The sequence below is a fragment of the Pavona decussata genome, unplaced genomic scaffold (assembly GCF_977016875.1).
Source record: "Pavona decussata unplaced genomic scaffold, jaPavDecu1.1 SCAFFOLD_153, whole genome shotgun sequence".
NCBI lineage: Eukaryota > Metazoa > Cnidaria > Anthozoa > Scleractinia > Agariciidae > Pavona > Pavona decussata.
Genome location: NW_028145565.1, coordinates 392980 through 455289, shown reverse-complemented (window position 1 = coordinate 455289; position 62310 = coordinate 392980). Strand labels below are relative to the sequence as shown.

Genomic DNA, 62310 nt, shown 5'->3' with positions numbered 1-62310 from the left:
TAAGAACACTGTGTCCAATTACTGAATGTTAATTATGTTATAAAGCCAACTATGCTCAAACAGTTTTGTTCACCTTGAGATGTCATGGTAACATTTGTTTTAAAGAATTAGAATAGTGATTTATGTGAGTTATTATGACTTGAGAAACAGTTATTTACACACGAAATGAAGACTGGCTGTTTTATTATATCTCTATAAGTAAGGAATTTATTTGAACGACTTAAAAACTAAATTTGAACTCCCACCCTCACTCCCTTCGCCCACCTCCCCAATTTTATAGTCGAATACAAAAGAAAAGACGAAAAGCAACTCTAACCACGCGCGCGTCATGATCAAGAAGAGCGAAATTTGTTTACGCAAGTGCCTATGGGAAATACTCTAACCTATAAAAAAGAACCGCCGTAAAAGGACCCAGGACGGGTCCGCGGGACGGCAAATTCAGAAGATTTATCTGTGTCGGATGAAACAGTTGTAGATTCTGTATAATAAAGGATAGGACAGACTGACTGCTTAATTAGTTATAAATATATATTCAATTTATTAGTCCTTAACCTTATCAGATGATAACCAGTCAAAATCAGTCCATTCCAATACCTTTCTTGTGGGGGATATTTTGTGGAGCGTCAAATGTTTGGTAGCTTAAAATATTACTTTCGTTTTCGTGCTACGCAAAGAGTTCCAAAAGTCTGCAACGAGCGAGAAAAAGGAAAGAAGCTAAAATTCACGCTACAGTCGCCTGATTGCCATCGCGCAAAAATTCGCATCACTTTGGATGCCAATGTGCCTTGCTTGTTCACGCGTTGGCTGTATGCGTTTTACCTTTCTTGCACGGTTTCAGTGATCGTGAATTTCAAGCGAGGAAATAATTCGTGAAGGTTTTAAATCTATACTTTGAAATATTGAAATTAACGTACTTTGTTTTTAACAAGTGATTAAATTTCTACTTGATAATTTGTGAAAACGGAATTTATGAAATTTTATGATAAATTACGGACAGTGAAATACTGTTCAGCATTTAACAGATAAGCTTCAATTGAAGGCGATGCCTACTTTCGTTCTCTTCGCCAAGTTTAGTCGCATGTTTCTGAGATTTGCTTTTTGGAAAAGGGGATGCGGAGTGTGCGTTTGCAAAGAGCCACGGTGTACACGCCATATGTGCAACCACTCCAGCTGTCTGTCACTCGAATTCAATAGTCTAGTGTTTCTATGCACGAATTTTGTATCATTCGTTTAGATTTTTGAGAACTTTTATTAATTCGCAGAAACAGGTCAACTATACACTTCACAGTTATCTGTCCGTGTAAGAAAGAGATGTCAAATGAGACAGTTTTGCGTGCAATCTTTTCAGTTTTCAAATATCCAGTTGGCTAAAGGCGATTTTTTTTTCACCTGCTCAAAAGTAGCGGGAATGAAACATTACCCTTTTGTCTATCGAATCCATCGTTCAAGGTGTTCAATTTCTCGTATTCTTACAGAATACTTAGATAATTACATTAATTTTTCAAACACGTACGCGAAGTCGTCTCGTCTAGCAATTTCCTCATTGCCAGCTGCCTTGCTAAGAAAACCAACTACAATACAAAAAATTTCCCTTATAAGAATGTCTCCTTTAGAGAGTAATTTTTAAGTTGGGAGAAAACCATTGTCAAATGCACTCTCCCAAGATTGAACAGGTTATACTAAGGATTAAGGTCTAATACAGTTCAAACATTGGCTATATATCCCCTTTGCCGGATCCCTGCTCTGGAAGAAATTCACCTAACCATATTTCATATCGAAAATGGATGTAGGCGACCCAAGTACCACTGTGAACCCTTCCGTGACGTCACAGTTCCATTGCCCGCATTCTCAAAACTTCAGTTGGTACTCGAAAGACACCACTCTCCACTCGATTTTTGTTGCCATCTTATCCATTTTCTCTCCAGCGATTACGTATTTTTTTGAACTTGCTTGTCATTGTAGCTGTAAAGCGGAGGAAAGAGTTGAAGAGGCAATCGTAGATTCTTTTGTCGAGTATGGCCATTGCCGACCTTCTTGCCGGTTTAGTATCGGTGCCATTCGGCAATTGCTTTTGATTTAGCAATTGTGTTCCAGGCACCCTATTCGTATATCTGCAAGTTACGCTTAGCAAGTGAGTTCTTGATGATTTCGTTTGTCTGGGCTTCTCTATACCATTTGACGGTGATTGGTTGGGAGAGGTACGTGGCAGTACGAAAATGGAGGGACTACAAAGTTATTGTAACAAGAGGCCGCGTCAAAAAACTCGCCATATTTACCTGGCTGTTAGCAGTATTCACAGCATTTCCACCTCTTATAATGTTTGTTACAGGTGTGGACCAAAAGTTCAAAATTGCGTGGCATATCGGTGAAAGTGTTTGTACAGCGGTTTGCTTAATTCTAATTGCGGTTTTCTATGTCATGGTGTACCTTGGAGCACGCAAACGTACCATTAACGAAATCAGCCATGTCACTGCCTTAGTTAAAGCAAAGCTCGCATCGAAAGTCGCCAAGACGACTGGCATGTTAACCGTTGCACTCATTGTCTCATTTTTTCCAATGTGCGTTGTCGGCTTGGGAGCGGCGTTACCAGGTTTTCGTAAACGTGTTGCCCTACGGTTTGCAGAGACTGTGATTCAGTTGAACTCTTTAGCAAGTCCTGTCCTTTACTGTTACAGAGATCGCCGTTTTAGGAACGCTGTACTCGAAATGCTAAGAATCCGAAAACCCCAGCAGACCCAGCCACATGTGGGTGTCGTAGCAATTTCCAGACGAGAGGAAAATCGTATTCCCGTAACACGATCACAACCCAGCGACAAGTCAGTGGTCTTGAAGAGATCACGGTCAGCTCCATCGATCGTTAAAACCACTGGTAGCTGCTTCGACGGTCAACCTCTCGAACAGCCCTCGTCTGGCGCCGAAACAAGTGCAATTCAGATTCACGCTGAAAGTGGCAAGCGAAATACAACAAGCAAAAATAATCAATCTGGAATGTCAAACATTGTAGACAATCCAAAGAGTATGACACATCCAGTCATCTGCAGACGAAAAAGATTGAAGTCCTGGGATGCTAGCGCCACGGTACTATCTTGGAACGCAATCATCACAAACAAGGCGTTGGCAGAGTGCAGAGTTACAACAAGATTTTGAACAATGCAGTTGACAGGGCTTACTTCCAGGTATATACTCCTTAATTTATCAATTTTGGATCATGTTAACATTTCAATTCACAAATTGTTAGTGGTAGCTTAAGAGATGATTTTAAATAAGTAATGGCCAAATGGTTTATAAATTAGCAAAGATGCATATGCAATCGTTTTTTGGGTTTGACAGCAACCTTTTTCCCAGAGGCCAGGAGGTTCGTGAATCTTGCGGAAAACTTATCTATTGGGTGTCTCTATAGCGTTGGAAAAAATTTGAAACTGGACTAAATAAGAAAACCAAATCATTTCTCGATGGATTCTCGCCAAGGTGACTCGCTTACAAGACCAAATAAACAAATCAAACAAAGAAAAAACTATTTTTTTCTCCTTTGATCATTCCGCTGAAATGGAATGCCAGTGAAGTTTTTTTTACAACTAAAAATCCGGACTGATCATGAATACATGCCCTGGGTTTATTTTGTTTTGAAGAACCGGTTGATATCTGGGGCTTATTTTCTGGGAGATCTTGCCTGTTACGGAGGGGTCTGTTATATTTTGGAGCGAATTTTTGCTGTCTACTCATCCGATACAGAAGACCGAACTGAACATACAGTCAGAGTCAATGCGAGCCAAGGTTTTAACTATCCCAATTATTGGCAACTTGGACGCTTTAATATATTCTGACACTTTTCCAGCATAAATTACTTCAACAAATGTCATTTTTTATAAAGTTAAAATGAAGTCACGATGGCTTCTAAACGTTCGATTTTCTTGCTTATTTTCAAAATTAATCGTATTCCAAAATGCTCTCTTATTTAATAGGTTGGGTCTGACTCACAAGTTCTCAGGTTTGGGGAGGGTCTATGTTTACAATTTAACCTGAAATTTGCCTAAATTTAACTCATGCATCTCAATTTGGTTCCAAATAGCTCGAACTGATGTGTGAGGTATACAAGACCTGCAATCGAACACAAAATTGTCAAAATATATCAGACCAAAAAAGATTAAGCAGCACTGCAGCAGTAAAAATCTCCGCCTTCGTATAAGTGAAAAATTAAAAAAAAATTGCAAAAAAATCATCCTCTGTGGACTAAGCAAAATGCACACTCGATAAAAGATGTATCTATACCATTTTGACGAAAACAAAATAGATATCACGAATTTAATTTATAATACAATCTTGCGGTAACTTGAGGTTACGCGGAGGGCTCCAGCATCTAATTAATCAAATTACAATACAAGTAAAATTAATAAATTAGTACGATATATAACACTAAGGAAATACACTTGGCCAACTGAAAATAAATATCACAAGTAACTTATAACCACATAACCACGTGCAAAAGAGGGTCAAAAGAAGTTTTTTTGCTAGCCGAGAGAACGTTGGAACATTATTAGCGTTACCTATCTGTAAAGGAAGCGTATTATATAATTTGAAGCCACAGAAAGTGAAAGAAATTTACCAGCATTGCGCTTGACACGCAAAAGAGATATTCTGTCGGCTGTCAGATGTTGCTGGACAAAGCGACCGAGTGAGTACAACATGCGAATAGCATTTTAATGTTATTATAACTGCGCCGCGAAATTTAGTGGGGTCTTATTATTATTTTTTTAAAGGGGAAACGAGAAACTTTGCGGCCCAAATTTAGCATATTGAACATCAATTATTAATGTATGTCTCTAGCCTGTTTTTTTTTTTTTTAAAGGTGGCTGATGAAAATTTTAGCACTTTTCATGCCCCCTAGAAGTTTTAGAATAATACGAAAGAGAGAAGAAAGAAGAAAAGGAGAGAGAGGAGGGAAAAAAGGACTGCACGAGATTATGTTTTTATATTGACAACTTTGGAGACAAAAACTGATTAAATTCGCAGCGAGCTTTCTAACAGGTATGCACATGAATTGACCGGGCCGTTTTCAAAAATTCAGCTCTGTTAGCTTCTCTTCTCTTCTTAAATGTCACGAAAAGACCCTGAAACGGGCAAGAAGACCACTTCTAGCCACCCCTTAGACGGAGTTTTTCACGATTTGACAACGTTCCGGTGAAAAATCAAGCTGAATTTTTAAAATGGCAACAACTTGGCACCGAAACTAGGTTTTTTCAACCCAGAGCACGGGCTCAGAATGGTGCGAAAGAGAAAAGAAACGAGGAAGAAGAGAGAAGAGAGGAAACAAAAGAAATACACGATCATATGTATTTATACTGGCTACTTTGGAGATGCATGAATTGAGGGGGCCAGTTTTCAAAAATTATTAAATTCGGCTATAATTGTATTTAACTTATTTATTTATTTATTTATTTATTTATTTAATTCAATATTTATCCAGGGGCATCCAATTTAGCAGAGCTAGTTTAAATGGAGCCCTGACACAGCATAAGACAAAACATTGAAACATAAAAAAAAAATAGACAAATATTTAAGTTATAAATGCAGCATGTACCGTAGGCATTACTGCTTAAGATGGCACTAAAGTTTGGTTTTAAATTCACTGAACGCCTCTACCTGTCTAATGGTTCTCGGGATGTATATGTATACAGTGTCGTCTATTTAGTATAAGCTAGTTTAAACAGAGCCCTGTAAAATAGAAACAACAGATAAATTAAGGGTACACTAACTTAGGGCTAAGACATTATTCAACAAGTAAAGTAAGATACACATGCTCCACATGGTAAATACTGCTATTGATCATAGCAGTTTATTTCTAGACCTACCAAAGCAATTTCAGTTATTTGAGTGTCGAAAGTAATTTCACGTTTGCTTTGGTTTTGATTTAATACGCTCCATGATTGGTTAACAAAACTCGCGCTTCTTTCTCAACCAATGAGAAACAATACCAAAACCAATCATGAATTGAAGCGCTTGGGTTCGTGGAATTCGCGCGCTTCACGCCGGTTACGTTTATTTGCCTCTAGCTGTGATTGGTTCACTGTGTTTTTTATGTCTTTTCTGATTGGTTATAAGATTTACTCTGGTTTTGGTTTTACGAAAAACCGCTTTAATATATATAGTAGCATTATGACGATTTTTTTTTTGTGATTTTTGGAAGTTGTTTTCATTTGTTCCAACTTCCACTGGCTAGTAAGATAGAAAAGCCCTTTTTGGTTTTCCTGGAAAAGAATACAACTATTTTTTCGTTGACCAATCGGATTACTGAACATTAAGTGACGTCAATTACTGGAAATATTGATTGATTTTCAAAAGGTTCTCTCGCCAAAACCTGGACGCATTCATTTCTTTGTTAGTTGGACAAACCAACTTGCTAATTTCCAGATTTTTGGTTACGGTTTGGGTTGGGTCGCTAATAAAAATTTCATTCACAACGTTCTCTTACAGTTCAAATTAAAAAGCCCTAAACACTTTCATACAACTTTGTTATGGTAATACGTAGCAATTATTCCTTAAAGTGTAAGTGCATTTTATTTTTCACTTAATTTTAATTCTTTTATCTTAGTTCAATTGTGTCATGTAAAATAAAATTCATGCTTGTAAATAAAAGTACTTTAAAACTTGCATTGTAGTATGGACTTACTATCAATCAGAAAATACCCGTGAGGGAATATGTGGGAAAAGATGCATTTTCAGAATGAGACAGCCTTGAAAGGAAAACTGGTGAGGTTGTTTTGGTCAAATCTCTCCCGTTGTTGGATAATCCTTGAACATTTCAAACATTCAGGGCTCTTATGAGGCAGCCAGTTGCTATCGTTTCTGTTTTCTTTGTTTTTGTTGTTATAAAGGATGTTTTTCTAGAAACTGATGAATTCTTTAAGTCTCATAATGCAACACGTATTCAATTTTGGCTAAAGCTGTTTGTTATTCAAATACCCACTTGACAAGTTTTTTAGTTTAATTTTTTTTTTTTTTGCTTATTTTTATTTTGTTTTTCATTGCCAGATACCAAGGCCCCTTTTTTCACTCCACAAGTTTGTCAGCCATTCCCAATTTTCTCATCACCCTCGACTATTTTTAAACAAACGTCACCACAAACACAACCAGAATATCACATAAACATTTCAAAAATTCAGGGTTCTTATGAGACATCGTTGTTGGCATCGTTGAGGCTATCGTTTATGTTTTCTTTGTTTTTGTTGTTATAAATGTTGTTTTTCTAGAAGCTGATGAATTCTTAAAGTCTCATAATGCAACACGTATTCAATTTTGGCTAAAGTTATTTGCTATTCGAATACTCACTTGACAAGTTTTCAGTTTAATTATTTAAATAATATTGGATATATACTTTGAAATCCTGAAATTAACGAGCTTTGTTTTAAACAAACGGCTTAAATTTCTACTTGATAATTTGTGAAAACGGAATTTATGAAATTTTATGATAAATCACGGACAGTGAAATACTGTTCAGCATTTAACAGATTAGCTTCAACTGAAGGCGATGCCTACTTTCGTTCTCTTCGATTTTAGTCGCGTGTTTCTGTGATTTGTTTTTTGGGAAAAGGGGATGCGGAGTGTGCGTTTGCAAAGAGCCACGGTGTACGCGCCTTTTGTACAACCTCTCCAGCTGTCTGTCACTCGAATTCAATAGTCTAGTGTTTCTATGCACGAATCAGTTTTGTATCATTCGTTTAGGTTTTTTAGAACTTTTATTAATTCGCAGAAACAGGTCAACTATACACTTCACAGTTTTCTGTCGGTGTAAGGAAAAGATGTCAAATGAGACAGTTTTTTAAGTTTTCAAATATCCTTTTGGCTAAAGGTGATTTTTTTTTTCACCTGCTCAGAAGTAGCGGGAATGAAAAATTACCCTTTTGTCTATCGAATCTATTATTCAAGGCGTTTAACTACTCGTATTCTTACTGAATACTTAGATAATTTTTCAAACACGTCCGCGAAGTCGTCTCGTCTAGCAATTTCCTCATTGCCAGCTGCCTTGCTAAGAAAACTAACTACAATGCAAAACATTTTCCTTTGATAAGTATTTACTCTTTAGAGAGCAATTTTTTAATTGGGGGAAAACCATTGTCAAATGCACTCTCCGAAGATTGAACAGCTTATACTAAGGATTAAGGTCTAATACCGTTCAAACATTGGCTATATATCCCCTTTGCCGGATCGCTGCACTGGAAAAAATTCACCTAACCATATTTCATATCGAAAATGGATGTCGGCGACCCAAGAACCACTGTTAACCCTTCCGTGACGTCGCAGTTCCATTGCCCGCAGTCTCCAAACTTCATTTGGCACTCGCAAGACACCACTCACCACTCGATTTTTGCTGCCATCTTATCCATTTTCTCCCCAGCGATTATTTTTTTTTTTGAACTTGCTCGTCATTGCAGCTATAAAGTGGAGGAAAGAGTTGAAGAAGCAATCGTACATTCTTTTGTCCAGCATCTATCAACTTGCGTCGCGTTTCAATTTTAATGTCTATAATAGTACATACAGAAAAAAGTAGCTTTCTGAAAAATATCAAAATCTCATAATGTAGGTAGACTTCGAGTTTTCACTGGTTTTCGTCTTTAATGGACATGATTTTGTTTTGCATTCGCATCAAAATCCGGTCCCCTTTAAGTCAGCCAAATCTCCCTCTTGTTGTTGTTGGAAAAGGAAAATCAGTCGAGATTATTTTTTTAAGTATGCCTGCTAAATATTCCACGCACGTAGGTGTACCTATTATGACCATTATTGTGGCAGGTGCATCTTAACTGAAGAAGAGCGCATGTTTGTGGAGACTGAATTGATTCTATAGCTACGACTGCGTTAGTACGACATTCAGAATTATTTGAAGGAAGACTTTTGGGCTGATCAGTTTTCGATTGACCACAGTAGCCCTGATAGCCCACTTGAAGAAACAATTGGCGAAACAGTCGTGAATTAATGAAACTGACTGCCAACAATAAAAATTATATGAATACCTAAATGAATAACTGAAAAAAAAATCCATATCATCCATCTTGATGGTGCTAAACCTCGGTTTTCGTAACAGAACGTATTCATCTTATTAATCATATTGAGAACTGCAAAAGGTCATAAGAAAACTGCGAAATCCCATACTGCGTCCAGCAGGTTGTGCCATGATATGAAATATAAGTGGCGCTAGGCCTTTTGTTGATATTCTATATTTTACCATTAATGGAACAGAAGAAAGTATGTTTCGCTTTCACTTCATCGCAATATGGGAACGTTAATGATCCGTGCGGGCAGCAATACGCACTTAACTGAAAATATCGATGGAAATAAAGAATTAAGAGTACGTTTCCAACGTCAAGATGAATAGATAATTAATACATTTATTTTTCAAACAGGTCCGCGAATACGTCTCGTCAGCAATTTCTTCATTGCCAGCTGCGTTGCTAAGAAAACTTACAACAATGCAAAAAATTTTCCTTTCTGATAAGAATTTCTCCTTTAGAAAGTGTTTTTTTTTAATTGGGGGAAACCATTGTCAAATGCACTCTCCCAAGACTGAAAACAGGTTATACTAAGGATTAAGGTCTAATACCGTTCAAACATTGGTTATATATTCCCTTTGCCGGATCGCTACTAATTCTCCTAACCATATTTCATATCGAAAATGAATGTCGACGAGCCAGGTACCACTGTTAACCCTTTCGTGGCGTCACAGTTCCATTGCCCGCATTCTCCGAACTTCAGTTGGTACTCGGAAGACACAACTTTCCACTCGATTTTTGCTGCCATCTTATCCATTTTCTCTCCAGCGATTGTTTTTCTGAACTTTCTCGTCATTGTAGCTGTAAAGAGGAGGAAAGAGTTGAAGAGGCAATCGTACATTCTTTTGTCCAGCATGGCCATTGCCGACCTTCTTGCCGGTTTAGTATCGGTGCCATTAACAATTGCTTTTGATTTAACAATTGTGTTCCAGGCACCCCACTCGTATATCTGCAAGTTACGCTTAGCAAGTGAGTTCTTGACGTTTTCGTTTGTCTGGGTTTCTCTATACCATTTGACGGTGATTGGTTGGGAGAGGTACGTGGCGGTGCGAAAATGGAGGGACTACAAAGTTATTGTGACAAGAGGCCGCGTCAAGAAACTCGCCATCTTTACCTGGCTGTTAGCAGTATTCACAGCATTTCCACCTCTTATAATGTTTGTTACAGGTGTGGACCAAAAGTTCAAAATTGCGTGGCATATCGGTGAAAGTGTTTGTACAGCGGTTTGCTTAATTCTAATTGCAGTTTTCTATGTCATGGTGTACCTTGGAGCACGCAAACGTACCATTAACGAAATCAGCCATGTCACTGCCTTAGTTAAAGCAAAGCTCGCATCGAAAGTCGCCAAAACGACTGGTATGTTAACCGTTGCACTCATTGTCTCATTTTTTCCAATGAGCGTTGTCGGCTTGGGAGCGGCGTTACCAGGTTTTCGTAAACGTGTTACCCTACGGTTTGCAGAGACTGTGATTCAGTTGAACTCTTTAGCAAGTCCTGTCCTTTACTGTTACAGAGATCGCCGTTTTAGGAACGCTGTACTCGAAATGCTAAGAATCCGAAAGCCCCAGCAGACCCAGCCACATGTGGGTGTCGTAGCAATTTCCAGACGAGAGGAAAATCGTATTCCCGTAACACGATCACAACCCAGCGACAAGTCAGTGGTCTTGAAGAGATCACGGTCAGCTCCATCGATCGTTAAAACCACTGGTAGCTGCTTCGACGGTCAACCTCTCAAACAGCCCTCGTCGAGCGTCGAAACAAGTGCAATGCAGATTCACACTGAAAGTGGCATGCGAAATACAACAAGCAAAAATAATCAATCTGGAATGTCAAACAGTGTAGACAATCCAGAAAGTATGACACATCCAGTCATCTGCAGACGAAAAAGATTGAAGTCCTGGGATGTAGCGCCACGGTACCATCTTGGAACAGAATTGCCGCAAACAAGGCGTTGGCAGAGTGCAGAGTTACAACAAGATTTTGAACAATGCAATTGACAGGGTTCACTTCAAGGTACATGCTCTTTAATTTACCAATTTTGGATCGGCATGCTCATGTAAACATTTCAATTTACAAATTGTTAGCGGTAGCCCCATAAGAAATGATTTTAAATAAGTAATGGCCAAATGGTATATAAATTAGCAAAGATGCATATTCAATCGTTTTTTGCGTTTGACACGGCAACCTTTCTCGCAGGGGCCGGGCGGTTAGTGAATCTTGCGGAGACTTATCAGACTTATGTATTGGGTGTCTCTATAGCGTTGGAAATAACTTGAAACTGGACTAAATCCGAAAACCAAAGCATTTTTTTTTATGGATTCTCGCGATGTTGATTCGCTTACAAGACCAAATAAACGAATCAAACAAACGAAAAACTTTTTTTTTTCTCCTTTGATCATTCCGCTGAAATGGAATGCCAGTGAAGTTTTTTTAGAACTAAAAATCCGGGCTGGGTTTATTTTGTTTCGAAGAATCGGTTGATATTTAGGGCTTATTTTCTGGGAGATCTTGCCTGTTACTGAGGGACCTATTATATTTTTAGAGTCATTCGACAAAGAACACAAGCTGATACAGCTAGACTCAATTCGAGCCAAAGTTTTCACTGAATATTCTGCTCGATTAATTATTGGCAACTTGGACGCTTAATATATATTGACACTTTTTCCAGCAAAAATTGCTCCACCAACTGTCCTCTTTTATAAAGTGAAAATGAAGTTACGATGGCTTCGAAACGTTCGATTTTCTCGCTTATTTTAAAAAACAATCGTATTTGAAAATGCTCTCTTATTTAATGGGTGGGGCCTGACAATGAAATCTCACAAGTTCTCAGGTTTGGGGAGGGTCTATTTTTGCAATTTAATCTGAACTGTGCTTAAATTTAACGCATGCATCTCAAATTGGTCCCAAATAGCTCGAACTGATGTGTGAGGTATACGAGACATGCAATCGAAAACAAAGTACTTAAAATATATTTTTTAAAAAAATTAAGCATCAGTAAAAAATCTCCGCCTTCGTAAAAGTGAAAAATTCAGTATGCATGCTAAATATTTCAGGCACGTAGGTGTACCTATTATCACAATTATTGTATCAGGTGCATCTTAAGCGAAGAAGAGCGATGCTTGTTCAGGCTGAATTGGTTCCATAGCCACGGCTGCGTTAGCACGACAATCAGAATTATTTGAAGACTTTTGGGCTGATCAAATTTCGATTGACCACAGTAGCCCTGATAGCCCACTTGAAGAAACAATTGGAGAAACCGTCGTGAATTAATGATACTGACTGCCAACAATGAAAATTATATGAATAACTATAACTAAATAAATAACTGAAAAGAAAGTCCATAACATCCATCTTGATGCTGCTAAACTTCGGTTTTCGTAACAGAACGTATTCGTCTTATTAATCATATTGAGAACTGCAAAAGGTCATAAGAAAACTGCGAAATCCCATACTGCGTCCAGCAGGTTGTGCCATGATATGAAATATAAGTGGCGCTAGGCCTTTTGTTGATATTCTACATTTTACCATTAATGGAACATAAGAAAGTATGTTTCACTTTCACCTCATCGCAATATGGGAACGTTAATGATCCGAGTGGAGGGCAACAAAGACCTTACTGAAAATATCGATGGAAATAAAGAATTAAGAGTACGCTCCCAACGTCAAGACTCTATCGCCACAAACAAAAAGGTAAACTTTGCAAGGAACAATATCTAGTGTGCTGATGTTAAAAAAGATTCAAGGCCAGACCTGTACTGACAATTGGCAAATAAATATTTTTTTTTTCGAAAGCAGTGCACACCTCGCCTAAACGTAGAACCAATAATTTCTTGTTACGATATAAATACACATTTAGTCTTTATAAACAAATTGAAACCTTACTTTGTACAACGTTCCGGTGAAAAATCTAGCCGAAGTTTTAAAATGGTGGCCGATGACAACTTGACACCAAAACAGGGTTTTTTCAACCCAGAGCCCGGGTTCAGTATGGTGCGAAAGAGAAAAGAAACGAGGAAGAACAGAGAAGAGAGAGAGAAAAAAAAAGAAATACACGACCATATGTATTTATATTGGCTACTTTGGAGATGCATGAATTGAGGGGGCCAGTTTTCAAAAATTAATTCAGCTATAATTGTATTTAAACATATGTATACAGTGTAGTCTATTTAGCATAAGCTAGTTTAAACAGAGCCCTGTAAAATAGAAACAAAATAGATAAATTAAGGGTACAATAACTTAGGGCTAGCACATTATACAACAAGTAAAGTAAGATACACATGCTCCACATAAAAGTATTCAAGATTGTAAATACTGCTATTGATTATTGCAGTTTATTTCTAGACCTACCAAAGCAATTTCAGTCATTTGAGTGTCGAAAGTAATTTCACCATTGCTTTGGTTTTGATTCAATACGATCCATGATTGGTTAAAAAAACTCTTGCTTCTTTTTCAACCAATGAGGAACAAAACCAAGGAAGCGCTCGGGTTCGTTTTCGCGCGCTTAACGCCGGCTACATTTATTTGCTTCTAGCTCTGATTGGTTCACTGCGTTCTTTTAGTGTCTTTTCTGATTGGTTATAGGAATAATACACGACCATATGTATTTATATTGGCTTCGTTGGAGATGCATGAATTGAGGGGGCCAGTTTTCAAAAATTAATTCAGCTATAATTGTATTTAAACATATTTATTCAGTGTAGTCTATTTAGTATAAGCTAGTTTAAACAGAGCCCTGTAAAATAGAAACAACATAGATAAATTAAGGTTACACTAACTTAGGTCTAAGACATTATTTAACAAGTAAAGTAAGATACACATGCTCCACATAAAAGTATTCAAGATTGCAAATACTGCTATTGATCATTGCAGTTTATTTCTAGACCTACTAAAGCAATTTCAGGGACGATTTTCGTTTGTGATTTCTAGAAGTTGTTTTTAATTGTTCCAACTGCCACTGGTCAGTAAGATAGAAAAGCTCTTTTTTGTTTTTCCTGGAAAAGAAGACAACTATTTTTTTTGTTGACCAATCAGATTACTGAAAACTAAGTGACGTCAATAATTGGAAATATTGATTGATTTCTAAAGGGTTCTCTCGCCAAAACCTGGACGCATGCATTTCTTTGTTAGTTGAACCAGTCAAATTGCTAATTTCCAGATTTTTGGTTGTTTGGGTTGGGTCACTCATAAAAGTTTCATTGACAATGTTCTCTGACAGTTTAAATTAAAAAGCCCTGAACACTTTCATACAACTTTGTTATGGTAATACGTAGCAATTATTCCTTAAACTGTAAGTGCATTTTATTTTTCACTTAACTTTAATTTTTTTTATCTTAGTTCAATTGTGCCATGTAAAATAAAATTGATGCTTGTAAATAAAAGCACTTTAAAACTTAATCATTGTAGTATTGACTTACTATCAATCAGAAAATACCCGTGAGGGAATATGTGGGAAAAGATGCATTTTCAGAATGATACAGCCTTGAAAGGAAAACTGGTGAGGTTGTTTTGGTCAAATCTTTCCTGTTGTTGGATAATCCTTGAACATTTCAAAAATTCAGGGCTCTTATGAGGCAGCCAGTTACTATCGTTTATGTTTTCTTTGTTTTTGTTGTTTTAAAGGATGTTTTTCTAGAAAGTGATGAATTCTTGAAGTCTCATAATGCAACACGTATTCAATTTTGGCTAAATTTGTTTGTTATTCAAATACCCACTTGACAAGTTTTCAGTTTAATTTTTTTTATTTACTTATTTTTTATTTTGTTTTTCATTGCCAGATACCCGAGCCCCTTTTTTTACTCCACAAGTTTGTCAGCCATTCCCAATTTTCTCATCACCCTCGACTATTTTTAAACAAACGTCACCACAAACACAACCAGACTATCACTAAATAAGCCATTCAATGATTGCTGATATCAATCCTGTAATCTATCATGATTAACACATGCCAAATTCTGCTGGTGGTTCATCGGGTCCTTTGTAAATTGCTTTGTTGTAAAACAGAACGCAATACATATTTAATCGATATTGCTATCTATCATTAATGAGTGATTAAAGGAAGGTATTCACTGGTAATTTTACGCCAGTGGCTTCCTAGCCCGGCTGCCGACTTGGGAGGCTAATGATTTCTTTTATCGTCAGTTTGTCAGCCGATATGATGTCCAACTGGTTGTGCACAGTTTTCTGTTTTGGTTATATCTCCTATCTATTGTCCTTAAGCAGCTGTTTACAGACCGATGGTAAGTCTGGTAGAAATGATGTGAAGTTTTATCTTCTGTATCACTAACCGTCTACAATGTTCGTCATTACCGTCTAATTTGAAACGTTTACTTCCCAATGCGATAAATAGGTGCAAAAAGACAACAACAACAAAAACAATGCCTTCCTTATTCAATATATTTCAAAATTAAGATAATTGAAAAGGAAGATCTTGAGGTTGGTTCTATATTTAGAACTCCTATCTATATAACTTATCATAAAAAGGAAGTGCACATATAGTGTATGCACTTATATAAAACTCTCTCTCTGCATATAAAACAGGGTTTCCGGCTTATCTTGGTCATACCAAAGGTTATTCCTCAGTGCAGCAATACCCGCGACAAACTCTCGTCGTGGTTTTATTTTCAGTCTTGACATTTACAAAACCTAGCCAGAGAGGGGTTTACTTAACTCCCGACAAAAACAAACAAATAGCATAAAGGAACATATTTTCGTCAATGTTTCCAATATATTTCCATTTACGATTTTATGAGAACATTCCTATGTTAACCTGTAATAGGTTTTTGTATTCGATAACCTTTATCTCTTGTGCACAAAATTATTCGTAAATTTATACAGATTAATACCTTGGATTTTAAAAGAACCGACTGGGAAAAGTAGGCCAGAAGGAGGGTAATTGGCGTTCTCCTTGGCAAATTCTCCGGAATTTTTTTTAAAAGTAAACAACGCAACCTCACAGGTTTCCTATTCTCATGCAAGTGGCGAGTTAGAACATCAGTCTCTCCTTGGAATGCAAAAGCTTACCATTAACAATTAAAGTGAGTCGAGTTTCACTTGTTCAGATTAAAAAGTAATACAAACAGGATGATAACGTATCCGATTTACAAACTGGAAATCGATGAACAACGGCAAGAAATTCTCTACATTAATAACAAGGTTTTCATAAAATGATTAACGCAAAACGATGTTCTCGTTTACATCATTGCCCCAAATTGAAGGAAAACGATTTTTGTCCTTTTCTTGCGAGTAAGCACAATGTAGCCGTCTACATACGGGTAATGAATGTCCCCGTTTGCGTGGAGGGTACAGAGTCTGCGCGTAGTCTGTGCATGTACTATTGACATCAACAATTCACGTGAGCTTTTAAGTGTGAAAACGTCATGTAACATAAATTATTTTTTTGCAGGTGAATGCCGTACCCTGAAGTTTGAATCTGTCATTCAAGACAGAGTTCTTATAGGTCACGTGCTTAGGAGCTATGTGGTAGACTCTAAAGATGACTGTGAGCTGAAATGCTACATGGAAGCAGATTGCATGTCAATCAGTCTTGGGTTAGAAGCAAATGGAAAATACTTGTGTGAATTGAGCGACTCGGACCACGATATGCATCCAAAAGACCTGGAGGTCAGATATGGATTCATTTACGGACCAACAAAGGTGATATTTCATGCTTTTGCAAATCTGGCGATATCGATATTCCCAAACAATTCCTGTACTGTCTGTGGAATTAACCAGGCAGATTATTGCAAAAAAAAAAGGCTGCTAATGACAACGTGGAAGAAACTATTCTGTAAATTTGGAAGGGAATCAAGAAAACTTTGACTAGTCTCCTCAAATTAGTTTTTGCAAATTTGCAAGATTAAGACCATACGATAAGAAAATGATAACGACCATGGCTACACTTAATACACAATAACAATGATAATGTGCTAATGGCAATGACTATAATAATGATTATCACATCATCATCATCATCATCATCATTATTGTGTATTTAGTGTAGTCAAGATCGTTATCATTTTTTTTTTTGTGATGACGAATAAGATATGCTACACTTATCAGTAATTCTTCAAACTCACTACCGTTCACAACCAGTCCACCAGACGTTGCCGCGTTACTTTCTCCCGCCTCGCTTCAAAATTGCTGCTACCTTTTTTTTTTTTTAGATTTTAAAGCTAGTAGTTTTAAATCAGTTTTTTTTTGAACGTTTTTAAACGTTTGGAATGAACAGCTTTAGGGACGTGACAACTTATCTATGCTTTTGATTTCTTTCTGTAAATTACAGAACTCTTGCGTCAACAATGAATGTTCGTCAAACAGCCGCTGTCAAACAGGATTTACTGACCGAGGATACAGATGTGTGTGTTCTGCAGGATTTACAGGAGAAAATTGCGATAAAGGTAAGAAAGAACCTTTTGTATAACTTACTACTTTAAATTTATTTACATTTACCATTTAACTTTGCCGAAACTATTACTGGATTTTTTATTTTCATTATCATCATCATCATCATCATCATCATCATCATCATCATCATTATCATTATCATCATCATGTTTTTCTTCTTCTTCTTCTCTATTCAAAGCTTCCTCAGGAGCAAATTTTATCCAAAAATATTTGACAAGGTCGTTACGTTCTGTTGGTAGTCGAACTCCTGACCATTACTATGTCGTCATCAGAATTTGCGGTCACTTCATATCCGCAATAATCCTTGGTGTGCAAATGGAACACGTTTTTAACTTGATTTTCGTTTCCCGTAGGGGGCTTTTGGCTTCCCCACACACTGCCCTTGGTCTAATTCAGGGGACATTCGCCATCATCATCATTGTTACAAATGCAGTTTAACTTTTGAATGCCATTCGTTGTGAAACGTGGTAGGGCGCAACGCATAACCTATTACATCTGAAATATATGCATATAGTTATAAGAAGAGTAACTTGGTAAAAATAGAAGTAAAAATATCAATATCTCTATAAAAATTAATAAAAATATCGCATTCACTATCATTATTATTTGCTTCTAACACGCGAAAATTGTGGATGTTGGACATTTCACTGCTCTGGAAAATCGCTTTTGTTCACACCTGAGTAGCTCTTGCTGGCAAAAAAAGAGAGAGAAAATGGCAGTGTCGCATTTATCGTAGCTAGTCAGAACTTAGACACAAATCAGCACCGGGAAATCATGTAGCTCGTATATTTGATGCTACACGCTGAAAAGTATTCCAACTGTAATACTGACACTCGTAACAACAAATAATATCGTAGTCTTCTTTTATATAGTTCATATAACTCTAACTATATTTCCTTAGTTCCTTTTATTTTGAATTTCTTCATTTTCGGTTCCTCACCTGTTATTAATTTCTAAACATTACTACGTAATATGGAGGCCAACTAGAAAATTGGATGGTTAACTTCGCCTCCATCCTCAATCGCTTCTTCAAAATTATTCAAAGCACTTTACCAGATTTTACTTCACAAGAATGTAACTAATTATTTTTCTGATTAGCGACGAGGAAATAAAGGTTGTTGTTGTTATTGACATTTCAGGACGCCAGCTGGGTCTTGCCGAATCAAACCCTGGGTTATCCTGTGAGCACGTTTTGAGGAGTGGGAGCTCTATTGGAGATGGAGAGTACTGGATAGACATTGAAAACGATGGAAACCCGATAAAGGTGTTTTGCGACATGACAACTGACGGAGGTAAAATATAATGCATTACTTTAAAACAGCTGTCGTCTATGCCAAGAAAATGCGGGCAAACAAAATATTGTTGGAAACTGAGATTATCTTATGTTTGACATAGAAAAAAATTGATAAAACTTTCGGAAAAAAGAGTCCCAATTTTTTTTTCGTCCGAACAGTGTTAATTAAATGTGCAATATCTTAAATGTGCAAAATACTGCAATTTAAGGATTTTTCAACAAGCACGGCTTGTGAAAATGTTCGGGAGTGCACTCTATTCGCTAGGAAATAAACAAATTCAGGCGATTTTAAAATAAACATGTTGCCGAGCTAGGCGTACCTATTCATGCACTTTGTTTCGTTCGTTTTTTGCTTAAAGTAGGTTTTTAAATGTCGTTTGCGATCATTGGCCAGCAATCGTTAGTAATAAAGTGGAAACCATCCTAAAGAATTTGGAAATATTAATATAAACGGCTCTTTTAGAAAATATCTCAACAGAGAATAAAAATGCATCTTAATCTGACCCGATTATGAATAGAGAGATGGGTCTTAGGCCAACAAATTTTCGCGAAGGAATTTAAAGGTGCAGTGTAATCTCGTACCCAGATTCCCGAACCGACGACTGAGATCGGGGTACGAGATCAGGTGCAGTGTCACCTACTTTTAGCGTCACTTTGAATAAACAAAAATCATATCTGTATCCATGGAAACGTTAAAATAATGGTTTAGTTTTGTTAACAAGTACCCTGTTATTGCACAGAAACTAGTATTTATTATCTTTGGCTGCGAATGGCCAGGATTGAAATGGATTGCAACTTAAAAAAAAAATTGGCCATTTTTTTCAAGTTTTTCCTGTGTATTTTGGAGAAATCACCAAGAAAACTGATGATAGTTTGTTCTCCCCAGGAGAAATCCCTCGAGGTTATATTCTCGGTGCTCCAAGAGCAATTTTGATGTTAGAGAAAAGTTATTTTTTCAAATAGTTCAGCAGTTTTTACCAAAACACAAAGAAATCGCCATCACAGTGCCTCTTTAATCGTTATGTGAACGACACCACTTGGAATAAGAGTTCTGAACAATCATGAGCAGCCTAAAAGTGGAAGCCAATTCTGAATGATTGAACTACAAAGAAAGTATATTGATTTTCCCGCGATTATAACTTAGAACTTCCTTTAGAACACAAAAGCGTGTGTATGTGAAAAACGAGTGGTTATGAGTGTAAACACCGAAAGTTCCTTTTTTTTTTCAAGTCCAAAGGTGATGAAATGACGAGAGATTAAAGTTTCAGAGATACTATCTCACTGGCCACCTGGCGTACACTTAACGACGGTGCCTATTTTTGTTATTACGCATACGTTCTAAGCATCTCGAGACACTCCGGTTTCCTATGGATAGCGGCTACTAATACAGCGATTTTCTTGGGCGGTTTAAAACTATGCGGAGAAAGCAGAAATTAGCAAGTACGGCTTGGTATCTAAAAACAAAATTAGGGTTAACCACGTATTTTTCAGAGATAATAAAGAAAAAAAAAAACTCCATAGATTGCTTTGCATTTTACTGATTTTTAGAATAATTGTTGCTTAATTATCACTAAAAAAAATGCCCCGCTACCCCCAATTTTCTTTTTGGATTTCAGTAGCCCATACTAAGATCTGCTTTCCCCGCATAGTCATAAATTGTGCAAAAATACTTCTGTATTAGGAGGCACCGTCCTTAACGCTGTATTTATAACATTTAGAATTTGATTATTTTATTACTTGTAGGTGGATGGCTTCTCATCGTCAATATTGTAAGAGACAGTCCAAGTGTTCCCACAGAACTGAGCCTAGAGTCATCATACGACCATATCAGTAGCTATGCCACCAACAAAATGGCTATCAACCCAACTGCCCTCAATAAACTAAGGGCTTATTGGTCCTTCACGCAACTAAGATTCCACTGCAATAAACGATTGGTTGGACGCACGTTTCATGTGACCACGGCCAATAACAGCGCTGGCGAAGCTGTAGTCCAGTATTTCTGTCAAAAACCGGGGCAACCAAGAGCTTGTGGTTCGTTTGTTCAAATGCAAGATGACAATTCCCAGCTAGCTTCACTGTGTCACAAATGGGGAGGGAACGGTGTTTGGGGTAATTCTTTGAGAGGAGGAGTGTACGGGTTAATCAACGATGTAGCATATGTTAACGCTAAACACCACTGGAAGGCCAGACCTCACATTAACAAATGGAGGTGTGACGACTCCACCAACGCTGACGTGTCTACTGGTGATTTCTGGAGAGTTTATGTGCGCTAGTCACAAAACAGGTCCACAACTTTAAAGTTGTAGACTTTATGCTAGCAAAAACAAAAATGGGAAGCTATACACTGATCTCAAGCAGTGAAAATGCCATTTGGTGCAAGATCACTGTCATGGAGTAAACGCTTTCTCAAAAAGTCCCGCCGGATCCAATCCTCTTTTAGCCGTTACATCAGAAAGATATCTGCCTTTACTAGAAAATTCACTCACCCTTAAACCAGAAAATGAATAAACTAAAGTAACATCGCCAAAGTAACAGTTCACGGCGTCTTCCAAGAAAAATAGTGAGATATTTTTGAGTTGACGGACGATAGTCTCAAGATCAAATTTTATGTAGACCCCTTCATCTGTGAGCATTACTTTTGGTGAAAAACTGACACCCTTTACACTGTACATAGATAAATATGGGACAACCGTTCAGCTGAACAGTTAGGGAAGTTAAGCAACGAAAAAGCCTGAAAAGCCGTAAAATGATAGATGTAATGAGGAATAAAAATCGCCCTACACGTGCGTTTTAATTTTGGTACATTTTTTTGACGTCCTCTGCAAAACAACAGCTTGAATGACCAAATTTAAGGTTTTGTGAAGAACATGAGCGTAGGACGGTGAATTTTTCATTCTCTTTCTTAACTCGAACTCCACGCCTATCAATTTGGTTCCTGGGTAGTTCGCTGTTTTTGTACAAGTTGGAGGAGTTGAAATAATCGCAAGACTGAAGCATAAATGATACGAAGTTATATTCCCAAGTAACGTTTTCGTTGCCGTCGCCGTTGCTTAAGCTCCCTTATCAAAGGGACATCGGATATATGATAAAAAAGAAACGTCATGCCATGGGCTACTTGAAAATAACAATATATAAGCAACAGACAAATATCTATTTAGCAGTGTGCACTTCATTATACCGTTTCACAGTTATGATAATTTAACTAGTTAATAGTAAGCTTAATTTCTCGCAACGACTTGGTGTTCTGCCGATTGTTAAAATATCCCTAGTAAGTTAGGGAAGTTTTATTTTGTAAATATTTTTTATGAAACTGAAAGGCAAGCAAGAAAAAGCTAATTGTGGGAGGAAGCTACGTAGAATACTTTACATGCTTAAGAGAACGGTCTTCTTGAAATTTTTTCGTCATACCAAAAGGCTGCTAATGTATTAAAGTACTTGGAAAGAAGAAAAGGGGTGTTAAGGAAAAAAATCCGCTGAGGAAGGGCAAAACACGAAACATTGAACCTCATTTAAAAACTTTCCTTCTGTCTATCTTAAACTGTGATGTGTTTGATCGAGTGTCTGCAGCTGCCAAACTTCTAATTACTGATTTGCTACGGGGCAGTTTCTAATCGACCCGACTTTCACCAAGAATCTTAATTCTCTCTTATGACAAGCAATACACTGCTGAAAAGTTAATATTGGCAACGGGGCGGTCAAGCAAATGATGATGATGATGATGATGATGATGATGATGATGATAATAATAATAACATAAAATAAAATAAAATAAATAAAAAATGGGGTCGGATTTCATACTCCAAGGGCACTGAAGCAGTGTATATTTGTGGTCATTTTGTCTGTTGAAAATATCCTGAAATTTTGCGATTTATGTAAGGATAACAACAACAACAACAAAAATGTTTGAATAACATACATGGATATTCTCGTCAAACGCCAAGATATTGACTATAAAACAATTTTCTTACTAGTTACAAGTAGACTCGTTGTGTGTGAAGTGTGTACGTGTTTTTAATTTAATTAATTCGAGAGCCTTGCTTAATAAACATTACACTTTGCAGCACTTGACATTTTGTAAATTTATAGTAAGTCGTGAATTTCCTGGTTTTATATCATTTCGTGACAGCTTCCTTCAGAATTTTTTTTGGTAACAAAAGCGAGGTCTCTGAGGACAAAAGTGTCTCGAACTAATATTAGACTTCAATATTAGGCAACCGTTGAATATGAACATGCGTCCTACCTAGTGAAAAGCTATCAGCTTCTACCCTACGATATATAAACTGGTCTCAGGCAAATTTGGAGGAGTTTATCAGAAGAAAACATCACTCACACTTCTGTGAACCATTTCAATAATAAGGTGAATATTGAAGCTCTACGTTTCACAGCAATTTTAAAATGACATATTTTGATAGACATGTTGGCATTCTAAGACTAAAATTATACAGTGCAATCAAATTCCCTTAGTTACATCAGTCGAGACTAGAGAGTGGAAAGGCTCTCTCTGTCATTGTGATTGGGGAGATTACATCACTTTGCTTTGTAACAGTGAGTCTGTTCAACAGCACCACTCTCAGATGCACAACAGTTAAGTCGTAAATAACAGAGCAGGGAACTGGCCGCCTGAGACATCGCTTCCATTGTTTTCTTTTCGTTTCGAGCTGCTAAAAGTAAAAACCACTCCCCCGCAATCAACGGCCGATTTTCCTTTTTTTCCGAACCATGATGGAGGGCCAATGAAGGACGAAACTATCTCATAACAGGTATACTGTCGAAGGAAAACTGGTTGATCAAACAACACACCAAATGCATAATAACAGGTGAGGTGATCTTTAACTTTTGAGGCGTATGTTCCGGATGTTTTTACGATGCACGAATCATCTGCTGTGTCGTTTAAATGAACACTGCCTGTGTAGCTTGCTCCTTCACGGCCAAAGAGCTGCACTCCGTATAAATAGATGCTTTTGTTGACAGCGAAACAAATACGATCACGTTTGTCCCGCGGCTTCAAAAAAAGGGGATCGTCAAACGAGTAGCTTTCAAATCTACGACATTCATGAAAACTAGTCGCGGGCCCCATAATGCACCGCTTGACCCTTGGAGCTACTGAGAACTGTAAAGGGGAGGTAAGTACATTGTTATAGTGTTTTACCATATCAACAATTTCTTTTGTTGTTAGAATGTTACAGTCAGGGACAACAGAGATAAACTCCTTCTCTGACATCAGTGGAAACCGTATTTCTTCCAAAATCGTCTTTCCAATTAATTTTCGTTTGACCTCGCCTTCAGGGGTCATCCCTTGCCTTTCACATTCTTTTATGGCCCAGCGATCGACGGCCTTGAACAAGTCAATTTCTTTGACATGCAAATATTCCCTCTTCACAACTGACTCCACTAGAGATCGCTCAAGCGTGACAAATTCATCTGACGTCACAGCTTCCTCCGTGTCCATCTCAATCACTTTCCAGCATCGATCTTCCAAATCTTTATCTGCAAATTTCTGAGAGTGCGGCAGAATGGAGAACACATTGGATGCCTTCAAGTTTGCTCGCAGATATTCAGTACATTTATCAGCGAGTGAAGGCACCATGTATTTCTTCGCCAAGTACAGCACACGCATTACATTACTTCCTTTTAGATTCACTTCATCGCTGTACATGTAGCGAAACAACTCCAGCAGACTCTCGTACTCACAGTCAGGCAGTTCAATCGAGTCTGTAGTCTCCGTCATTTGACCATAGAACATGGCATAGAACACAGGACTGCTGATTGCGAGCACAAACTTGTGAGCTGGGATCTCTTTCTTGCTTTCACTTTCACCATTAGACACAGGAACAACAAACTTTACATCGCTTAATAACTCATTACTCCAAAGGAACGCAATTCTCTCCCGAACAGTTCCTAACTTTGTCTGCCAGTTGTCTTCTGCAATTGCCATGTCTCACGGGAAAAGATTACTGCTGCGCGATAAAGCGAGTGAAGCTGGTTGAAGTTTCGTCAGTTCTAACTCTCCAGAAGATCGCGCGACGGCAAATAACGGATATTGCGTCTGAGATTTCAGCCCTTTCAGGCTTTGACGCTGAAATCTTCATATATAATTCTTCCTGTTTAAGGCACACCATATTCTTGGATTATAGCGTGTGACATTTTCCTAGAATGTATTGGGGTATCGATGTCTGTCGGAAAATAAGCACTGATGTGCGTGACGTGAAATAGTGCATGATAGCATCGATTAACTAGGAAATTAATTAAATGAATAATGTCACGAAATATAACCTAGTGAACAAAGTATATCACACAATTGTAAACTGGCAAAGTCCGAAGTTAATGTACTGCATGATAATCATGAAACTGCACGCGTCTATTAAACTAAACAAGGAAGAGAAACGCGTGTAATTGTGTAATTGAAATTAAATTTAGTAGCATTACAATAGTGTAGGCTTGGGATTTTACTGTGCTCGTGATTGTAGTAAAAATACGCACTGTTTTGCAGTTCAGAGCCATCAGCGCAAACAACGAAGGCCGCTGGACTAGAGGATTGGCTGACGCAGCGTTTAGTGAGAAACAGTACGATTCTTTAATTCTTGAACTCACGCAGTATAAACCGAATCTTTCCAGTGTAAAGGTATTTTCAGGTAGGCTGCCTGAAAAGCGCTACCCAATTATGGGGTCACTCGCGCAAGATGTTTTCTAACGCGCGTGGGAGAGGCTCCACGAGGGAGAGAATTTCGCTCAGTCCTGTGCATGCTTGTAGCACGTTCCTTAGTCCTGTTCAGGAATAGTCTTAAGAGCTAGCTACTGGCACTAAAACACGAAATATTACTTCAATTTCTTATTCCCGACAACTTGAAGTACGTGTGACAATCCAGTGGGGGGGGGGGGGGGGGGGGGCATGCCTTGTGAGCAGAGTTCCCCTCAATTTGTATTTCAATATTTCTCCAATCCAATTCATAATTATTGGATATGTTGTAGATTTAAAGTTACAAGTACATGTAAAGGAGAAGGAGACATCTGGTGTGACTATAATACTGTGCCCCTTTTCCAAGTTTGATCTCAATAATTATTGTAATTGACTATTGTCAGCGGCTGAAATCTCTGGTATGCTTTTTTTGCAAACTATGTCGAGTCATCCACCTTCACATTGGTGTACAAAATACACTTCGATGCAAACAGGCCCTTAATAAGTAGTTTATGAGGGGGACATGCCTTGTGAGCAGAGTTCCCCTCAATTTGTATTTCAATATTTCTCCAATCCAATTACATAATTATTGGATATGTTGTAGGCTTTAAAGTGACAAGTACATGTTAAAGAGAGGGGGACATCTAATGTGACTATAATACTGTACTCCTTTGCCAAGTTTGATCTCAATTGCACTTGACTATTGTCAGTGGCTGAAATCTCTGGTATGCTCTGCAAACTATGTCGAGTCATCCACCTTCACATTGGTGTACAAAATACACTTCAATGCAAACAAGCCCTTAGTTTATGTGTGGGGGGCAAGCCTTGTGAGCAGAGTTCCCCTCAATTTGTATTTCAATATTTCTCCAAATTATCCAATAACATAATTATAATGGATATGTTGTAGATTTAAAGTGACTAGTACATGTAAAGGAGAGGAGGACATCTAGTGTGACTATAATACTGTGTCCCTTTGCCAAGTTATGAATTATATGTGCAAGATGTACAGCAGTTTTCATTATTGATGTGATTGTTATTATTGAAATAAAATAAAAACATAATTATTTAAAGAGGGAGCATGCACCCAGGGCCCCTCACCTTGATCCAATACACTGTCTTTCCATACAAAGTAAGGCTCTGCCTAGTAAAGGAAGGTAGAGTATTTAGCATTGTTTACAAGGTTTTTTTGACTTATTTCATTCAAGATCAATTTGATGTTTTCATTTCCCTCATGCAACATGTGATGTAATAAAACAAATTATTATTGAAGAACTTGTTATGTCAAACATATATTTACTAATTTAGTACTCCTGTGTGGCTAAAATTTATGACTCTTGCAAGCTGAACTTGTGTGAGAGCTCTTTTCCATGTCCCAGTCTCATTGGCAACCAGTATACAGAATGGTTAAACGAAATTCCTATCCAGTAAGGCCGTGAAAATCTTCATTTCCCTACAATCCTTGTTTACTTCATTTCGTTTTATAATATTCGGCTATTTCCACCAGAATTGGATTCCAGTAGTTATGAACTCTGAATACTTCATTGCCAGATTTTCGAGCCCGTGATCGTACATTATAATTCAAAAGGTACGATTTCATATAACGACGACAGGATTGGTTTTGCAATTGTATGGAAGTGGTAATTACACTGATTACATGGAGCAGTTTCTGCTGTACCGGCTTTCGATCGATCGCTAGGATCGCCGTGTAAACCCAACGTTTTGAGCGTTAAATTAGTCAGTCAATGTGCGCTTACGGTAACCGGAGAAAACTTATCGAATAAATTACCGAATTAACCGATCTTCTGCCTTTTTGAAGCGAAAATTTGTCATTCCTTGAGATCTGCACAGCACGAAGGTTTGTTACAACTGACCACGAACCGACAACTCGCCCCAGCATGCTTTGCGGACCGTGTCCAACCACCACTGTGTGACAATCAAAGTGATATCCGCTCCAGGAAGAGGAACTAGGAAGGAGTGAGAGGGGGCTAAAAATACTAAAATTGCAGTCAGGGATAGACATCAGAACTAAAAATATTTTTGTTTGGCGCTGACTATTGTTAACGCTAGAAATAACGTTAGTGAAGCATCAAAGACGTTTCGGCCAAACAACTTCGGCCTTCATCGGTTATTTTGAAAAGCCAACTGAATTACGGCTTTGTAACGGTTCACAGTTCTGCGCGTGCTACACCAGCAAAACGCAATGAATGGCAGCCGCGCGTGTTTACATGAGGGTTTTGTAGACATCCGGGATAGCAATATGTTCGTTTCCCGCGTGGTTGTCACTTTGCGAATACCAAGCCTCGAGAAAAAGTCTCTCGTGAAAATTACGAGCCTTGTCTACAATTGTCGCATGGTCGAAGTCTATATTATAGACAAACTGGTTCGCGTGTTGCGCAATTTTGGAGTTACTATCTCCAACCCGAACTGCCCGTTTATGTTCTTTTAACCCTGTTTCCAAGGCTCGGTCAGTCTGTCTATAATACACGAAATTGCAATCAGCGCAGCCGACCTTGTAAACAACACCTCGGCACTGCAAAGCAGAAGGTTTGTCCTTTGGTCTCGGGAAACGCGTGCGCAAAACATTGCAAGGTTTGTAACCCACTTTAACACCATTGGTGCGTAGTACTCGCGAAATTCTCTCAGAGACGCCTCTAACATACGGAAGAACAACAAATGTTGACGTTGAAGGTGCGCTAGCGCTGGAAGCGTCGTTGGTATTTGAATCGCGGCGGAGAGCGTTGTGGTAGGACTTGCAGCTCCGAATAAAACGCAGAGGGTAGTTGTTATTTCTTAGCACTTTGATGACGTGTGTCCTCTCTCTAGACCGCCCCGAATTTGTTGATGGAATTTCTTGGGCCCTGCGAAGGAGAGTATTAACGACTGACCTCTTGTGCTGCGATGGGTGGTGGGAGTTGTAATCGAGGTATTTATCTGTGTGTGTTGGTTTTCTGTACACACTGACCTGTATGCAACCACGTACTCGAGTTGTCGTTGTGTCTAAGAAGGAAAGCTCGTTATCCTTCTCAAGCTCCTTGGTGAACTGTATGTTAGGGGGCAATCTTGGACTGTTGTTTAACCGGAAAACAGTACACAACTTCCGATTATCAAACTCCCTGACTGACTCTTTCAGGTGAAGTTTTAAACAATCCGATTTTGGTCGATCGAATTTGTTTCCTTCTTTCAAACGTCATGATGAAATAGACGCTTTTCACCTGCTACAGAAGGCGTCTGCTCTCGCAGGTTAATCCCTTCCCCATCGCGACTGATGGTAAGGGGGCGGCCATGGTGGACTGCGCATGCCGACCAGAATCCTCCACATCTAACTGCACTGGTGTTTTTTACAAAATGTATTTCCAATCAATTTGAACATTTCTGCACAAGACTTTAAGAAACAAATAGAAGGATTCGATGAATTGACGACTCATGCAGTGAGTCAATTAGTGGCAGTAATTGAAGAATAAAGAAAGAAGGCGAGGTGTCACTGTAATATGACATGTAAGTTGAAACTATTTTTAATGTGCAGCAAAGGAACACAACACCAACAGTGTCGGGCAACCTGCTACCAAAGCACATTGGGACTGCGCCACAGGATTGGGCAAGAATGCGCGCAGATTTGGGATCGACGGTGATGGCCAGTTTCCTTCACGTGACTCTCGCCTGAGTAAAAATAAAACGCGTTAGATAGTGTGCATCACAAAGGTGGCCATGGTGGCAAATCAGCTTAAAAGATTTCAAGCGCAAAGCTTCGTATCTTCTTATTGGAGTTAAGCAAAATTTAGTTTGGGAATCAAAAGACGTTAAGAACTCCGAATGATAGAAGGGTCCTCTAATTTTCTCTTAACAGTAATGATATAAACACCAGAACAATGATTTGAATTCAGTTAGATGAATTAAAAAAGTATTACGGCTCAAATATCAGTTATATGTAGTTCAGCTTGCCAGTGTACACTTCTGATTGACTTTAATACACATGCGCGTTGTGTGATAGTGATAGATGGACTATCACACCGGATTTTGACGGAGTCCATAACAACTTTGAAGAGTGATCAGTACTACAGACTGCTTACTCAAACAAATAGATTCACGCGGTAAGGCAACGTGCGTATCAATACACAAAGCTGTTCATATCATTGAATTGGTTCTAAATCAATGCAGAACCTGGAAATATAAGATGCTACTTGGTGAAAAAAGAAATGGTTTGTTGTATTTTAATGATGTAGTTCCTTCTTCGGCTACCGTTTGAAGCAAACAGCAAGGGTTTTAACCAATGTTTAAGCGCCTAGTGCGAGTTTAATCAGCTTCCAAAGTTGTTAAGATGCAGTTCACGGTTTAACATGTCAGTATCTCCAACTTCCACTGCGACATTTGTAACACGCTCCTACCCAGACTTCTCATTTGTTGTGTGAAGACACCTTTCAGAGTTTTAGTCTGGACATCTCCCTGCGATTTGTATTAACTATTGAACATGATCGTCACTATAGGGGTTGAATTTCCACTTGCTTTTATTTTTAAGATTCGTCTTCTAGACGAATTAACAGCTGTAGCATTCCACTAGTCCGGGCCAATATTTGAGTCAAGACTTCCTCTCCGCGCAAAAACTCGATCAACACATGTCCCGCGCGTAAATCAAGCGCGTTGCTTATTCCATGTGCTGTTGGAGAATTCGAGCCGCACCGATGCAGTTCATACTTTGCATAGTTGTGTGGTGACTGAAATGAAGCTAGCTTTTAATTAATGCTCACGATTTTGTTCATTTATACTTTAACAGTAAATCCTTAGGCGCCCTCTCTATTAAAGAACCGCGAGTTATCATGCAGCTCTTTCTTCCGGGATTTGTGGTTTTATGGAATCTCTCTAAATAGCACAAATTACAATCGCAGAGAAAATTTCAGAATAAAGTTTTGGATCAAATAAACGTTTCCGTCACCAGCTGTTGACCTGGCACAGCATACTTAATGACGCCTCAGTGAAGTACATTCTTTTCATTTGTAGACAAACATCACTGAAGATGTTTAACATCGTGTGGATTCCGCCGAGTTACGTCGTGTAGGACAAAACCAATTGACCGCAGGTGGAATATAAGTTCCAAGCCGCCGGCGTCTTTCAGGTTCCTTGATCGTCCCTTTTCTTGAAGTTTGTAAAAATAGCAGAGGAGTTGATATTTCTACTCCATTAAAGTGTTTCATTAAGTTGATAATTTCTTCTGCTGTTAGAATGTTACTATCCGGAACAACTGATATAAAATCCTTTTGTGACATCAATGGAAAGCGTATCGACTTCACGATTTCTTCTCCTAGAATTCGTCTTTTAACCTTGCCACTGCCACACTTTGAACCTTGTCTTTGGCTTTCTTTTGTAGCCCAGCGATCAACAGCTTTGAATAATTCAATCTCTTTAACACAAAGAGCCTCTCTTTTTACAACTGATTCAACTAAACACCTGTCCAAATCAACAAACTCTTCTAATTTCACGACTTCGTCTGTCTTCTTGTCAATCACTTCCCAGCATCGCTCCTCGAGTTCTTCCTCCTCGAATCGTCGAGCGTTTGGTAAGATGCAGAGAACGTTTGATGGGTCCAAGTTGTTTTGTAGATACTCCGTGCATTTATCAGTGAGAGAAGGAACCATGTATTTGTTCGCTAAGTAGAGCACCCGCATAACGTTGCTTCCGCTTAATCTAACCTCGTCGCTGTAGAGATAACGAAAGAACTCAAACAAACTGTCGTAATCACAGTCAGGCAAATGAATAAGGTTTGAAGATTCCGCCATCTTTCCGTGAAACATCGCAAGAAATACTGGACTGCTGATAGAAAGCACGAACTTGTGAGCTGAAATCACTGTTTCCTTATCAGCACTGGATGCTCGCACAACGAACTTCACATCGCTCAAAAGCTCGTTGTTCAGTACAAACGCGCATCTTTCCCTGATAGTTTTCATAAGAGGTTGCCAAGCTTCCTTCGATTCTGGAATAGCCATCACTGGTTTGCTAATGTTTCGTTGAACCCTTCACCAACTCACAAGCGCGTTCGCAGCTAGCTACTGAAGCAGTCGGTATCGCTTGGGTGCCTCGGTACAATACACAGCATGTCACAATGGTTCACAATAGGTTAACTTTACCGATGATGTAAGACGTTAATTAAAAATACAAAAGCATGTTGTGACAATTCTAAAACTGTCGATAAGAATTTAGCAGGGAAAGAACCAGATATTCATATTCTGGACTGATTTGGAAAAGTACTTGTTCAGTGTGTTTTTCTTTGCGCGGTTTATTTGAGCACAAATGAAAGTTTTATCGGATCCCGATTACATTGTAATTCATTGGGAAGAGTTTACAAACTATCACTTTACCTACTAAGGTCACTGTAGTTACAGCGCAATGAGGAATCGAAAATGCAAAGAACAACAGCTGATGAAATGCATGCATACTAATTCAAACCGCAAGTGACCGCGGGAAGTGAAGGGGGATAACGATGACGTCAAGGTCGGTGTACTTCTAAGACTTCCCTGACGGGAGTTGATTAAGGGAAATTTTCTGGGGGATTTCGAAGATTTTACTGATGGACGTCGCATTGGATCAATCAAATACAAATGGAAGAAATAATAACGTAATCACTTAATATCTGTACATCGTATTTAGTCTAATATTTCTTATACTGTATTACATATTGTCTGTATTGTTCGTTTTGTTAAGTTTTATTGTTCGCTTTATTAGTGCCTCCAATTAGTCTGTTAAAAGGTTGCATTTAGTCACGCGATCCCTTTTGTAAGATAAGGAAAAGTAAAAAATGTCTGTCCGCGGCCATTAACTGTTCCGAAAAGCGAACAGTTTTCCGAGAGCGAAGGTCGCCGAAAACTGTGAGGTTCGAGGACGAATAATGCCGGTTCAAAGAATTTTCGGGCCAAAGAAGGTTTAGTGTATTTTTTGTCCTCAAACATTTTTGCTCAAAGCGTGTAAAGGACATTTACTTAAGTGTTGCCGTTTCAACTGTTTCTGTTTCTTTCTTTCTTTCTTTTTTTTTTTTTTTTACAGATATATTGATGTCCTGGTCTGTTCCAACAGCAAAGAGATCTTCCAGCTTAAAGTTATCAAACACTTTTTAATGGCACTGAAGCTACCCTTGTTTCAAAAGTAGGCCTAGGAGGAGTTATCATCGGATATTTCCGTGTTTGAGTTGGGGCACATTACACCACGTGACGCGTTCTGACCAATCACAGGTCAATGCGGAATATACCGGTACGGATGGATTACAACTTTTGACAGGTATGTGATGTCGAGTGATGCCCAGCTTTTGAACAACGTCTTGCTCATAAAGACTGGGAGCGAATCGTTTGGATAGAAAGGAGGGGAAAAAGGGGTGAGAATTGGGTTCATTTTCATCGATTGAAAAGATAGATTTTTACCTCGGTAAAAAGATAAATGTCTTACTGATGCTTCTAGGAAAGCGACATCCTATGATAAATTAACAATAAGTTTATTATTAATAGTAAAAACTTTTATCACTTTAAATACCTCACCACAGTGAACCTAAAAAGATTGCCACAAAGTTGATTTTAAATTAACACCGCCGCATACTGGTTATCTAGCTAGGTACATCGTTATAACGTAATAAAACTTTGCAATTGTTCAGCCTACATACGGACGGGTTCTAACAATAAGTAAATGTGATATTTTACTTGTTGTCAAAATTAACTTATCTTAAGAGGGTATTCAAATGAGATAATAGATTCTTTGTGTACTTTCCAAGCCTCTGCCCTTCGCAGTCGTCAATTCGCTTCTAGTCACGTAATCCGAGCGAAAAACCTGCTTATCCCGGTGACGTCAGCGAAATAACGGAATTATGAACAAACAGAAACGAGGAAAGTACATTAGAGAATTCTGCAAAGTGCACCAATGCCAGACCCGGCAGACATGTTGCAGAAGAAAATGAGCGTTAAATAGCTCATTGCGTCCCACGAGAAATTGCAACAGGGTATGCAACTTTTCTTGCTATAAAAAAGTACCTGTGGACTGGAATTGTAGAACAATATACTTTCGAGTGCTACTGTGATCAAAATTTTACCTTTCCTTTTATCTTCAGCATTCGAAAGTATGGGAGGAAAGTGCTACCCATGCCAAATTTTCAGTTGTAATTCCAATGGGAAGCTCGATTATTTCAAGCGTTATTTCCACATTCGGTTTGCCGCCATTACTCAATTCAAAAATGTCCGCCAACCACACGGAGAGTTGGCCAAGTAGAATGTGACGCATAAAATCTGAAATCAGAACCGTATTCGGTAGAAGTAGGGGAAGAACTTGAGTAGTTCGACTGCTTTTTCTCGCTTTTCGATGCCGGCAAGGTGATAAGATGACGTAACGAGGAGGAAGCCGCTGCCCAAATTTTTTTGTTGGCGGCTCAAGTAGTTGCTGTTTGAGTAATGGCGGACTCATTTTACGTACTTTCGGGCAGCCTTTAAGGGTATACTTTCGCCAGGTTGGTCTAAATTATGTTTTTTCTTGCAGTTTAAAGTCTAAATTATATTTTGAAGCCCAAAAATCTCGTTAAAAGGTTTTCGATTTTCGTCGCAGTAGCACTTTAAGCAAGGCTTGTTGATTTGTAACTTCCTTCTAGCAACATGTCTCCTAATGAAATTGCGCCGCAAGTGAATTGCAAGAAAAGGTTTTCTCGTGTAACAGGCCCTAATATTAGTTTGGTGAGGTAACAATTTTGTACTCTTTTTATCTCTATATGATTCCTGTAAAGAAATATTAATTGTGAGTGTCTAACCACTATTTTAAGATATTTAATAACTTGAAAGAAAGGAATAGCAAAACCACAAACAAACAAAATAATGCAGGCACGTATTTAATGGCCGGCCCACGCTTCATTTTAGTGGCGATGACCTTGTTAGGTCTGATCGAGACTGTAAATTTCTGACTGCTGATATTTCGTATACAGCACAGTTTTGTTTTTCAATTTTGTTACGACAAATACAAGTAGTTAATAACTACACTTTTGTGGTCAAAACTGATCCACTAAATGCATCGCAGAAGCTAAAAGTTTTAAACCTTTTAGAGGAAGCATGAGCCCCCCCCCCCCCCCCGTTACAGGTGAGAAGGGCCTTTGAGACCGAGCTAAATCTGCGAACGGCAGACCGGATACCAATCCACATAACAGAGAGAATGGGAGCGAGTAAAAAAAACTCCCTTTATTCTGCCTCGCCACAAAATCTACTATTATGAGAAAGCATAACTCTTCCAGCAGCACAATAAACTTCTTTCGTTTCCCTTTGAATTTTAGATTTTTAATTTCAAACAAGTGTAAAGCTACTCTGACTCTATATCTTTTAACGTTACCCCGTTGGGAACATTACTTGAACATAGGCGTTCAAGAGGGCGTCCAACGGCTGTTGTTTTACGACGGCAATCGAACATTTCCGAAAAACATCATCGGCCATCACCACTGACTCCACTCTTCACTCCACCCCTCTTCTCCCCCCCCCTCCCCCCCTCTAGGTGACGTTCAACGTAATTCGATCTCTAACAGCAGAAAGACCAACGGTTGGGAACGTTACTTAACATATTTGATCTCATTAATTTAAACACCATCGGGTGCATCCGTCTTCTTAAATTAGTCGACGTCATTAAATAGACATGTTATTCCACGCAGGCAAAAGCCACCTTCGAAGACCCAGCGACACGCGGACTACCGGTATCTAGGTCTCCAAAAACAGCAGAAGCTAGTGGATTACTTTCTGTTATTCCTGAGGAAAGCTGTCCACTTCGCCAGTTTCTGTCGTGGCGACACCGGCAACTTGGTAGCTTACTTTATATTTTAATCTGACTTTTTCCTGCGAAGAGAAACATTGGAATGTCAATTTACCTTGGCTAAATGAGCCCTGTTAACCTTTTGTACGTTTCTGATTGGCTAATAGGAGACAAAAATTCTAGTCTCTATTACAGAATTGCTCCACATTCTGCCCTAAACAAAAAAAACGACAGAAACTTTCGAACGCGTTCGGAATCCAGTTACAAGGCACCTTTTAAAATGTTCAGAAAATTTGGGGAATTCACAGGAACCTTTCACTAATATTGAATTGGGAAGTGAACAGAATTCTTACACATTATAGGCACTTGTGACGTTTCCACTACCAAACTGAACTGAACTGAACTTAAGGGAATTTAGTGGAGTGGAGGTCAAAGAATGATATCAAGCCCTCTCTAGTATTCATAAGGAGAAGCCTATTTGGTTAGAACAACTCGCCACTTTTCGTTGAAGCAGAGGAAACCTACCTTTGCTGGGTTAGCTATGAGCATAACTTGAGTAATGGCGGACGGAGGAAGGATTGGATTATAAGCTGGTAACTCACTGCCAGATGGAGGCTGAAGCTTCACTCTCATAGTCTGAAATAATCATCATCATCATCATCAAACTCTATTGCAGTCTCTAATGCCATTAAGCTCGGAATCAATAGTTCTCCATTAACGCCATTCACATATCCTGAATGGCTAACTTGTAAAAAAAAAAGTTTGTTGGGTGGCCACGGTAAGGCGCGTCGCATTGTAACCACGCAAAAGGTCAAGTGTCTCACCTTTGGAACAGCAGCTTGAAATACAAAACTGTTAACAGCTGAAGGCAGCGAGCTCATAGTGGATATCACAACAATTGACAGGTCATTCCTATTCAGCTCTGCACTTGTCTGTTAAGACATTAAATATTCAAGAAATAGAGTTTATACCCCTGTAGAATAAACACTGATTGACTACAGAACTTTGAGAAATTTGAGTATAAGGATTGCACTTATAAACAGATGATGGAGAGAAAATTAACTTTGCATTGTATGTTAAAGTGCTAAAGTGAACCAACCCCAACTTAAGGAAATGGGAGAACCCACGAGAAGGTAAAACATCTCCGACCTCGGTGGGATTGGAACCCACGACCTCGAGATTTGATCGTCCGTTGCTCTACCGACTGAGCTACGAGGCCAGAATGGAGCAAGCCGTGGACGATTATGGTGATAATTGCGGCAATATGAATGTGAAGAGTATAAATGAATGTTGTGTCCATAGCTCTAGCGGCACAACATTCATTTGTATCCTTCACTTATAAACAGATCTATGTGATGTCTACACATGGCGATGCTAACTGCAGCTGTACATACATGTAAGTTACATGGCATTTGCCTCCCGCTTCAATAAGCAATGACCGAAGAAAACCAGTTCTTGTAAGCATCAGACCGCAAAATTCCAAGGCCATGCTTGGAAATTAGCCATTTGGTCTGCCTCCAACCCACTGGGTGTTTAATTGAGAGAAAGTGTCACTACAAATAGAACGGAAACATTTTCTAAAGTGTCCCTTTTAACTCACCTTCGCAAAATGAAAAATTATCCTGATGGAGTTTTTATCAAGAACTGTTAGTGGTGGGTGACTTCCTGTGAAAGCAAACCAGCGGTACATGAGTTCACTTATTCCAAATCTTTACAGTTCAGATGATTCTATACAGCAGTCAGTAGGCTACAAAAAACTTGTTTGCATTATCAATTATGCTGCCCACATTATGATCCACGGAAAGAGTGAATCAACTAGTTTTCAAGGTTGTCTTTCTTTCCTGTCTTCTGGAGTGGCAGAGACAGAGAGAGAGACCCTGGTATTGTTTTGTTATGTTCCCAACAACCTGAGAGGTTGTTAATTTCAAATTTGTCTCTAACAAACTGAGATCAGGAAGTGTTCCAAACTCTAGAAAATGTTCTGAAGTTTCATAAAATAAATAAATAAAAGAACAAAATATCAGCCTCTGTTCACCTGGTTTTATAGTATCTAAAGGCACAAAAACATTTTCTAGAGAAACAGGTGTAGCAGGCTTAGGAGGTGGAGCTAGTGGAGTGAAACTTGCAGGTGAAGTGGAACTTAAATTAGCTGAGGCAATGGGATGTGTTGCCGGACTTGGCTCCAGCCCAAGTGACAGTAAGCTGTCAGTTGTTGGTACTGCTGCTTGCTGCTGTTCGGGAGCCGCTTTTTCCTGCAATGGTGCAACAGTCTGTTTTTGCTTTTGCTGCTGTTTCTGTGTCTGCATTACTTCCTGCCCTAACAAGTCAAGAGGATTTCGAGGCTGTGTTTTGTCATCTCCCTTCCTGTTTGGGAGATTCCCAAGACCTCCTGACACAGGAGATGTCATCGTGAGACTGCTTGTGCCCATGCTTACTGGACCTGGCCTTTGCGGCATCGCCATTGCTCCAAAACCCATTGGTTGGAACGGCATCCTAACCATCTGCCCTGTGGCCATGTACCCAGCCTGCACCATACCTGGTGCTTGGTATTGACCCAGGGGTCGGACCACACCCACTGTAGAGGACATGTTGGATGGAAGCATGCCAAAATTCTGTGCTGGTGATCCCCAGGTTCCCACACTACCAGGCTGCTGGGTACCCTGTGGTAAATTATCCAAAGTAGGCTAATTAATGCCAACTGCAAACACACTAAAAAAAGGCCTTTAGTTATGGAAAATTATAAAGCATTGCTGAAAGGAAAACGTTTTTTAATATTCTCCACAAATAAGTAAACTTCTGATAATTTCAACCACTTCACGCATTCATAATACTGAACAGACACTGAAACGCGCTGTACATTTAGTAAACTACTTCCTTCATCACACAAGTCCATTTAAAATACCAATGAAATAGTACTGAATCTAGAGCTGTGCTCACATTAGAACCTAATTATGATATAATAATTAAGGACTATAACCAGCTTATGTGAACATTTTGAATTGTGATGTCACAATTGTGATGCCATAAAGTGATGTCTAAATATCTATTTATTTATATACATTATTTATACAGAAATTCCAGTTCAGCATAGCTGATTTAAATGGAGATCTGTAAACACAGCATAGGACCACAGTATGTTCTGAGGAAGTTTTCTAAGAGCCAAGCTTAGGGAAAACTGTCGGGTTTAAGAAACACATAGACTGTAAGCAGTCCTTTTTTTTCCTCAGATCATGTGCGCAAATTAGAAAAGTAAATGAGGAGGGATTGGGTAGAGGGAGGAAAAAGAAATCCGCAAGTCTAAGAAACACACCTAGCACCCAGGGAGAAATATCCAATGTATATAAATTCTTCAAGCAAAATCAAAAGGTTACTGTGTTTATTATCACTTCAAATATTTTTTCCTGAAAGCACATGTAGGATTAAGACCTTTTAGGGTTTTTTGGCGCACTTTCAACAGGAATAATGTTGTTTTTTCCCAGCAAAACCCTCTTTCATCCAGAAATTTTAAAACAATGTCTTTCATTGTCATGTCAAATTGATTCGAGTTTAAAAAAAACAAGGGAATGTAATTATATGAATAGGGGAGTATCATCCTGTACATCCCAGTTATAGTTGAGGCATGTATTCAATAATTATGAAATGCATTCTGACCAATCACAGACAAGCAAAACTATTAGACAAAATACAAAATTAAATACACATAGATGTATGGATATTATTTTGTTCTCCTCAAATCTCACGGTTTCCCACGAGCTTGCTTAGTATGACAATGTTCACTGTTACTGTACACAAGGTTCACACAATCATGTGTCAACTGTACCTGCATTGGAATCTGAGAATTGGAAGTGACAGGAGGTGCTTCAATATCATGAAGTCCTGCAAAACGAGCAGAACAATACAATTGTACACATTGCAATACTCTCAAATAATTATACATGTGAAATTTGTCATCTGCAATCTTTCATTTCACCTATTATCACACAAGTCACGATAAAACTATTAACGGTACTTCTTGCAATATATCAAACACGTGACACGGTGTTTCAACACATATCAAACACTGAGAAGAGAGTTGAAAATACGATGCGTAGCGGAGTATTTTTGACGAACTTCGAGGTTTTTGATATTGTGATGAAACACTATGATGAGTGTTTGATATAACTTCTCAAACAAACCGATTTTGAAGGGGAAATATTAAGGATGCAAAAACAAGGAGTTTTTCATCAGATATCCAAACACGTCATGGTGCATGATTTCCTTTGTCTTTGGCTTTTGAATTATTAATGAGTTTGAGAAATTAAGTTCTTAAATAATTACATCTGACCTACCCAGTGCCTTGAGTTCATTTTCCAACACACTGGAGACTGGAACATCTTCTGCTGACCCTGTAGTTTGGTTTGCTGAGCCCAAATCAATAAGAGTAGATGCACCCCCCGCTGACACATCTGTGGCTGCAGTCGGAGTTGCCGGAGGAGAGCCGGCGCCAGTAGCAGTGGGTGGAGCCAATCCAAAAATTTTACGGTAGTACTCTAAAGCTCTGGATAAGTCATCATTTACCCTGAGAATTTCAGCTGGAAAAGTTTACATACAGTTTAGTTAATTCCATAATTTGTTCATTTTCATTATTAAAATCTTGTCTTGTTTATCCACATTAATTAATTACTACAGTGTAACAAAAATAATATAAATGTAGATCACCTAGCATTGAAAATTAAATCTCACCTAATCCTTCATCACCATCTTCAGTCGCTGAACTAGCTAAGCGGAACAACTGAGGTCTCATTTTATCACAGGCGTCATACAGCTCCTACAGACCACGAAAAATATGTCAAAAGAAATGACTTACCAATTTCATATTAATTTATAAAGATATGCAGAAGACAATCATGAACACCTTAAAGTAGATTTTAACTACTAGATTGATTTTCACATTAACTAATATACTCCAGAATAATTAATAATTGTCATTGCAGTGGCTGCTGTGTGATCTGGTTATTGTGCTCCTATGGAAAAATCCTTAACTAAAAGCAACTCAACTAAGGGCAGAAAAAGTAATACATGTAACTGCAACACAATTTTAAACTAAAACATCCCTCCCCCTCAGTTACACACCTAGGTACCCCCACCCTCCTTACCTTCATTAGTTCTTTATCCTGTGCAGGAGAGCTAGGGCTGTAGTGATTCAACATCTCCGTGAGAAGTTTAATGTTATTACAGCATGTTTCTATTTCTGTATTTCTTTTAACTTGTCTCTCTATCTTTATTTCATCCTAGATAATAAAAACAATGTCCATAAAATAATGTTGATTAGTGATAAAATGTCCATAAAAACAATTTATTACTCTAGCTAAGTATAACAATTAGAACATCCCAAAATAGGATGAAGTAGACTCTCTTAAATCCGACACCATTGTAAGCAGGACACCTCTCTAAGTCACATGATTGGTTGATTGTACCTGGCTGATTTTTTACTTGAACTCTATAGATCTGTAACTAAACTGTCTTAAAGGCTAGGCATACATCTCAGATGGAAAGAGCTGGTCCCTTAGAGAGGGTTGACGCTAAAGAAATTTAATACATGACACAGTGAATTCTACCTAGTAAAACATCTTTTCAGGGAGGTGAACAAAAGCCAATAACAAATGGAACCAAAGCATGCTGTTGCTTTATTATTTAAAGTTATAAATGTGGTAATATTAAGCCACTGCAAAATAAAATGGGATTACAATTGCACAGTTTATGAATCCTTGTACAATAAGTTACCTGTCTGACCATGGTCTTTATCAATCTATTTGCTGCTTGTAAATCTTCAGGATGAGAGCTCTTGAGCAGGCGGGAAAGAAGCTGGTGAAATGTATGTACATTTGTATACATCAATAATTAAGAAACAAAAAAGACAATGAAAAGAAAAAGAACTTCTTTTGGCCACTTAACATTACTGTATTAAAATGGTCTTAGTAATAGAAATTAGCTAACCTTTGATTTTTCTTCATCCTCAAATATTGTATCCTTTCGTTTTTCAGTTGCTGGCTCCTATTAACAGGTGAAATTCAATTAATGTATGCTGAAATATGTAACTTACAAGGGCCTGTCTACTTTCAATACTGGTCTGGTGAGGGGAAGATGTGAAATCCAAATCAAGTTTACACTGTAGTAAGAATAGAATAAAAAAAGAATGAGAGGAAACTTGAGATGATTTAGCATTTCAGTGATAGGGTCTGATTATAGGAATGCCACCAATAACTGACAGCAAGTTATTAAGGATGCACATGCAGTGGCCAAGTACAAACCTAGCCTCTGCTATTATGCTGTTTAGTTATCTAAACTACATTCTTGAGTGCTGAATTGTGGAATTATGGCAAATAACAGCACCTTGGGGCATAAAATTTGCAGTGTCTAGCACGTCAGACCAACAGGTGCACTAGTGTCACAAAGGAAGGTTAATTTACACCAGATACAAAGAGGTTTGACAAGTTAGTCATTTCAAGCTGGGTATGCCATGATGGATTAGCATCCTATCTGGGAGGGACTGGCAATACTCCCAATCTCTTCATTTTGGGTATCCTGTGATGGATTAGCATCCCATCTGGGCTTCATGCTAGGTATCCTGTGATGGACTAAGCATCTTATCCGGGGGGGTAGTAAGAGTAACTGCTAATATTTATTGCTTTATGCTAAAAAAGTAGAGCTAAGCACTCACTTTTGCGACACCCTGTGGTCTACACCCACACCTTTTAATACAGTCAAATAGTTCTATATGACATTCAGGCAGTAATTTAACATCAACTAAGTCTGCATACTCACTTCTGGTTTGGAATAAGGGTCTTCAGGATCCTTTGATACAATTCCTTTGAAATGAAATAAATCAAACTCTGTTATTACAGAGCAATAAAAAATTATGGCAACAATGTGATGCACAAGTTTTGTCCCATCCCTTAAGCAATTCTTATCTCTAGCTGAAAATATACTGTACTGGTCACAAGAAAAAAAGGCGTGTAACAAAAGGAGTTGGCTATAATCATGTCTCATATCCAACAAGTGCAAGTGGAATAACAAACAATAATTTGTTGTTATTTTATTAAAAACAATCACGAAATACAGGTGTATTGCTAGATTTTGCTGATTTAGCTTTGCAAGAACAACTAGAAGAAGACAATTTGGTGGTTGCTATTTCTCTGGTATGGTATAATGCCTCATACACCATGGCTGCTAAGCCAATCAAATCCCTAAAGTTGTATTATACAACAATCTAGTTTCTAATAACTATTACTATTATTATACTGCATCTACATGTAAGCATCAAATTTACAAATACATTAAAAATTTTTGTTCACCAGGCTTTACATATTCCATCACATTATTTCCATTGCATATATGCCACACGGTGACATTCCAATCCTAGCAGTATGCAGGATGTTTGTCCCATGAACCAAGTTTAATGGCCTTAGCTCAGTGGTAGAGGATCTAAACTAGCAATCAGAAGGTCTTAGGTTCATCTAGGAGCACTCGAATTTTTTTTTTCCGAGTATGCCTGTGTCATTTACTGATTAATACATAATTCTCATCTTCATTACAAATTATTTTACCCTGTTGTTTCAGCATCTTATAAGCTTCTGCAATTTTGGTCTCGTTGGGAAGTCCTATTGTCCAACTGTACATGATTTCTATGATACGCTTCTTCACAGGTTCTGGTGTCCAGTCTCCATCATACTGGAGAGACAACATCAACAGAATTCTTCCACGTCTGACAACATAGCACTATACAGTAAATACACTGTATGCAGCCAACAAAAAAACCCAGTGTGGAAACAAGCTGACTTGTATAATATTAATTAAGAGGCTGTCCATGTAAGAACAGTTAAGGCAAATTTTGACTTTTCACCGATTGAGCTGATTTTTTCCCTGAATTTCAATCACCATATCCCATAAACAAATATCAAATTTACTGAGTTCAATGTGATTTTTTTGTTGTTGGCAAGACAATTTACAAGGTCACCTAAAGACTACCCAATACCTTTGGGGACTCTACAATTTATCTACACATGCCAGGCGCTACCAAAGCATTATTCGTTAAATGTTTAAACAGCTTGAACATTTTACACATTGAAGTTCCATTTACCATTTACCCTCGTTCATTTCAGTCTTATTGAATTAAAAGCCAGATGTGTTTCAATTTTAATATGTCAGAACCCTCCTAGCACATTCTGAGGACATCGGCATCACTGCTATTCCATCCAGTTGTTCCCTGCATGAAATATTACAGACTCCTTGTGGATCCAGAAGAGGCGAGGAGAGCCATGTTTCACTCTCTGTATGCAACTCAGATATAAGATACAAGGGAGTGAAACACTGTGTCACATGGGAAATGAAACGTAAAGAAACCAGTTCACATACTATAAGGGGCAGAAAGGTTTTTCTTTTTCTTGAGAGTATGTTTTAACTACTAATAATTATTTCATTCATACATACAAGAAAGGTAACTCTTTAATTGAGTGTAGGATGAATATTGAATATACCTTGAAATCAACAACTATCAGTCATGCAAAACAAACACTGCTACAGCACATCGCAGGAAAGAAAAATCGCTCAAGAGATAGATTTTCTCTAAAATAATGGCTAAATGGTCAAAAATATTTACCTAGTGATTGTTATTGTATCTCTAAAAGTTTTGGTTCAGAAATGCGTTTATCAGTCTGACAGCCTTATCTTTAGTTTCAATCAAAATCATGAATATTTGGCAGATCGCAGAACTCTGAACGACATGCAGTGTAAAGTTTCCACAAATTTTATTCCATGCATTAGTAGATTGGTGTTGGTGCTTTTGAGTTAAAATAGACTTGACCCTAAGTCAGGTTCCACTTTTATGAAAAATATAGGCTTTAACTACATGTACAGTGTATGTCACAATTAGTGCATTCCAGAGTCTAGGAGGAAGTATTTTGAAAATATTATAACTCAGTCAAAATTTTACAGAAAACCAAATTGTTAAACTTATTGTTTAATGCAACTTTAATGTGTAAAATGTTCAAGCTGTTTAAGCATTGAACGAATAATGTTTTGGCAGCGCCCGGCATGTACAGATAAATAATTGTAGAGTCCCCAAAGGTACATTGGGTAGTTTTTAGGTCACCTTGTAAACAGTTACTGTCTCACCAACAATGAAAAATATTGCATTGAACTCAGTAAATGTGATATTTGTTTATGGGACATGATGATTGAAATTCAGGGAAAATATCAGCGCAATTGGTGAAAAGCCAAAATTTGCCTTATCTGTTCTTATGCAGAGAGCCTCTTAAGATTTACATGTATTGCTTTTGTTGAAACTCATTATTGACTGGATTCATGGGGATTTATCCACTAGATAATATCGTCCTGTACTAGCATTTTACAATATTGATACATATACAAACATGTATATTACCTTTGATGAAATCAGTTTGATTAGTTCATTCAAGAATCTGTATTTTCCAACTTCAGTGTGAAATCGCTGGCCACAGTTCTGTACACAGGCTTCAATAAGCTAATTAAAACAATGAAGATTAAAATTTAAAAAAATTGTTAATATTGGTAAATCAATATCCAAGTCCTTAATACAAAATGTGGAATTGTAGAACTTCCTTAATAAAAAATATCTTGGTACACAAAATGGCTCAAAGGGTGTCGAATGAACAGAATACGGAGTTATAATTTGTGACCTTCCATGGAAAAATGTACACTAATCGTATAATCATTATCTGTTAAATGTTAGAAAACTAACACATAGTTAACAGTTAGCTAATGGCTTTCAAGTTGTTCCAGTGCCCGCTACTAACGTTATTAAGCTTTCTACTAACATTCTAATTATTGGTCACAACTACTGGATATACAATAAAAAACTATTGGTAACAACTACCAGATATACCATCCAATAATAAAATATTTTATTATTGGTTACAATTAACAGACAATGCAATCCAATAATAATATTGGTTGCAACTACCGGATATATACAATCCAATAATTATTGTTGGTTACAACTACCGGATATATACAATCCAATAATTATTATTATTGGTTACAACTACCGGATATATACAATCCAATAATTATTATTATTGGTTACAACTACCGGATATATACAATCCAATAATTATTATTGGTTACAACTACCAGATAAAAAATCCGATAATTATTGGTTACAACTACCAGATATATAATCCAATATTTTATTATTAAATTAGAGCGATATGTCAATCCCCACACTGAAACATAAGTAAGGGTAAACTAACCTATAGTACAAAGAACGTAAGAAGGATTTTGGAAGGCAAAAACTTGATTTGTAATTTTTCTTGAGACCTTAAGAATGTAAGGCTTCCAAGTGAAATCTCATCAAGAATCACACATTCAATATCATTTTTGTCAATTTTAATTGTTAAATTGATTGTTTGCCTCCTTTGGCGTGGCCTGAAAACCATAAAATTAGTTTCAATTTTTATCATTTTGGTATATCCGGTTGTATATCCGGTTGAATAATTGTAACTTATCTTTAACACTATGTGGATATTACTGTAATCCAGGAGATTATTTTTTGTACATTAGGAAAATTACAACTCGCCCAAACGCCAAGCCAAATGTTTACAAACACTTGCATGAGAGCTTGGTAGCTGTGGCAGAAATTCTTGAATACCCATCAAAATGGTGTCCAAAACTGCGAGGTGATCTATTGTATGGTTGTATATTGTATATTATATCTGCCTCTCGCCAGTTGGGATATTTTTGTTCAGTTTACATATTTGGTTCAGTCATTTACAGTGTCCCTAATTAGCAAGTTTACAGTGCTAAATACTTTGACATTATTTTGGTGCCCAGGAAGGTCATCCCAGGATGAGTTTTTCTCGGTTTTCAGACAAATGATGTCTAAGATGTGTCAAAGGCTGGATTATCTTAACCTTAAAAACAAGTCTCTTATTCACTGGCTGTCGTTCAAGGAAATAATGGAACTCACATTAAGTCCAAGTATTGCTTCCTCTTCCTTTGCGCTTTTGACTTTGGTCGCCATGTAACGGATTCCAACTTGTGGGCTATAAATGAAAACCAGAATCCCCTTATGCTTAGTTTGTGAATCAATATAAAGACCGAGCTTATATATAATTATCCTTACATCAGCTACAGACAACTGAACGAGTGTACAATATTATGAAACACCACTGCATGCAGTAAAATAATCGATTCTCACCCATCGAGATCCAAATTTATCCTGTCGCATACTGGAGTCATGTAGTCCACACCGTCTTTGCTTTTCTCTGGATCAGTGGCCCTATCTACAAGCAATTTCTGGTGTAAGTAAACAGGGACGATAAATCAAAAGAATCAAAAGACAACTTTACATAATACAGTACCAATCAGCGACTCCAAGAGTTCCTCCATCTTGGCCCTGTTTTCCGCTGGCGCATGCTCAGACAAAAGCGCGGTTACTCAGATGGAATCAAAATGGCGTCCGAAGTTGGTGGTTTTCGAACAATCTGCGTAAAATTTAACGAGAAATGTAGCTCTTATCATTTTTTATATTTCAAAAAGCATTTGATAAGAGATGAAGACGCAGTTAAGCCATCTGATAAGACACTATTTGTTGTGAATATCCCTCCTTACTGCACAAAGGTGAGACTTCTATGCTTTAATTAATATAATACTTGCTTTAATAGCGAACACGTTTTTCTTTACAACTTGCATTAAAAATCAAGCCCTATAAAATAGTGTGGAGGTGCAGTGGTGTAGTAGTTAGCGTGTTGAATTTCGATCGGAGGGTAGGTGGTTCGAAGCTAGGTTTCTCTGACTGTGCATTGCTGCGTTGTTTCCTTTACACAGACAGGAAACTTTGCTCCACATTCTCTCTTCATGCCCACGAGTTGTATAAATGATTACCAGGGACATATTGCTGGGGGTATCCCTACAATGGGCAGGCGTTATATCCAAGGGAGATTAGCAATACTTGTAGCGTTCTAGGTCACGCACGGGAACGTGACAATACTCCTAGTTGCTTTGACCGGGTTAAGCTGATAGTGTGACAAATACCTTATTTAATAGTAAGCTTACTTCTGTTTTGCCCAAATCACATTCCCAGGGAGCCCTGAAGCGCCTGTTTAGCTGCTGTGGAGCAATAAAAGATGTTTATCTCATGAAACAACCTGGCTCAAAAGAAAAGAAAACAGTGGCAAGTTTAGTGATACCCTCTGAGAAAGTCAAGGTACTGTAGGTTGTGCAGTCCCTCTTCAAATATTACAGTGTAAATCCCTTTTAAAATAGAGAGGGAGAGTAGCAAAATAAATACTGTTTGAGAGAGAACAATACAATAAAAAACACAAATAATACCCCTAGCCCTAAAAATAATAACAGGCCTGCAACACTCGGGGCCGATGAAACTATTGCTGTCAAAGAGCTGCTGCAGAGCTGATTCAAAATGCAGATGTATTTATCGTGTAGCCTAAGCAGCCTAGCATGCTCTTTCTTAAGGAATACAGGTTCATTCAATAGCCTCTGGATGGGGACTAATATATTTATTAGACATCTATCCCCAATGCAAAACTCAAATTTGGGTGTGTTTGCTGGTCTTGCCCACTCTTCAAGTCAAACAGACAAAGAAGCAGACCACAATTTATTTATTATAATAAAATTATCATGAATGAAATAAGCCTGATAAATAAAATTAATGATACATGTATTTCTTCAGTCAGTAACACTGGCAAACTTATGACCTTCAGATGCTCTACACTGAGCTACAGGAGACTCATTTAATGGCCTTCACTGTAGCCCCCACAATTCTCCTGTAGCTTAGGAATAAATTAGTAATAAATTGGAAGGTCATAGGTTGGACTTCTGGGAGGTTGGGAGAACTCAGATTTTCTTTTTCCGAGTATACTTGTGTCACTGACTAAAAAATACATCTATTAACAAATATTGTTAAAGAGTGTTAAAAAAATATGTCAAAATTCTGTCAAATATTCTAGTATTTATAATGTTAAAAACTTTTTTTGCAACTGATCTTATAAGAAACTTAAAAACTGAATTTTCTGTGACCTTCTGCAGAGTTTGAAGAGGATTTCATTAAGTATTTCTTGCATTTACAGTTGTATGTAGGAGGAATAATTTGCGAGCAGCTACATTTAATAATGTAGATAGGTTGACCAAAGGTTGCATATGTACAATGTACATTGATACTTTTGGTGTTTGAGAGGAACAATCTAACAGCATATTAATTTTCTTCTCTTTAGGGATTTAAAGTTGGTTATATTGTGTTTAAGAAGTCATCATCTATAAATGCAGCATTAAATATAGACAGCTCAACAGTGAGAGTGTTATCAACAGAGAAAGACCCTGTTGTTACAGGAATGAAGAGTGAGTGTTACAGAAAGTACAGCAAAAATACAGTCGATTTTTGTCATGTAGCAAAGCTATTTTGACATTGTACCTTACGTACTTTTGTAAATGAAATAACTCGATGCAAACAAAGATCGATAAGGAGTATATAAGGTGGTTCCAGATCCAAAGCTAAAATTGTTTTCGCAAACAAACTCTCTGGAGGTTAATTGATTTCATAACAAGTACATTTACTGTTCAATACAATACTGTACTACATAATTGCTGGTGAAATATTTGCCACTGAAGAACACTCATTCTTTTTGGCATAATTGTAATGTTTGTATTTTCAGAGTGGGTTCAAGAATACCATCTGCAATATCCTGATTCCACAGAGTTACAGGCAGAAGTTGATGAATTCATGGCAAAGTTTGATGAGAAAAAGGAGCAGGTATGTAGCACTTCATTTCACTTCTGAGACTGACTGCAGAAACAGTACTGCTCAGTAGCTTTCATTTGAATGGGTCACACATAAGGATTTCACCTACAGACTAAGTTAGAACAACGGACCTAACGCAAACACAGATTTGGCTCATGGAATAAATGGTTTAATTGGTGATATACCCTTGTTTGCTGATTTATTTTCCTTGTTAAAGTTGGATAAAGAAGCAGCAGATGCACAAAACCAGCCTGATGATGAAGGGTGGGTGACTGTAGGAAGAAGTGGACGGAACCCAGCAGCTCCCAGGCTTGATGCTGCAGAGTTGCAAGAAAGAAGGAACAAGAAAAAGAAGGTATGCTTTTGGACTGTGATCTATGATGACCTATGAGTGGATTTTTGTTAATGCCTTGTTGATTCAAAATAAACTCAAGAGAGAAAGTATTAAGTCATCCACTCACACGTACATGTAAAGGCCCCGGCACGATGGGTTCAATATCATTTTTGAAACAACATTGAACACACCTTTGTTGTACAGACTGATTGCAAGTGCCAACTTAGACAATTGCTTCTGAATGTCTCTTTTAGTTGCGTTTCTTATGTTATCGTTGTCATGTTTTTAGCTTCCTGTGACTTTTCAATTTTTATTGCAACATTGACTCTGAAAAGCCCAGAGGGTGCGAGCCGATAAAGTGTGTATATATGCATGTATGGTGAATGGAGTTGATTAGTGATAGACTGGTGGTACATGAAGTTGATCTCTGAGTAGTCAAATTACATCCCCTAGCATTGTTAAATTTATGGAAATGAATTTGTTACGTAATCCTGTGGAGTCTTTTTGAATACATGTTAAATTTGACACTTAAATGAACGTTTTCTTTTCGCGAAATGAAAAGTCGTTTGGAAATCAAAACTTCTTTCAACACATTCAACGTGACTCAATCGAAAAGGAAGAATCGTTAAACAAATTCTACAGTTATTTGAATTCAACTATGTTAACAACTTTGAATTTGTTGAATCCGTTTTTCCTCGACTTGAAAGAACAATAAAACAGGATTGCAAAACAAATTCTACAAGTTGAATTAAGCAATGTTACCCATTTTAAATCAAAATGTCGAATCCGTTTGTCCAGGATTTGAAAAAACAAAACTCATTTGATGTTTGATCGTAATGTAACATTGCCCTTTTTTACCTTCATTATAATTATTACTTGGAACCCTGCTGTATACTAAAAGTGTCTTCGTCTGCTCGTAGCTGGTATCCAAAAAAACAACCAACTGGTAACCTTTCGCGAAATAACGTATTCATATGGATATATTTTTTATTTTTTGTAGCGAGCACTGTTGAATTTCTACCAGTTTCAGCAACGAGAGACACGGAGAGAACGTGAGTGCTAAATGGGATTTTTCAGTTTTCAAAACCAGGTGTTTTCCTTCGTATCGAAGTAGTGGGAGCGAAAATGATGGAATGTTGAAAAGTAAAAGTTAAAAATGCATTTTGGGTTTTCCAGTGAAGTCTGGGATATGCAAGTGTCCTTTGCCTGAAAAACAGACACAAGTAAAGAAACAAAATACGGGATTTTTGTGATACAGTCATGAAAATGGGAGGATCATATTCCAAAGAGGAAATTCTGTTTTAGAGTACTAAGAATATTATTTTGATGCATGTCGAGGTTTTGGTGAAACTGAAGGTGAGCCACTAATTGAACAGACTGGCTCAAGAGAGATACTTAGACTGCAAAACGGTCGGCATTGTTTTTCTTTCGTTCTCAGTCGCACCAATGTGGCGAGAGAGCATTCCGCTGCTCATTGACGCGGCTATGGCGGTAAAACTCTATCACCGCATAAACAATCCCACCACCTGCATGTACATACATGAAGCTGTGGAACGTGTAAACAATGTATGAAGGGGTTAGTTTCTAAAAAAAAAAAGGAACTATGAGGAGTAGAAACGAATGTTTGGTTTATCAACAGAGTTGATAATTAGAGGTAAAGTGGTCACCGTAAAGAGATTCGAGTGATGACGTTTCGCGCGTCAACTGATGAAGGCCTAACGCTAGAAACGTCAGCACTCGAATCTCTTTACGGTGACCAATTTACCTTTAATTATCAACTCTGCTGATCAACCAAACGAACGTGTGAATAGGCTGATTTTCGGAAAGTAATCCGGCGTTTTTAAATTGACCCAATCACTTAGTAACCATCTCTATCCTTTCTCTTATGTTTTGACAGATATCGCACATTTGCGAAAGAAATTTGAAGAAGACAAGAAGAGAATAACTGAAATGAAATCAGCGAGAAAATTTCGGCCATATTGAATATTTTCTACTAAATGCTGTAATATATTTGAACCCCCTAATGTTTATATCACTTACTGGCTGCTGTCATTCTTTTCCTGAAAGTGTTTATACTCAAAAAGTTATTTTAAAATAACTTCATATTTTGCCTTGTTTCTAGTCATTTTAAAGTAAGGACCTATTGCTGGAAATGCTTTTGTCACACTCGTGAAAACTCAGGTCTACTAGTATCAACCGTTTGATATTCTGGTCATAGTAGATCTTCATGAGAGCAAGGGAAGACTCTCGTTCACTAGACACAGTTGCCCGTAAGGCAGTCTTCAATCGGCGTAGAGTACTAAAAGATCGTTCGCATTCTGCGGAGGATATTGGCAGGGTGCGGAGGATTCGTAACAGCTGGTGAGTGTTGGGATAGAAATCATGGTCGCATTCAGCTAGAGCTTTAACCGTGTTGCCTGGTAGTGAAGACTGATCATGCTGCAGCCATTTTCGGCGCCATCGGAGGAGTTCAACGTTGGCAACTTGAGGCGATCGAAGGTCATCAGCATAAAATGGAAGTGCATCTTTAAGCTTATCGTGTTCTTGAGAGACCAGCAGCTTTGGAGCAAGGAAGAGAGGCGAAGACAGTATTGTGACGTTTTCAAGGCTCCAATAAATGTCCATCTGGGTAGCTAAGTGGTCTAGCAAGGGAATTACGATGGCCCTCTTGTAATACTCTTTAGGCGTTGTTGCCTCCACGTTACTTTTACGCTCCTGTCGGCCTACTACCTTGGAATAGAAGGTTCGATGCCGAGTTTTCTTGAAAGAGTAGCAGCTGTCTCAAACCATTGTTGAAACTGGGTATCAATCTGATCCCTAGCTAGCTTAAGGTCGCCTTTGATATCTTCAACTTGGCGGTATGCCTCGTACACATCAATGCGGTGTTTCTGTAGCCTGGTGCTCGGGGCCTTTACGATCGATATGAGCACTTCACAGCAGTTGTTTGAGTGATGAGGAAGGAAAACCTCACTACGGCATTTAAAAGCGAACTCGCTTTATTTCGACTTTCGCCATCCCAGTTCCATGGAGTGCTGCTGTACTGGTTTTGGAACAGTTGTTCATGGGAGATGGCCTCAAGTGTCTTGACGATAGAAGGTAACATGTCAAAAAATACCTCGTACGCTTCATGCCGTTCGACCTATCTTGTACGGCAAAGACTCAACAGCGTTGTTTTCTTTGCATTGGGAGCCTCCTTTTCTATAACTGCGCGTGAAAGTTGGTTTCGTTTAAGCGGGTTCCAGAACCCCTGGAACACTCCCCTGGGTACGCCCCTGGTTAACAAATAACTAAATATTTTTTTTGGTACCTACAAATTTGTCGAAGAAAACTTTAGACTTTCTTTGAACAGAAATGAACCGTCATGTGGGCCTTGTTTAGTTACTAACTAAGAATTACCAACCCCCAAACGTAAGAATCCCTAACCCCCAAACGTAAGAAAACTAACCCCCAAACGTAAGAATTACTAACCCCCCAACGTAAGAAACCTAAGCCCCAAACGTAAGATTTACTAACCCCCAAACGTAAGAAAACTAACCCCAAAACGTAAGATTTACTAACCCCCAAACGTAAAAAAACTAACCCTCAAACGTAAGAATTACTAACCCCCAAACGTAAGAAAACTAACCCCCAAAAGAAAGAATTACGAACCCCCAAACGTAAGAATTATTAACCGCCAAATGTAAGAAAACTAAACCCCAAACGTAAGAATAACTAACCCCAAAACATAAGAAAACTAACCCCCAAATGTAAGAATTACTAACCCCCAAACGTAAGAATTATTAACCCCCCGAACGTAAGAAAACAAACCCCCAAACGTAAGAAAACTAAAACCCAAACGTAAGATTTACTAACCCCCAAACGTAAGAATTACTTGCCCTCAAATGTAAGAAAACTAACCCCCCACGTAAGAATTACCAACCCCCAAACGTAAGAAAACTAACCCCCAAACGTAAGAAAACTAACCCCCAAACGTAAGAATTACTAACCCCCAAACGTAAGAAAACTAACCCCCAAACGTAAGAAATCTAACCCCCAAACGTAAGAAAACTAACCCCCAAACATAAGAAAACTAACCCCCAAACGTAAGAATTACTAACCCCCAAACGTAAGAATTACTTGCCCTCAAATGTAAGAAAACTAACCCCCCACGTAAGAATTACCAACCCCCAAACGTAAGAAAACTAACCCCCAAACATAAGAAAACTAACCCCCAAACGTAAGAATTACTAACGCCCAAACGTAAGAAAGCTAACCCCCAAACGTAAGAAAACTAACTTCCAAACGTAAGAAAACTAACACCCAAACGTAAGAATTATTAACTCCCGAACGTAACAAAACTAAACCCCAAAAGTAAGAATTACTAACCCCAAAACATAAGAAAACTAACCCCCAAACGTAAGAATTACTAACGCCCAAACGTAAGAAAACTAACCCTTAAATGTAAGAATTACTAACCCCAAAACGTAACAATTATTAACCCCCAAACGTAAGAAAACTAACACCCAAACGTAAGATTTACTAACCCCCAAACGTAAGAATTACTTACCCTCAAATGTAAGAAAACTAACCCCCAAACGTAAGAATTACTAACCCCCAAACATAAGAAAACTAACCCCCAAACGTACGAATTACTAACGCCCAAACGTAAGAAAACTAACCCCCAAACGTAAGAAAACTAACCCCCAAACTTAAGAATTACTAACGCCCAAACGTAAGAAAACTAACCCTTAAATGTAAGAATTACTTACCCCCAAACGTAAGAATTATTAAAACCTAAACGTAAGAAAACTCACCCCCAAACGTAAGAAAACTAACACCCAAACGTAAGATTTACTAACCCCCAAACGTAACAATTACTTACCCTCAAATGTAAGAAAACTAACCCCCAAACGTAAGAATTACTAACCCCCAAAAGTAAGAAAACTAACCCCCAAACGTAAGAATTACTAACCCCCAAACATAAGAAAACTAACCCCCAAACGTAAGAATTACTAACGCCCAAACATAAGAAAACTAACCCCCAAACGTAAGAATTACTAACCCCCAAACGTAAGAAAACTAACCCCCAAACTTAAGAATTACTAACGCCCAAACATAAGAAAACTAACCCCCAAACGTAAGAATCCTTAACCCCAAACGTAAGAAAACTAACCCCCAAACGTAAGAATTACTAACGCCCAAACGTAAAAAAACTAACCCCGAAATGTAAGACTTACTAACCTCGAAACGTAAGAAAACTAACCCCCAAACGTAAGAATTACTAACCCCCAAACGTAAGAAAATTAACACCCAAACGTAAGAAAACTAACACCCAAACGTAAGAATTACTAACCTCCAAACGTAAGAAAACTAACCCCCAAACGTATAAGAATTACTAACCCCCAAACATAAGAAAACTAACCCCCAAACGTAAGAATTACTAACCCCCAAACGTAAGAATTACTAACCCCAAACGTAAGAATTACTAACCCCCAAACGTAAGAATTACTAACCCCAAACGTAAGAATTACTAACCCCAAACGTAAGAATTACTAACCCCCAAACGTAAGAATTACTAACCGCAAACGTAAGGAAACTACCTTCCAACGTAAGAATTACTAACCCCAAACGTAAGAATTACTAACCGCAAACGTAAGAATTACTAACCCCCAAACGTAAGAATTACTAACCCCAAACGTAAGAATTACTAACCCCCAAACGTAAGAATTATTAACCCCCAAACGTAAGAAAACTAACCCCCAAACTTAAGAATTACTAACGCCTAAACGTAAGAAAACTAACCCCCAAACGTAAGAATCCTTAACCCCAAACGTAAGAAAACTAACCCCCAAACGTAAGAATTACTAACCCCCAAACATAAGAAAACTAACCCCCAAACGTAAGAATTACTAACGCCCAAACGTAAAAAAACTAACCCCGAAATGTAAGAATTACTAACCTCGAAACGTAAGAAAACTAACCCCCAAACGTAAGAATTACTAACCCCCAAACGTAAGAAAATTAACACCCAAACGTAAGAAAACTAACACCCAAACGTAAGAATTACTAACCTCCAAACGTAAGAAAACTAACCCCCAAACGTATAAGAATTATTAACCCCCAAACATAAGAAAACTAACCCCCAAACGTAAGAATTTCTAACCCCCAAACGTAAGAAAACTAACCCCCAAACGTAAGAGAACTAACCCCCAAACGTAAGAATTACTAACCCCCAAACGTAAGAATTACTAACCCCAAACGTAAGAAAACTAGCCCCCAAACGTAAGAATTACTAACGCCCAAACGTAAGAAAACTAACCCCGAAATGTAAGAATTACTAACCTCGAAACGTAAGAAAACTAACCCCCAAACGTAAGAATTACTAACCCGCAAACGTAAGAAAATTAACCCCCAAACGTAAGAATTACTAACCCCCAAACGTAAGAAAACTAACACCCAAACGTAAGAATTACTAACCCCCAAACGTAAGAATTACTAACCCCCAAACGTAAGAATTACTAACCCCAAACGTAAGAATTACTAACCCCCAAACGTAAGAATTACTAACCCCAAACGTAAGAATTACTGACCCCAAACGTAAGAATTACTAACCCCCAAACGTAAGAATTACTAACCTCCAAACGTAAGAATTGCTAACCCCCAAACGTAAGAATTACTAACCTCAAACGTAAGAATTACTAACCCCCAAACGTAAGAATTACTAACCTCCAAACGTAAGAATTACTAACCCCCAAACGTAAGGAAACTAACCCCCAAACGTAAGAATTACTTACCCCCAAACGTAAGAATTACTAACCCCCAAACGTAAGAAAACTAACACCCAAACGTAAGAATTACTAACCCCCAAACGTAAGAATTACTAACCCCCAAACGTAAGAATTACTAACCCCAAACGTAAGAATTACTAACCCCCAAACGTAAGAATTACTAACCCCAAACGTAAGAATTACTGACCCCAAACGTAAGAATTACTAACCCCCAAACGTAAGAATTACTAACCTCCAAACGTAAGAATTACTAACCCCCAAACGTAAGAATTACTAACCTCAAACGTAAGAATTACTAACCCCCAAACGTAAGAATTACTAACCTCCAAACGTAAGAATTACTAACCCCCAAACGTAAGGAAACTAACCCCCAAACGTAAGAATTACTTACCCCCAAACGTAAGAATTACTAACCCCCAAACGTAAGAATTACTAACCCCAAACGTAAGAATTACTAACCCCCAAACGTAAGAATTACTGACCCCAAACGTAAGAATTACTAACCCCCAAACGTAAGAATTACTAACCCCAAACGTAAGAATTACTAACCCCCAAACGTAAGAATTACTAACCCCAAACGTAAGAATTACTAACCCCCAAACGTAAGAATTACTAACCGCAAACGTAAGAATTACTAACCCCCAAACGTAAGAATTACTAACCGCAAACGTAAGGAAACTACCTTCCAACGTAAGAATTACTAACCTCCAAACGTTAGAATTACTAACCGCAAACGTAAGGAAACTACCTTCCAACGTAAGAATTACTAACCCCCAAACATAAGAATTACTAACCCCAAACGTAAGAATTACTAACCGCAAACGTAAGAATTACTAACCCCCAAACGTAAGAATTACTAACCCCAAACGTAAGAATTACTACCCCCACACGTAAGAATTACTAACCCCCAAACGTAAGAATTACTTACCCCCAAACGTAAGAATTACTAACCCCCAAACGTAAGAATTACTAACCCCCAAACGTAAGAATTACTAACCCCCAAACGTAAGAATTACTAACCCCAAACGTAAGAATTACTAACCCCCAAACGTAAGAATTACTAACCCCAAACGTAAGAATTACTAACCCCAAACGTAAGAATTACTACCCCCAAACGTAAGAATTACTAACCCCCAAACGTAAGAATTACTTACCCCCAAACGTAAGAATTACTTACCCCCAAACGTAAGAAAACTAACACCCAAACGTAAGAATTACTAACCCCCAAACGTAAGAATTACTAACCCCCAAACGTAAGAATTACTGACCCTAAACGTAAGAATTACTAACCCCCAAACGTAAGAATTACTAACCCCAAACGTAAGAATTACTAACCCCCAAACGTAAGAATTACTAACCCCAAACGTAAGAATTACTAACCCCCAAACGTAAGAATTACTAACCGCAAACGTAAGAATTACTAACCCCCAAATGTAAGAATTACTAACCGCAAACGTAAGAATTACTAACCCCCAAACGTAAGAATTACTAACCGCAAACGTAAGGAAACTACCTTCCAACGTAAGAATTACTAACCCCAAACGTAAGAATTACTAACCGCAAACGTAAGAATTACTAACCCCCAAACGTAAGAATTACTAACCCCAAACGTAAGAATTACTAACCCCCAAACGTAAGAATTACTAACCCCAAACGTAAGAATTACTAACCGCAAACGTAAGAATTACTAACCCCCAAACGTAAGAATTACTAACCCCAAACGTAAGAATTACTACCCCCAAACGTAAGAATTACTAACCCCCAAACGTAAGAATTACTTACCCCCAAACGTAAGAATTACTAACCCCCAAACGTAAGAATTACTAAGCCCCAAACGTAAGAATTACTAACCCCAAACGTAAGAATTACTAACCCTTAAACGTAAGAATTACTAACCCCAAAGGTAAGAATTACTAACCCCAAACGTAAGAATTACTAACCCCAAACGTAAGAATTACTTACCCCCAAACGTAAGAATTATTAACCCCCAAACGTAAGAATTACTAACCCCAAACGTAAGAATTACTAACCCCAAACGTAAGAATTACTTACCCCCAAACGTAAGAATTACTTACCCCCAAACGTAAGAAAACTAACACCCAAACGTAAGAATTACTAACCCCCAAACGTAAGAATTACTAACCCCCAAACGTAAGGAAACTAACCCCCAAACGTAAGAATTACTAACCCCCAAACGTAAGAAAACTAACACCCAAACGTAAGAATTACTAACCCCCAAACGTAAGAAAACTAACCCCCAAACGTAAATATAACAATTACTAAAGTAATGGATAATTAGAATAAGAACCTTCCCAGAATCCCTTGCATCTGAAAGTTTTGTAGCACACGCGATAGATCTAGCCGGCGAAACTGCACACTATTCTATTTGTTCACTATTCTAATTTGTACCGACTACAGAGCTGCCTGGTTCGGTCGCTTCAGGCTCAAATATTTAAGGTGGCCACAGAGCGGTTCGCCTGTAGCCTCTGCAGGTCTCAACGCGCCAAGTAACCGAGCTTGTCTATCGAGCGCGTCTTCCTAATAAGCTCAGCCCAACTGCCGATCATCAACGTCAACCATCTGCCGATCAGGGTGGAGTCATAGGGAATGAAAAACCTGTTTGCAAAATTCGCAACTTGATTATTTAGGAAAACAGAACAGCGCTTTAAAAACACCACAGACATTTAACTTGACTCTCCACACCGAAACCACTACCTAAATTCAATGATTGCATACGGAATCTTTAACGTCCTAAACTTACCTGGAAAACAATTGTTAACTTCTAATGCCCTTCAGTATGAAGAATCTTGACTTTTCTTGTAGGAGTTCAGTAAGATTTTCGACCTTCATGTGAGAAGAGAAAAAAAGACCAATAGAGTAACACTATTTTTTTGTATGAAAATTGTTCTTGAGCCTCAGGGTTTGGATTAATGCCACCAAATTTATTTCTATGAGACTTCAAAAAAAGAACGACTGCATGGACAGAAAATATCACAATTGATTTTATTTTATTCCTTTTTTTTTTTTTACAATAAGCTAAGATATAAATAAGGCGAGTTTTGTCGATCGCTATATTGCAATTCCTGTCCTGAACCTTTACAATTTTCGCTATGTCATCTCCTTTATAATTAGGCGGTAAATTCGTTTCTCCGAGGGGGTCGGCGTAGTGACGTCAAATGGTTTTTCCGAAATCGCCGTTTATGCTCAAAAAATTGATCGTGCAGTCGACTCGACTGCAAGCCTTCCCAGAGTTTTACTATCTATTTTGTCAGAAAGGTAAAGACTCATTTTTTTCGATTATAAGGAACCGCAAGGAAGGACTAGGAGTTCTATTCTGTCTATTTTTAACCGTAATTTACTCCTGAAAGTAACTAACCAGGCGGAAACCCTAGCTATAATCAGTGATGCTCGTCGCCACTGCAAGATAATTTATTGATCTGTTAACCGCTATGAGTAATATCCGATATGTAAAACCACTAACACCCTACAATGCTGCTGAGAAATACTGTAATACTTCCCGTGTAACAGCTTCAAACAAATCAACTTCCCAGGGAGGAGAGGGTACTCAAGTGAGTTGGTGATAGGGGGTGCGAGTGAGACCAAGTTGTTAGATCTCAAAAGTCCTATCGGTGTAAAACAGGATCCATAAAGGCCAACGGCTCAGAATGTAACCGAGAAAAGTGCTGCAGAGTATCTTAAAACACGTTCCCGACCAAGAAAATTTCAAATCCCCAAAAGACAAACAAGTCCTCAATGACTTATTTGAAAACCAGAAACGTTCTCGCACTTCCCCGTTACTAAATAAATATACCTGAAGCACCCCCACCCCACCCCTCCCCCTCCCTATACAAAAAGCATTTCCACCAGTTTTGGCCACTGCCAGTGAATTACTGATCAATTCCCAAAACTTTGCTTCTAGATTTTCGAGATTGTATAATCCATACTTCTGGGCAAAGTATAATAAACAGTATCACGGGAAAGTACTGGTTTTCAGTGTCCACGTGTCGGAGGGTTGGTTTATGCGATATTGGCCGGCCTTGGGTGTTTCCTGACCTCCCATTGTTAAATCTAATTTCGCAAATTTTAAAACGCCGATGCGGTAATAACGTGAATTGTAATACCTGTCGTATATTGTAATGACACTTGCCATAATTTGTTATATTGAAATAATCCAAGCTAGCTATCGTAAATTGCAATAAACCATTGTCGTGAAGTTTGTCAGATAGGTCTTAAAAATAAACAATTTTCGGTTCTGACAAGTGACCATCTCGTGATATGGCATTATTTCAGTGCTTGCCAATATCATGAATGCTATCTGTTCAACTGACCACTTTAATTTCACTGAGGCTATGACAGCAAAGCACTCAGTACCGAGGACACGAAAGCACGAGAGGATAACACCTGACGCTTGTAGGGCTGCTGTAACTGTATAAAAAGGCTCTACTGGGGAGCGCTAATGCATGCACACAGAATACTTTGTACTTTCTGATGAAGGGCTAACACTCGAAACATCAGCACTCAAATCTCTTTAAGGTGGCCAAATTACCTTATCAACTCTGTCAAGTGACAAAGCATTTGTTTCGACTCTGCACCTAAACTGGCATATTTTGCGAATCCAACGAACACTCTGAAATTTCGGTTCAACATTAAAGGTCATTCTCATTCACGAAGAAAGCAAAGGACGTAATTTTCTAGGCAACTTAATGACCTTAATATCAGAGAATTATGCCCAAAACGATGAGGGCAATTCAAGATGTCAAAATTTGGCCCTTCTTCCTCTCTTTTATACCTATATCATCTTTATCAGTTAGCTTCTCTTCATTTAGGTTGCGTTCGATTGACCGTATTCCAGAATAGGAATAAGCGGAATAGTTGTTAAATTTATTTTTAAGTAATTTGGAAAGCCATTTCTGCAAATATTCACTGACACATGATAATTTAAGAGCAATTCAGTCGTACTTCAGTAACTCCAAAAACCTCTCAGTTATGAGGGATTTTTTGTCATCGTTGTTTGTTTTCCCATGCCGGAATAGGGTCAATCGAACGCACCCTTATTTATTTATTTATTTATTTATCTATCTATCTATCTATCTATCTATCTATCTATCTATCTATCTATCTATCTATCTATTTATTTATTTATTTATTTATTTATTTATTTATTTATTTATTTATTTATTTATTTATTTATTTATTTATTTATTTATTTATTTACCGATATTTCGACTGACCCACCAAGAGCAATCATTTTGAGTGGCAAAATAAAGTGTATTCTTCTGAAACAATATTGGGGATATTATTATATATTAACTTATGAGGACTTCATGAATCTTGTCACGTCACTAGCCTGTCGCCAAAAAAACCTGTCTTCAGAACATGAGACTACAGAAAAAAGTATGAATCCCCTACGGAAAACATTTCCATGACTTTCCGTTCACCGCTTAATAACCACTGGACCAGGAGCCATAATCCTGGAGTTGTCCCCAATGCTTTAGTAAGCTTGCAGGGAGAAACTTAAACATGTACCAGGTAATAAAATGTTATTTTCGCATTCAAAGTCTTTTACAATTACAGTTTTAACGAAACCGAACTGGAATTTCTCTTCCATTTTCCATATACGCTAAAAGGTAGCAGCCCCACGCAAATTTGCGTGTAGCCGCGCGGGTTTATGACGTGAGTGACATGACCGGCATACATTTGCGATGTCGAATGTATCTAATACAAAACTGGTGTAAGCCCAGCATAATCGCGCATAGACTACGAACGGTTCCTTCTTTTACTCAGGGATAGTGAAGCGCCAGATCATGATCTGGCGGATTCGTTGCCGAGCGAACCACGCGAGCGCGCTCTAAAATTGCCGGGACGTGACGCGGTAGGCAGTCGGCGCAAGCTCGGTTCGCTCAGCTTTTATTCTATCCTAAGATAATAATGGACTGTTCGAAGACTAATTTCCGCAAGCACCTATTTTCCTTCTTTACAATGTTATCAATTTAAAGATGTGCCAAGTTAAGAGAAAATTAGGGAACAAACAGTTGGTGAAGGGAATAACACAACAGCGAGCGTCTCGCCCTCCCCTCCCTCCATATAAACATGCCTTGTTTCTATAGAACCAGTATCGCACCAGTACGCAAATGGCTGAAACATTGCAAAACTATATAGGCTCTTGTCGTCGGAAAGGATTTCCCTAAACATAAAATATCTTTTTGCTGCTTTTCTGCTAGAAAGGTGTAACAAACGCCGGTTTCAATAGTAATCAATTCGTTGGTTTATCGAGAGTCAG

At 38.2% G+C, this 62310-nt stretch overlaps 5 protein-coding genes across 6 annotated transcripts; 2 read left to right on the top strand and 3 right to left on the bottom strand.

Moving 5' to 3' along the window:
* The first annotated feature begins 15192 nt into the window (after nt 1-15192).
* Nucleotides 15193-21723, top strand: LOC146466137 (uncharacterized). Its single transcript, XM_085127724.1, has 5 exons — nt 15193-15277; nt 16444-16694; nt 17323-17437; nt 18584-18736; nt 20482-21723. The coding sequence occupies exons 1-5, from the start codon at nt 15193-15195 to the stop codon at nt 21009-21011; spliced, it is 1134 nt and encodes a 377-aa protein (XP_084983850.1). The 3' UTR covers nt 21012-21723.
* Nucleotides 21724-22666: 943 nt separating this feature from the next.
* LOC146466136 (BTB/POZ domain-containing protein 6-like) lies at nt 22667-24981 on the bottom strand. The gene has a single exon (XM_085127735.1). The coding sequence runs from the start codon at nt 24671-24673 to the stop codon at nt 23324-23326; it is 1350 nt and encodes a 449-aa protein (XP_084983861.1). The 5' UTR covers nt 24674-24981; the 3' UTR covers nt 22667-23323.
* A 4377-nt stretch (nt 24982-29358) lies between these two features.
* LOC146466135 (BTB/POZ domain-containing protein 6-like) lies at nt 29359-31596 on the bottom strand. The gene has a single exon (XM_085127744.1). It carries the CDS (start codon nt 31387-31389, stop codon nt 30427-30429), a length of 963 nt encoding a protein of 320 aa, XP_084983870.1. The 5' UTR covers nt 31390-31596; the 3' UTR covers nt 29359-30426.
* Nucleotides 31597-32869: 1273 nt separating this feature from the next.
* On the bottom strand, nt 32870-58885 carry LOC146466133 (ADP-ribosylation factor-binding protein GGA1-like). Of its 2 annotated transcripts, XM_085127730.1 has the most exons (19): nt 58792-58885; nt 47231-47284; nt 46537-46659; nt 46374-46458; nt 46143-46218; nt 44580-44678; nt 42745-42868; nt 41963-42006; nt 41135-41191; nt 40922-41002; nt 40294-40428; nt 39881-39965; nt 39487-39729; nt 38979-39034; nt 37194-37818; nt 36759-36823; nt 35983-36090; nt 35684-35794; nt 32870-35241 (listed from the first exon to the last, which is right to left on the bottom strand). In XM_085127730.1, the coding sequence occupies exons 3-19, from the start codon at nt 46562-46564 to the stop codon at nt 35149-35151; spliced, it is 2115 nt and encodes a 704-aa protein (XP_084983856.1). In that variant the 5' UTR covers nt 46565-46659; nt 47231-47284; nt 58792-58885; the 3' UTR covers nt 32870-35148. The 2 variants fall into 2 exon arrangements, with proteins under 2 accessions (XP_084983856.1, XP_084983857.1); XM_085127731.1 differs by lacking the exons at nt 47231-47284; nt 58792-58885 and having other exon boundaries at nt 46537-46693.
* On the top strand, nt 46628-55703 carry LOC146466134 (ribosomal RNA-processing protein 7 homolog A-like). Its single transcript, XM_085127753.1, has 7 exons — nt 46628-46795; nt 47259-47381; nt 48406-48529; nt 48844-48941; nt 49147-49284; nt 50264-50315; nt 51161-55703. Exons 1-7 carry the CDS (start codon nt 46628-46630, stop codon nt 51244-51246), a joined length of 789 nt encoding a protein of 262 aa, XP_084983879.1. The 3' UTR covers nt 51247-55703.
* Nucleotides 58886-62310: the final 3425 nt, after the last annotated feature.

Bases quoted from the DNA above. Each gene is read 5' to 3' on its own strand.
- LOC146466136 (XM_085127735.1), bottom strand. From the start codon at position 24,673: ATGGCAATTGCAGAAGACAACTGGCAGACAAAGTTAGGAACTGTTCGG.
- LOC146466137 (XM_085127724.1), top strand. From the start codon at position 15,193: ATGATGTCCAACTGGTTGTGCACAGTTTTCTGTTTTGGTTATATCTCC. The intron at 17,438-18,583 runs GTAAGAAAGAAC...TTGACATTTCAG, and splicing joins AGGAGAAAATTGCGATAAAG to GACGCCAGCTGGGTCTTGCC. The intron at 18,737-20,481 runs GTAAAATATAAT...TATTACTTGTAG, and splicing joins CGACATGACAACTGACGGAG to GTGGATGGCTTCTCATCGTC.
- LOC146466135 (XM_085127744.1), bottom strand. From the start codon at position 31,389: ATGGCTATTCCAGAATCGAAGGAAGCTTGGCAACCTCTTATGAAAACT.
- LOC146466133 (XM_085127730.1), bottom strand. From the start codon at position 46,564: ATGGAGGAACTCTTGGAGTCGCTGATTG. The intron at 46,219-46,373 runs GTGAGAATCGAT...TTTCATTTATAG, and splicing joins ATAAATTTGGATCTCGATGG to CCCACAAGTTGGAATCCGTT. The intron at 36,824-37,193 runs GTGAACAGAGGC...TTGCTTTCACAG, and splicing joins TTTAGATACTATAAAACCAG to GAAGTCACCCACCACTAACA.
- LOC146466134 (XM_085127753.1), top strand. From the start codon at position 46,628: ATGGCGTCCGAAGTTGGTGGTTTTCGAACAATCTGCGTAAAATTTAAC. The intron at 47,382-48,405 runs GTACTGTAGGTT...TCTTCTCTTTAG, and splicing joins TACCCTCTGAGAAAGTCAAG to GGATTTAAAGTTGGTTATAT. The intron at 48,530-48,843 runs GTGAGTGTTACA...TTGTATTTTCAG, and splicing joins TGTTGTTACAGGAATGAAGA to AGTGGGTTCAAGAATACCAT.